Source organism: Rhea pennata, chromosome 22 (assembly GCF_028389875.1).
Source record: "Rhea pennata isolate bPtePen1 chromosome 22, bPtePen1.pri, whole genome shotgun sequence".
NCBI classification, from domain to species: domain Eukaryota; kingdom Metazoa; phylum Chordata; class Aves; order Rheiformes; family Rheidae; genus Rhea; species Rhea pennata.
This window is the reverse complement of record NC_084684.1, coordinates 5,734,059-5,805,403: the sequence shown is the minus strand read 5'-3', so window position 1 is coordinate 5,805,403 and position 71,345 is coordinate 5,734,059. Positions and strand designations below refer to the sequence as shown.

Here is a 71,345-nt window from a genome sequence, read left to right as displayed (position 1 = left end):
TGGACCAGAGTGTTACATGTGTAAACTAATTTGTTAATAAAGTGCATGTACATGAGGTGTACATAAGGGTAGAAGGAATTATTGCATTAAGGAAGGCAAAATTGGAGACATCTTCTCCTGATAAGAGGCTGAGGACTAGCCTGCTGTGTACCAGGGCCTGGCTCAACCGCCTGTTCAGCCAGAATCATCCCATGTGACTATGGAGAAGTCTCACTAGTCCAGATCCTCTGCTATTAGCTATACTGTACCTGTCAGAAATACAGATGATTGCATAGGACGGGACACTGGTGGGACTCCTGAGGCTTAGATTCAGTTTCTGAGTCATGACTAAGATAAATCTTTCTGTTGACCCTCTGTCCATGTTTTCCACCTATTTGGACAACCAGCCTTAGATAGGGATATTTTGTTGCTGTATTTTTGTACAGTGTCTAGTCTCAGATGACCCTGCATCGCCTTCTGCTGATAGTGATCTACTCAGACTGCTGATCTTTGTAATAATCTACCTTTTATGGAAAAGCAGCTGATGTCTGCTTGCTGGGTGAAGTGTAGCTTTAAAACTACTTAAAGCAAAACTAAGGCAAAGAAATGATCTTCTCCTGCCTCACCCTGCGTGTTCTTAGAGGAGACTGATCATCAGAGAAAAGCAGCTCCCTTTGGAATGATGGTGGCCAGATCGTGTGGAGCTAGTTGTGATACAAATAAAAAAAGTTCTCACAGCAAATGTACAGGTTCAAATAACAATGCCCAGTCAGATTCTTTATTCTTCTGTTCCCCACCAAAAACATACACTTTGGGCCTTGTGCTCACTAGTGATGTACAAAGTCAAGTCCTGCCTTGCTGGGCTGGAATCATCTTTCTTCTAGCTTTCAATATATTCTTGTGTGTGTGTGTGTGTGTGTGTGTGTGTGTGCACGCGCATTTTGTTTAGAAAAATTCTATGCATTGCCAATGGGTGGAAAGTTGGGAGAAAACATTCAATGCATGCAATAATAATGCATACAATCCTTTAATGAGAAAGAGGGCAATCATTCTAGGGGATAATCAGCAGGGAGATTCAAAGCTGCAAATGACCCTTCCAGGTGATCAGAATCATGTCAACTTCTGTGTGTATAAAGTCATTGGTTATTAACAAGCTTACTGGGGGAAAGAAGGGAGGGGGAAGTGAGGAGGGGTTGGGCCTAAGTTCTTTAAGTTCACATATTGACTCTACTGTGAAATCTTTACTTTTCTTGGAGGGGATCAGACAAGATACTTGCCTTCTACACACTTGTTTACCTGCTGGTAAAATAATGAGAGAAAAATCTTCATTCATTCCATAGGGTGAGACTCTGAAGGCAAATTGGTAAAAATCTTCACTGCCCTCAGAGATCTGGAAAAAAGGAAAAGCCTCCTTCATGTGATGACCTTCCAGTCCATTTTCTTTCATAGCCCTTTCTTTCTTTGGAAGCCTGCTGCTCCCCTTGCTGCTGCAAGTCAGACAGAAACCTTAAAGGCACGGATGAGAGCACAGCTCTTGCTCAGACTGCAAATCTTCCAGAGGATTAGGGTTTTACTTCAAATAGAGGAATGTAAATGTGTCTGGCTCCATAGTGGCTGGAAATTTCTTGCTGGAGCCAATGTTGGGCCATACTTGGCGGTGACAAGACGTTTGTTTGCCACCCTGGTTGGACTATAGCTCTCAGGCTGGAAAATGTTAAAATGGGCTGTGCATGCTTTTAGCGTCATAAAGCAGAGCTGAGTGGAGGAAGGCTTAGGAAGTGGAACTGAATATAGGTGATTATCCCCTAGTGCTCAGAGTTGTATGTACTAAGGAGTAAAAGCTGGGGTAAGAAGCTGGGTTCGTTTAGTCTGACTGCAAGTCTGGGAGTTTAAGCTCATCAATCCATCTCCCCTCCATCTCCCCAAGTCTTTTAGCTGTTACTGGCTCTTGGCATTTTGTCCAATTGGTGTAGATTCATAAAGGTATTTGGGTGTCTAAATCCCACTGAAGCCAGTGGGGATTTAGCAGTTAAATGCCTTTGTGGCTTCAGGCACTCTACAAATGAAGAACTGTATCCTGCTAGTGAGCAGGAAAAAGAGAAATGTTGTTTACAGCAAAAATAGCAAGTTGGTCCGCATGTGACAGAGGTAAGCACTATCACTGCATAGAACTACAGCTCCTCTATGTGTTGCTAGTGGATTCCAGGAAAATGTTTGAGCACACATAAATGCAGTGTGCACGTGCCAAATTTGACAAGCCTGGATGCCTCTTCATTTGTGTAAGCTGGTTGGCTGCAGCACTGTGGTAGCACAATGCTCTTGTGGAGGGCAACACTATGAAGGGCCTTGGATGTATCCTAGGTCATCACCATGCAGAAGGCTACAATTGCCCCCCAAGATTTGGCTTTTTCTGCATATTCTCTAGTGTTTCTGTGGAGTGTGTTTTACTACCACCCTCCCTCATCTGGACAGTGGCATCAGAAGGTTGCACCTCTGTAAAAAGTAAGCTGCTGATTACTGAAGTTAGCACTTCTGTGGACCTACTGTCAACAGAAGGTTAACAGCCAATTCTTATGTGCAGAAACCTGAGAGCAGAGCTGTACAGCACACTGATTTCTTCTCATGATGTCAGCAATGACGAGAAAACTTCTTTTAATGAAGCCTACTTCTGAAAGCTAATGTCTATATCAAAGTTGTGGCAGCTATGAAATAAGCAGGGCTTTGATTCTAAGCAGCAGAATCAGAAAAGAGCATGAGACAAAAAAAAAGTACTGAAATTAATGCTTAGAGAAAGTAATAATGGGGTAAATGCAGCCAGCTTCCAAGTGTAGAATGTCTCTAATGCTTTAAAGACTAGTAAAAAATTGTTAGAAATTTTAACTACTTTCAGTAATAGGATTCAGCCTTCTCTACTGCTCTGCTTTGCTTGAGGGAGAGGGGTGTCATAACCCAACCCACGACCAGGGACTGGAAGATGAACATTCTGTATCTAGCTTTGAGTCCTTGGCTACCTTCAGTCATGTTGCTTTGTTTTCCTGCAACTTAAGGTCTCTCAAATGCAATGAGAAAAATAAAACTACCTTCTTCAGACTATGACTTAGTCATTAGTGCATATGAAATGCTTTGATCTCCAGGAATGAATGATTCATCATCATGGGTGACTGGAATCCTGAGAGAGCCAAAGGGTGTTTGGTTTTGATCAGCAGGGTTTCAGAGGTATTCCTTTCTGGCAAATGTTTCCTTGGAGCTAGACATACCTCTTAACTCTGTTGGAAATAAGATGTTGTGTCCCCACAACTTCCAAATTCAAGTCATCAACAATAATTTGCATCCATGAATGCTTTTGTACTGGAACATCCACTCTATGATGTGCAATGGCAGATAAAAGTTATCACTCCAGTTCTTGTCAAGGGAAGATTCACCCTCTGTGATGGATAAACTTACCAGAAACACCCATAAGCAGCTGATACTGTGCTGATGTTGGGTGGTGGTGGTGGTGGACTCTGTTAGACCAATGTGATACAGAGTTTTGTGGGTCGGATAGATACAGAATGCTATAGGAAATCCTGGGGTAATGATTCATTAAGAGCTTGAACCAGAGCTGGAAATATAGTTAAGTTAACTGTAGGAAGTCCTTTGTCTTTAATGGGACTTGTAGCAGGCCTTCTAAAGAGACAATGCCCATAGTAGTGTAGGAGCTGGTAGACTGCTGTCTGGCTTTTGTTCTTTACCTCCACCTCCTGGTTATAAGCTATGAGGGTCAGCAACCAGTCTACCTGACAAAAGCAGAGAGCCTGAAGCCCAGAGCTGGATATTTGCTGTTCCTGTTCCACTGGAGTTAAGATAGAAACTATGAAGCTATCTGAGGAGGCAGAGTAATGCTCCACAAAATGAGATCTAACTTGCGCCCTGATAAATGCTCATCTCAGCAAAGTTACAGTTTCAAGGGCTACAGATACAGAGAATAACAGATCACATTGCACACGACTTATACTTCTTCCTATCCAGAAGACAGGAAACTGATGCCTTTGGTCAGAGCGGGGAAAAACTATGAATGTAAAGGCTATGTGGTCATTGTTGGAGTCTGAAGGGACCTACTGTGGTGGAGGGTTTGGAAACCTAAGATTCACTAATAAAAGATGGAATGCTCTGAATTTTGTGATTATGAACCACAAGTGCCATTAAAGCCAAAAGAATGGGTACAGCCCAAGTGTCTAGTCTGTTTAAAATTTATGGGCAACAGCTGATCTGGATGATAACAAAATGCTTGCTGATATGATAGAGAGAACAGTGTCTCCTCCTGCTATCTCCTCAGTATCTGCACTGCAGAATAGACGGGGGAGGAGAAATACCTTGGCTGGCTTAGGTACAGGAAGCAGTTTTGTCTACATAGAGGAAGTCTGAATGAGAGATGTTTTGGCAGAGGTTGTGTGGAAGAGAAAATGTTTCTATAACATCCTCTGATTCTTCTTGGAGCTGAGGTGGCTACAAAGCAGTGGAGGCCTCAGTCACATTTCATCAGTCAACTTGGTCACCTTAACCCTAACCTCATTTCTTACATATCCCTGCCCAGCTGGTAGTGAGAAATGAGACAGAACTACAATCATGAGATGTTCAGTTAGGCACCGAGTCAGAAAGCTTTATTCCAAGCAGTATATGCTTTCCCTGTCTTGCAAGAGCTTTGAGATGAAGCTCTTGCTTGGCTTGTTCTTTTTCCAGCCGAACTCTTCCCCTAACTCATAACAAACACTAAAATATCTTTCACTCCTGACCCTTACTGTCCTTTCCAGAGAAATATGTTCAGTCAGGGGTTTTGACAGGCTCAGTGCTTTAGCCCTCAACAGCAGTTTGTATTTATGTAAGTGGAATGCTAATATTTACTTAAGATTATATTGTATTTTTCATGACTGAAGGGAAGATTATGTTGCATGCTTTTTGTATTTAAAAGATGGAGAGGAAGAAATGGTCCCATGACTTGCCTGAAGGACCAGGAGATTGTTCTGCTTTGCATTAAGAAGGCAAATAGGAGCAGAAGGGTGACTGGGACTAGAAACAAAACTGTTCAAAAGCAGTGGAAACGTATCTTAACATGATTTCTCAGGAACAGCACCATGAATGGGAGAGGAAGAGAAATCCTTACGTTAGCTTAAACCTACTGATTTGATACAGTTTAGATTAGCATTAATCGATATTTTTCCATAAAAAGAATGTTCTGGTTCTTTCTTACCTGAGTTTCTCAACCTACTGATCTCTGTGTGGGTGGAGACTGAGTCAGGGGGATTGAGCTATCGTTAGTCAATACTTGTTGTTCCTGATACTTTCCTTGCATGGTTTTAAGCAGTTGTCATAAACTTATCCCTTCTCTATGTAGGCAGGGAGTCTTAGCCATGCCCCACTGGAGTCTGCAGGACTCCTGCATCTGACTCTGGTTTTAGCAGTTTTGGAAAAGGTGCACAGGGATGACCCAGAAGGGAAGTAGTCTCATCACAGCACTGGAGGCACAAACCTGGGTGAGGAGAGTTAGCCACCTGCTTTTGTTTCTCATCTTCATCTTATACCCGCCTGGAAAACATCATTGCTCTTTCACCAATCTCAAATGCAGCTTGTTTGTGGGGCACTGAAGCATGCAGCAAGGGAATGACCTGCCAGTGTTGCACACAGTCGGAGAGAAACTGTATCTAGTCTGCTGCTCCGTCCATTAGACAACACTGCCTACTGAGATTACTTACTTTGTGCAAAATATTTCTAGTCAAATACAGTTCTAGTGGAAGCCCATTGGCATGGGAACCAAATGCAAGCCCATCCTTGATGACCGCAAAGCTTGGAAATAACTCCATTGACTTCAATCAGTGTTGATTCATACCAAATAAATATCTGATTGCATGCTGAAGAATATACAGAATTGTGTTAATATTCTATCAGTATATGAGCATTTGTATGACCATACATTTGTTACATATCAATAAACAATTTTAATATATTATGATAATACAGAAGAAAAAAGCTGCCGAAATATTAGAACAGTGAGAACTTGTAGCCCAGAGACAAACATCCTTAACAAAAACATTGCCATTAACTTCAACATTTTGAATAAATTAATTGCAAACATTCCTTCCCAAAATTGTAATCGACTTCAAAATCTACTCAGTATCTCTTTAAATTACATTTACACAACCTAAGTGAGGAAATTTCCACATACTGAATGGCCCAAAAATAATTTTGTTCTAAGAAAGGCAGAAAATCCCATGGTAAGCCTGAAATTCCATGAATAGCCATTTCCATTGTGCCTAAACAATAACGTGTGTTGTACAGGTAACATCTACAAGGATGTAGCCCTGTTCAGCCTGAGATGCATCTATGCCTCATCTGCAGAGGATAGGAGTCTACTATAAGATGGAATGGCTGGAACACTGTAATGAATTTGACTGGAGTTCACTGGTTTGTATCCTGTTAGCATCTGGGTCTTGGTTCTTCACTTCAGGCTTCTTTCCTGAGTGTAGAGGCTTATGGTGCTTACTGACGTCAAAGATGATAGCTGTTCCCTCAGCGCATTAGAACAATGATAGACCTCTTGCAGCTGAAGCAATGTGCTTCTTTCAGGCCTGTAATAAAGTACAGGCTCTGTTTGAACTGCTCCCATCATTGTGTCTGCAAAGCAGACTGCAAGCACTAAACCGCTGGCATAAAGAAATGTAGTTGCAAAAACAGAAAAGAGAGACTTGGTGTCCCTTTAGGAGAGAAGCCCTAATGTCATTCCATGTGAAGTGTTTTTCTTGCCCAGACAAATACACTAATAATGTTACCATCAGGTATTAGCAGTGCCTTCAAATGGTTGGGAACAGAGCAGGAGGTGGAAGATTCCAGGCTGGTATGCTACTCTGAAGACCACACACATGCTATATTTATGAATCAAAGAAACAGAAATGAAGTTGTCCTTTTTTTTATTTATTTATTTTTTTTTTTAAGAAAAAAAAATGAATAACAGAACTGTGTGGTCTGGCTGTATCTCCCTATGCTTTTATGCTTTGCCTAACTTACTGGAGAAACAAACACAACCTTCTTTCACTTTTGTCACTTTGCTCACATTTCTCTAATATTTCAGCTTTTGAGAGAAATACTTAGAGTAAACGTTCAAAAGGACCAAGGCCTTGTAACCAGTGATTGCAACAGTCTGGGTTCAAGTAGGACTGGTAATGGATAGTACCCAGTTTCAGTGCTTCACTCGTGGCCCTGGGTTTTGAAGAAGTTAGATTTACAAGCAGCAAACAAGCAAACAAACAAAAATATCCCAAACTTCATGTGGTTTATCCTGTCCTTGGCAATGGGATGAAATAGATGGTTCCTTGCAATTACTCCCTTCCTAACTTGCCTTCCCTTTTGAATTTGACTTGTTTGCATTTATAGCCAGGCAGCCAGCCTGAAATGATTCTTCTGAGAGTTATTTGCATTCCTCCAATGCAATTCACCACCATGGGGCATTATCTTGCAATATGGTGATGGGTGCTTGGTTGCTGTAGTTAACTAACTTCCTTCTGTTATTCTTTACAGGAGGTACCAGTCTTAAAAGGTCAGCAGGTAGAGTGTTAAGGTATTCATCAGCCTTGATCAGTCAGTGGTACTGATCGGTCCTAATCTGGGCAATGAAAGAGTGGCTCATCTCCCTTATCCCATTAGCCCTGACATGTCAGCAGTTAGAGTGAATCTGAAGTGGAGAAAAGAAAGATTCCAGACTTGGATGTTTTTGGTTCTGGTTCTCTGTGGGTCAGCTCCTAGGATATCTATGTTGGCTTTTGAGCCAAGAAACAAATGTCCATATCTGCTGCTTTTCATTTTTTTAAAAAATCTTGCATTAGTATCCTTAGATGAGGGCTGTAGGCTAGACCTGGTACCTACCCCTAGTAAGAGAGCCCCTTTCTTGAATATTTGCTGGTGTAAAGAAAGAAACAGAGATGAGCGACTTGTCCAGTATCACCCAGAAGGTGAGTAACAGCTGCAGGTTTTTTCTCTGCTGAACTATGCGTCAGTCTCTAAATCATCACTTGATTAGTCCTATCTAGACTATGTTAAGAAAACAGTGTCTGTCTGCCTGACGAGCCATTTGGCATGTTCATGTCTGATCAGTGGCAAGCCCCATAATACTGGATGTCTGCCAACAGAGCACTAGCAATCCACAGTTAACAACCATATTAATAGCCCTTTGAACAACTTTTGCTTTGTTGTTGAACACACTTACCTTCTTGTGTTGTTTCAGTGGACAGGGTACATCCAAATAAAGGGGATGATGTGTCCAACTTTAACCTAGGAGAAAAAAGCCAAGGTTAAGGTCATCTTAAAAAGGACTGGTATACCTCCTGCTAAGTTGTCTTTCCTCAGGACACGGGGAGTATTAAAGTAACCTCCCTTCCTCAAAACACGGTGTTGGGTACTGGGAGGATTCATGGACTTTGTTAGAGCTGCAGAGGGACAGTAATGAACTTTTTTTTTTTTTTTTTTTTTTTTTTTTAAATTGACCATGGTCAAATTTTGCAAGGGTAGTTTTATTTAACCCTGCTCAGCTATTATGCATTTGTGTAGAACCTGACTGGCTGTGGAAAAGTGAGTTAATTAACTTGGAAATGTGCACTGACAGCCAACTCTGCTCGTTAAATGAGCTGCTTAGGCCAGCACTAGTGCTTCTATAATGGAAAGCCAGTCCCTTTGAGATCCAGGTCTATCTACTTTTATCACTCTTCAGACTCTTAGGCTTAACTCCCTGGCATATAATTACAGCAGTCCGATACTTCCCCAAACAAATGATTTGAGCTTGAGAGAAGGGCTGTTCTTTTCTCATAGACCTTGATTAGATGATAAGTGGAAAGCAATAGGGGAGGGCTACAATGTTGGGGAGAACCTCTCCAAACTCTGCTGGCTGAGCTATGTATGTTTTCAAAAATAAACTAGAAAGTTTGCGAAAGCTAGAACACTTCCTATAACATATGCAGTATTTCTCCTCTCAGATCCAGGTGTAAAATCCCTCAAGAAGAACATTTCCAGAACTCAGGTCTCCAGTGTGAAGGTCTTAAGAAAAATTAGAACAGAAAGCTGTGTTTGAAAGTGTCTCTTTTCAGAGATACTAAAAGAGGTTCTAAAAATGTCTGAAGATAGATGACCAGCCAGAGAAAGACAACCTTGAAGATTTATTGACACTCCTAGAAAGTGTCCCAGTGAGACTCATCTCATTTCTTCTTGCTGGAGATGGTTATATGACAGGTCCTAACTATTTTGTGTTTGATAACTTCTGACATTCTATTATGCTGAGAACAACTGTTTTGAATTCATCAGGCAGAAGTCAGTATAAACAAAGTGAAATCAAATCTGTCATGTGCAAAAAACCGTCCGTTACTCCAAAAGATGTTTCTGCCTTCAGGCATATGCAAATTAGTAATGTGAATATACACAAAAATGTGTGAGCAAACTTAGATCAAAAGCATGTGTGTGTGCAACGGCAGGAGACAGGAACAGCTCTGTTTGATACCTTACTACTTAATGCTGGTTCCATTACCCTTTTCTGCACTACATCCTTACCTCTTCCTCTTCCATCATGGAAAAACATAGCTGTGCTATAGGATCCCTTCTTTGGGCTCTATGACTGCATCAGCCGTGCGACCAGTTACAAGCATTTCATATACTTTTTGAATTTCATAATTTGATGTGTGTGGGTATTTATCAGCTTTATGTATTTAACACTCATCTGTAGAGGTTTAATTTTAAGCTGTCTGTATTGATGGAAGGTTTAATATTAAAATAAAATGAAGAAAGGCTTGAAAGCTTAGAATATTTTCCATGGAGATAGGGACTCAAGCTCTTCTAAGCAGAGGGGATTTGGCTTAGATTTTTTTTCCAAACTGCTTCAAACTGGTCAGCCCTTTCCCTCTTCATGTTGTCCTTCCTCCCTTCTTTCTCCTCCCTCCCCCTCATTTAAAAGCATCCTTAGTATATCTCTCCACAGAACAGCTATGGGTAACTTAGTGAAGGGTAGTAGGACAGGTCTTTTAGTTCATAAGAACTTCATGGACAGTTTGTTCCTAACGTCCTTACGCACTTCATGATGTGCTTTGAGATCTTGAGATATAAGAACCACAGACAATTCTACAACACTTTTTTGAAGTAAGAATGAAATCACTACTGGACAAGATAACTCTTCCTACCATTTTCTTCTGTTAGTAATTTCCAGCTTTCATGAGCTCAGTCCAGTTTGAATTTAGGGCTAACACAGCTGGGGCTAGAGTCAAATCAGGTCACACCCAAAGCTCTGAGCCAGTAGAGGCTATTTAGGAGCTTGTGTACTGGCATGTGCTTATGCTTCTGCCCATGAGTTTGCATGCTGCCTGAGGGGTTCTGTGGTGGCCTGAGTTATGACTTCAGAAGAGACAGAGAATGAGTAGCTGAGAATGAATATTGTTATTTTTCCACAGCTCATTGAGTATCTAATAACTGACTTGCTGTGTTGCTTTTGGGGAGATGTTCTGTGGTTGCAGAGGAAAAGATGGCTAATGTGTTTATTTGTATGTTGCAGTTTGGGAAATTGCTTAAGTTATATTTCTTTCTGTGTCAGTCAGGGCCTTAGTCAGAGCTAGGAATGTGGAGCTTGCCAAAGGTGGTGAAAGGGGAGGCAGGCTGCTGAGTAAAAGGGCTTTCCTCTCTTTGCTTTCCTCCCTTCACCTCGCACAGTATTTCTTACCTTTCATAAACCTGAGATGTCATCCATATTTTCCAACAGGGTATGTGAAGGGAACGACCTTGCTGCATTGAAGGCAGCTTCCTATACAGGTATTTTCTGACTGAACTGTTTGACTACTTTTCTGGCATTAGTGTTGTCTAGATTGAGAGGGGAGTCCTATCACAGAACAGTCACTGACTATGTGGGTGGGGTGAACCAGTCTTTCTCTACAGATTCTCAAAATTTGTATTGAGATCCAGAATCTGGCACTTAACTTGAGATGATAGTGTTGAGCCTGTCTTTAGGCAAAGTAAAGGTCTAGAAGGCTCCTAACTTGCTTGCTTTGTCATCTTGCCACCAGTAAAAGTCTATGTATAGTAAACAGAGAACAACATTGGGTCTCTAGAAGTAGTCTAAGGTGACCTCTTTGCAAGCATGAGAGGATAGCATCCCAGCTGACTGCATCTAGATGGATGAGAAACTGTAATGAAAGGGAGAGCTGAAATGTCCTCTTTCTTAGCAATCCTGTGTGTTTACTGGATGTCAGCTGGCTAAGCAGATATGAATCAATTGGTTTCAAACAGTCTGCACCCTCCTGAGGCATGAATTTGGATCCCATAGCATCAACATCCACATAGTACTTGAACTCAGTCTCCTAGTGTGCAAGAAGTGTAGCCAAGGAATGAAAAAATACAGGAAATGCCATTAGATTTGCTGTTCTGTGATGAAGATAACACAGAGGTGTTTTCCACCTGTTTCTCAGGTATGTCCAGATATCCAGCTAGCATCCTTGCTCTTGGTAAAGCTGGCTGTGATTCCTAGTCAGGCTACACACAGGCTCTTGCTTGAGAATATCATGGATGCCATTTGCAGGTTCTCAGGAGTACCAATACTTAAACTGTTACCTACCATGAGAATATGGCATCCAGGACTCATCATGCTTTCAGAAATATGTTGGAAGTTTCTGAAAACTTTGGAAGTGGAAACCTTGCCTGGTTACTTTGGAGGAAGGTCAGCAGGTCTGCTGCCCACGTGGCTGTTCTGTGGCTGCTGAAGAGAAGAAGGTGTCTGTCTGCAGAAGGTGAGGTGGTGACAAGACAGCTACTATCTCTATCAGCTGAATTTTGTTTCCATACCACTTCCTGTGCTGGGTGGGAGCCCTGAGCAGCAGAGTACTTTGCCTTTCTGTCTGCTCAGGGCGACTAATTTTTACGCTCATTTATTTAATCCTTGCTGCCTTATAATGTCTTTAGGCCAACAGAAATGCAGGAGTAGGAGTTGCACAGAGGCTGGAGAGCAGGGAAATAGAGATCAAAATGTAAGTCCTTTCATTATCAGTGAAAAATCCAGGTTCATTTTATTCATCTAGAACTATTCCAAAGCTCTTAAAGTGAATGGACTAGGTTTAGAAAACATTATTTTCGTGTTTTCTAATCTACTGCAATTCAGTGTGTTGTTAGCTCCAAAGTGCAGCTGAGACTAAATTAGCTGAATGGAACTCGATTCCTGCCCTGCAGTAAAGAACTCCATTCCTAGTAGTGGTAAGTCTCTCTTTCATGGATCTTCTCATAAAAGATTCCAGAGACTATTCCAACCCATTAGACAGGTCTTCTGCCTCTACTTCAAACAGAAGTGTAAAAAGCTTTCCCCATAAGTTTTCAGCACGGACCCTTATTGCCTTTACTCAACAGACATGAGCTTCTGGATATACAATAACTTGCATGCAGGCCAACAGATGAATGGAAACAGGTTTGAATAAGCTCAAATCAGAATAGAGGGATGAATGGATTAAAGGATGGATATAGAGATCTAAATAAGATTGAGTAGAGGAATTGGAGAATTTGCTTCCCCATCCTATGCCCAGATCATACTTACACCAGTGTATATAGTGCAGTGACTGTACTAGTAGGCCATGCTTATGGCAATTGCAAAGCAAGATTTCTCCAGAAGTAAGCCAGATGTTCTCAAATTGCTGTAACTGTTGTTGTTGCCTTCTATTCTCTTACAAATGCCATTTTTAAACAGGAACAGCAACTTTCACTAAAGGCAGCAACAGGACAGGATTTTATTGGAGGTGAATTTCATGTCCTCTAGACCTAAGTAGAGGACAGTGCTGAAATGGATGAGCTGTGCCCATCCATGGATGTGCTGCTGAGGGTCCTTAGATTTGTCAGGCAAGCTGACACTGTGGGAGAGACTGCACAGAGAGCAAGAAAAGGTTCTATGTGCTGGGTGGTTGTTTATTCATATATCCAGTATGAGTTTGGGTAAACTTCATGGGCTTGTGTGCCTGAAATACCCATGCCCAGACACACTGATTCTCATGAGGTCCTTGTGGGGATCTGAGATGCAAGAAGAGTCATCCTGGTATGTTGAGCAAAGGTAGAGGCAACAGCTCATGGCAAGAGATAAGGAAAACCAGTGACTTATTCTAGGATGCTGGGGACTTTTAAGGGTGTTGTGATCATCCCATATGGTCTTGCAATGAAGGAGCTTTACACCAGTTGTTTTGCTGAGTAGAAGAGGTCAAGACCATACAATTGTTCTGAAGGAAATCCCAAATCAATCTTGAGGTACAATAGCTTCTTTGAGTCTCCCCATAGCCTTCAGTTTTGCTCTCCGCTTACCTCTCCTACCTTTAGTCATCTCCAGTCCTAGTAGACTTATGCTACCCTGTTATATTACTCTTTGCAGTCTACAGGTTCCTTATAACTGAATCTCAGCGAGAGAGATCATATGCATTTGTTTTCTGGTCTGTGGGGCAGGATGCAGTTGGGGGGAAGGCTGAGGTGTCAGGTTAAAAAATGGAGAGCAGCTGTGGCCTGTGGAAACATTTCTCACATTAGCCTATGTTGGGAAATGTTTTAATCAAAGAATTTACTGACTAAGCCTTAGAAGGGTGTAGTTGTATGTAGGGCTATTGGAGTCACAGAGGTTGTGCTACTTCTTGCCTCTCAAGGCAGGAAGATACAAGCTGACTCCAGAGATGTGGCCTGTAAGACCTAGGTAGGGGCAAAAATAATGTGTTTATGCTGCAAGAATGTGACTGGAATTCATGCTGGCTATATCTGAGCCACCTATAAAACTGCATAGGTGAGGTGTTAATGCCTGTGTAATGGTGAGATTCTGCAGTTAACTTCTTGAGCACATTTTGAGTTTTCTGCCTGCCTTTTGAATGGTAGAAAATGAAACCTGTACTGTCTTTTCTTCATCCCTTCCAACCTGTGGTTACAGTCAGTATATCCATTTGCCATTTTTACATCTCAGGATCCATGGCATGTAAAAGCAGGGATATTTCTCCTCTGCATAAATGTTAGCCAAGTCAAAGTCTTGCTCAATGAAATTTAAGAGTTGTAAGTGTGCAAAGTAGTTAATGGTGCCTGACTCTGATCATCATAGAATGGTAAGGTTGGAAGGGACCTCTGGAGATCGTCTAGTCCAACCCTCAGCATAGCCCATATGGGGATTGAACCCACAACCTTGGCATTAGCAGCACCACAAATTCTCCCCCCATTCCTAAGTGGCTGGCCACCAATTTACTGAGGGGGGAGTTGAGCTATTGGGTGGGTCAAAAGAAACGATCAAGGTGGCTGTCAGCAGTTACTGTCTTTTGACTCTTAGCCATTCTGCATCTTGTGTTTGAGCAGACACATCAGCTAACGTTTTGGTGACACAAGGCAATGTATGAAATTGGCATTTTACTGTCAAGTTCTCCAATATCTCCAATATCCAATATTTTCATACATAACGAAGCTAATTGACTCAGTAGACTTGTAATTTCACACATAACAGCTCACATATTACTAATTAAATAACAGTAATTCAGGAGCTTCAGTTCTCACAAAATGAGATTGTGTCCATTCATTTTTAAAACAGCATTTCTGTTTTGTATTGACCTGACCATTAAGTGAGAATAGCCTACTTGTTTTATGCCATTTTAGCAAAGAGCTGGGAATATCCAGTGATGAGTTTGTAAGTGAAGCATTTCCAAGAAAAAAAAAAGACAAGGAGCTTAGCCCTAACACTTAAACCAAAAACCCATGCAGCATATCTAAAACTGTTAATGATAAACTAAAGTTTGGGCATAAGGCTTAGAAAATCTTTCTACCTTCAAAGCAGAGTTGAGGTATAACTACAGTGCTAAAACTGTCTTGACTTTTATTCTAAAGTACTAGATTTTCCTTAAAGCTCCAAATTTTGGAATCACGTGATGATGTAGAACATTCCACATTCATTAAAAACATATGTATATTATGTGTAATTGGTTGAAAATGTGAATCACACAGCTTCCAACCCCAGAAGTTATATAAAAAAGCCAGAATGAGTCCTAAAAGTCTCATGATTCAAGATAATTTTGTGAGTAGAGTAAGAACTATATAATCAGTTTCTGCACCACTGCCAGAATGCAATCACTCCATGGGTAAATGGCTGCAAACATAGGGTGTACAACTAACTGTATTACAGTTGGAAGAAGACCGTGATTTTGGCTAAAAGCAACAGTGCTACAAGTGACCTGCAGTATTCTCAATGAACTCATGGTTAGTCTATGCTGCACAGTGAAATGTAGCACTGAAATACTCAAACTAGCACAAAATAACATTAGTCCTGAAAGCAGGATATTCTGAGGGTAATCATGATGATAGAGAGAAGTAGGAATTTGCCACTATCTTCATCTGGGACATAGCAATGGAACATGTGTGTGCTATTCTTGCTTTTCATTGCAAAGTAAAAACATGATTTGCAAAGTAAAAAGTTGACTTTGTACTGCCATTAATCCAGAAAATAACTGTAGATGCGCTTACGAACTAGATCCAAAAAGGAATTTAGGATGCTCCTAGTTTTCTAACCTTGATGCAAGTTAGATATCTCCATCTTTTTTTGTGGAGCAAATCTGCCTAGATCCTGGAGCGTACTCACCATCAGTCACAGCAGCAAAGAAGAGGAATGATATCTCATTACACAAAAATGCAACCCATCATATCCTAAACCTGCAGGAAAAATAGCTATGTGATAACATAGCTATCCTGATTCATGAATCCAAGTGAACAAACTGCTACAGTAGACACTGTATTATGCTCTGTATGATCTCTGAGGCCACCTCCCAATGTAACATGCTTTTGATCAGCTGTGAAGTGGCATCTTGTTTCTGTCTTATCTTTCAATGCATAGGCCAAGTCTCCTTTCTGAGAGGACAATGGAAACTGGATGAGAGAACAGTGAGCTGGAAGTTTGTCTGAAGAATGAAGGTTTCCAGCGAATGAAGAAATGTGATGGTGTTTACCTTCAAGAGATGATTGGAGGCCAGCTGGACACAAACAGTTCAGTGTCAAAAGATGATGGAGAACTGAGCCCCATTTATGGACTCTTTGAAAAGAATGAATAGGAAAGTAAATGTCAGAGTGGGAAAGAATTTGCCTTTGAAATGGATGGCCTCCAAAGGCATCTGCTTGGACTGAACCATGATAATGATTTATTGTCTGCTTTAGGCTGACTTCTATTCCTTTTGACTGCCAAATACAGAGTAGAGGCCTGCCTTGCCCCAGGGAACAAACAAACAGTATGAAATACAGACTCACAGGGGAGATGAGAACCAAGGAACAAGCATAGGAAAAGAGTTGATTTTTTCAGGTATGGATTTTTTTTTTTTTTTTTTTTTTTTTTTTCCCTGAGAGAAATCTTCCTCACTTCTAATCCAAGTGGCTTGAAAACTAATTCCTGGTGGACTTCAGCAAATGATGAGTAAATAGCTCTCAAATCCAAACGGGAGTGATAATGCAAAAGGCTGCATCTCTCCACCATCTTGAACCATGCTTAAAGCTAAAACAATACCGTTCTCTTGAGCTATTATCTTGGTGAAGTTGGACACTGAAGATAATTTATTAACTTAATTATTGTGACTAATATATAAGTTCTAGTAATTTCTCCCATATGTGTGTCTGTGTTAGCAGTAAAAATCAACTGCTGTGCACCCATAGACCATGTCAGGACTCATGACAAGTACTTCGAAACTTTTCTTGGAAGGGAAATGTGACAGAATATCAAGACATTGGGACTTCAGTGTTCTTAGAACAGTGTTTTTGACTTCTTATATCAGTCAGTGCTTGTTATCACGGACTTCTTCATAAGGAGACAGAAATTTGTAGAAATGCCTGAGTAAAGAAGCAAGCCATGTAGTAAACTGTCATCCTGAGCTCTGTAAATAGAGAAAGGAGTCATATTTCTACTGTATGTATCTTAGCAGCATACTCAAATAAGAGTAGTAGCCAATCAGTAGCTCATGCTTAAAAGCATGTAGTAGGACGGGAAAAGGTACAGCAAAGATCAAGAGCGATCAATCTATATTGTGCAAAGAAAGGTTAAATAGACTATAATTTTTCTGCTTAGAAAATTGATCAATGAAGGAGACGACAAAACTCTACAAAATCACATGAAGCAGAGAAGAAGAGAGAAAACAATTTCTTGTAGTATGTGGCAAAAGAGTATGAAGGCCCCAGGACTAGACTTCCCCTGCATTGCCATGTGTTGACAAGAAGACTTTGGAAACGTAGCCAACACCTTCAGAGAACAGAGTGGGAGAAGCACGTATGCCTGTTTTTGCCCAAAGTGAATCAAGATGATATTCATTCCAGGAAATTTGTTTTCATTGACTGGAGAATTTAATTAGCCATGGACTCTAATTATCTTTAAGAAAAAAAGGTCTTGGGATACATGTGAGTAAGAGTCAGTCATTTTCTATTTTTTCTAAAGTAAACAGTGGGGGTTTAGCAATTTTTAGATCATCTGAGTTACAAACGAAATAAAGATGTATGAAGTTGATTCAAACTTTTTAAAAAAGGCAATAAAGTATTTCTCATGAGCACAATGCCTGCATTTCCTAGCAGGTACATGCTTGCTAGCTAAGCTGCGACTTCACTATGTTTGAAAGAAAGTGTAATGGGATCATGCTCTACTGATTTCCTCAGGACAACCATTCAGAAATGCTGGTCAATTCTTTTTATTTTCTATCTCTCTTTATTTGAAAGCTAGTATTTGTTGGATAGCAAATGGGCCAACCTACAAAACAAAATAGTAGGTACTAGAGATTTTAGGAGGCTGGAAAGAGTGCAACTTGGTGCATTGCATTGCGCTGTAGCAAGTGCTATTTGCTACACACTTATTTCAGCTCTTTATGACGACAGTATAATGAAGTTACTTTAAATAGAAAATAAAGACTAGGTTCCTCATTTATTTCCCTGGCTTCACTATAGGCTTGCTGGGTTGATAGTGTTGTCTACTATAAAACTCCAAAAATTAAGACTTGAGACCTCAGAAGCATGATATTTCATTAACAATATATCACAATGCTCATGCTAACACCATGAGGCTCAGTAATCCTGCCTGGGGCAAGTCACTTTACTTTTAAATGCCTCAGTGTTTCCTTCTGTGTCTGAGGCAGAATAAATCCTTGCTTGCCTTACAAAGATGTGCCTGTAAGGCTTAATGAGGCCCCATTGATTAATGTTATTGAAGCACTTTGCGATCTTTGACAGGATAAGAAGCTTCCCAAATGCCAAATAGTACTCTGTCTGGATGAGTTAAGTCTAATTCAACCCCTGTGAGAACACACAGACGGTATTTCCCTTGGTAATATTGTTGAGTTTTGGCTATAAGGAGAGCTCTTTGGTTCTTGGCTACAACACTGTGTAAGACAAACATCCTGAGGCTGGTGACCATCTGGAAGACTGATTAGTGGTAACATCTGCCTTTAGTCTCTGGACACCAGATGGCAGAAAACAACTTGCACGTGGAAGATTTTATTTCAAATGGGTAAGTATAGTGTCCAGGAAAGATCCTGGAGTTGCTGCTTACCCAGGCAATCTTTTTTCTGCTAGTAGTTAAAGCAGTATTTCTAAATATACTGCTCTGTAGTATACACTACAGGTTCCTGCAATGACTATAATATAATCCAGGGCGAATAAACTTAGCATGTAAGAGATGGAAACTAACCTAATGGAAACATTGCATAGCATAGTGGGTAGTTTAATGCCTTAAGATATACTCTGCTATGTCTGGATGATCACCTTGGCATCTTTGCTGTAGTATAGAATATTACAAAGAGAAGGTACATGGGACAATGAATTTCACTGCCAGTAGTGAATCATGTTTATGAAATGTTCACACGAGCCATCGCACGTATTTTAAAAACCAAAGTAGTATCAATAACAACTCATGTAATGATTAGTAGGTTTTTTTCCATTAACTTTCAGAGATAAGACAATCTCTTTGCAAATTCTAGGTTTAACTTGTATTTCATGTGTTCACTAAGCTGCCTTTGAAAGGAAGAATTTTCTCCAGTGCTGATGGGAGCCCTACAAAAGGAAGGACTGTAAAATTAGTGCCTGCACCACCGGCAGAATGCAATCACTGGCGGACGATTGTAAACATTAGATGCATAACTGACAGAATCACTGTTGGAAGAGGCTGAGGATTTTAAGTAAGAGCAACAGAGAAAAACTTTTGTTGTTGCAACAGGCACCATGGACTTTGAGCTGCTAGGTCCCTCTCGCTTTCAAAACCTCAGCAGGAGGTGGAGGCATCAATTAAGCTTTGAGAAAAGGGTTGAGAGACAGTCTAAACTGTGGTCCTGTCTTTTGCTGACTCCCTTGCAAGGGAAAGGTGTTTTTCATCTGAAGAGCAAAGTGCCTGATGCTATCATCACTGCTGCTAGTAGCTTTCAGCATGCATGCTGGAACAGGATACATATTGCTTATCACAAGAGGAATGTTTAGCCATCTTCAATTCTTTTGGAGCTTCTGTTCTTCAAAATTTACTCCTCAGATTCATATGGTTTGGCTTTGTCATGCATGCCAGCTGCACCCAGACCCGTCTGGAGCTGGTACTGTTCTGGGCAGCCAGTCCAGCTCTGTGTTCTATTTACAGAGAGCTAATAGATATGGCTTCATGTCTGTTATGCTGCCCCTAGTTGTTTGAGTGATGCTTGTCTTCAACCAGGAATGTTTCTCCTTCTTGTGTGTAAAGCCTGAAAATGGACGCAGCTGCAACTGAGCCCTACGGAAAGAGTATTCCAGTGATAGCTGCATCTCAGAAGAGGAGTTGGGGCTAAACACAGTAAATGGCTCCAGTGCCCTGCAAATCTTCCTAGGCTTGTGCGATTCAATATGGCAGAAATCCCACCAGCTCAGACCACTACTTGAAATTCTCCTTCCATATAAAGCTAGTAAAATTTCAGTGCTGCTAAACTTTGACCTTAAAGCAGATGGGAACACAAATCACAAACCCTAAAACCAACCTGAGAATCTGTCTGGCTCTCAGTCAAGAGCAGTGTATTTTGGGGGACAGTTTCTGCTTAGTTCAGTAACCTACAGTTGGTTCTCACCAAACCTGATATAACTTCAAACAATACCACTGGCTTGGCAAGTCTGATTCCAGGTATACATGGGGAAGAATGAAATCAGAATCTGCTTTAGCTCCTCTTTGGCATTTAATGACAGCCCTTCCTTTTCAAAAAGCCTTTCTGCCTGTACCTTGTGAGGGTCCATCAAGGGCTGTCTTTGCAAACAGCATTTATGTACTGTGACCAGACTTAAACCTCAATATTTTTTATTCGCTTGCGCTTGCTTATGAGCTAGAACTGACTTCAGCAGGCAATGGAGAGGAAATATGTGCCCAATTAAAAACATACTAGTGCCCTCTTATGTGAAAAGTGTGCATTACTGGCTGTACAATGGAACCTTATGGAAGATTTTTGCGGGTCCTCTTTTTGGAGGTCCTGGCTGCTCAGGGTACTTGTGAAGTGCTCAGATTCCTGTTCCTGATTTCCTCTTTCTCTCTTTTTAAATTAGAAGAGTATGTTTCTCTGCTCACTGCAGGGATAAATTCCCCCAAAAAAGGAGGAGCTCTGTGAGTACTTTATGGTTTAACTTTAGGAATCTTTCCTGCCCATCAATGTTTAAGGCTATTGCCTTTGCACTAGCAGTGCATCTGTCATCCATGGATTGTCTAAAGAACAGCCTACTTCATGAAGATCTGAGGCCAGAATGGGTTTGAGTACAAAAAGACCCTTGGGTTCTACTGGGAGAACATGCTGGGACATTACTGTGGATGTGACCTCAGTGCCTGAGCACTACTTTATGCTATCTCTGATACCCATTGTAGCAATTTCCAGTGCTCCATGCCAGCATCTGCGGATATATCTACACTGTCCATAATTTGCTGTGCAGCTGCAGTTGAACAGAGCTCAATACAGACTGTCTGAGCTGGTTTTATCTCAAATCACTGCTGAACTCAACCAGGGCTTGAAGTGCAGAGTGGTTTTTATAGTTTGAGAGGTATGTGGAGTAAAACAGCATGAAAATTTGTTTCTTTCAGTATCCAGTCTGATGGAAAAAAACAGAAAGAAAATTTGCTTTGGGTTGAACCAAACCAGCGTTGCTGTTTACAGAAAACCAATCTTTCTCCATTCAAAATGGTTTTAGGGTGAATTAAACATGGTGACCTGTGTTCAGGTTCTTCCCATCCCCATTTCTAATTCAGATTCAGTGTAGACAGATTTCTAAATGAAACTGTTTTGAACTGAAACACCAAAATGTATTATTTTGCAAATAAATTAACAATTTATAATTTAAAGAACTAGATTTGATTTCTGAAGCAATTGGATAAATTCAGAACAGACAATTTCTGTAGCTCAAAATCTGCATCAATCAACAAAGACAACATTTGAGGGCAAAGGTCTGCAATCCAGTGTGCATTGACAGAGCAATGGAACCTTAGAGTCAGAATTACTCATCAGGCAATAAAGAAACACAAGTAGAGGAACCATTCAAAGTATGTCAGGGTTTAGAGACAATGGATGAAGCTGTGTTGTGGGTTCTTGGAACACTGTTGCAACACTCCGTGGAGGCTCAGCCTGGGTATCAAGGCAGTTGTTAAACTGAGAAATTTTACTGTGCCAACAGAAGTTGTAAGACTAAGTAGGGTACCAATCTGCTCAGGAAAGAGGTGGAAGCTTGTAGCTTCCCCTTCCAGCGTCCTGAATCCATCCAGCAGTGGTAAGCAGGCCAATTACAGAGCTTGTCACTAACCTGTTTGGCACTCACAACTTCATCCACATTCTTGCTCCATCCTCACCTTGAAACTGATAACCTGACCCTCTACTTCACTTCCTGCATCATTCTCTTCCCTTCTTTGAGACCCATGGGCTTCTGCATTTTTTTTTTTTGTCTGGGCTGATATTATCTTGTGCTCTCTTTGATTATTATCCTTGCAACAGCAACCATGCAGAGAAAGTGGTTGCTTTTTGGTTGCTTTTCTTTCTCTTTCTCTTTCTCTTTCTTTTTCTTTTCTTTTCTTTTCTTTTTTCCTTTTTTTTTTTGGAGGAGGGAGGGGACAAGCAGGGGGTGGGGAGGCTCTTAAGGAAGATCTTGCACAAAGCAGTATTATTCTATTCTTCCTCTGTCTCTATGCAGAGCAAGGTGCTACAGAGCTGGGGACTCAACTACAGATGAGAGCAGGAAATGAATGTAAAAGCCAGAGCATTACCGCAGCACCCACTAGCACTACTATACCAGTGGACACTGCCTGTTGTTGTCTTGCCCATAAACCTCATTGGAGGAGGGTTAGATTACATCTGGAAGGTTCTGCAACCTGGCCTCTGCCTCGGCCTCTTTGCTGTTGGTTTGGCTGGGATGACATTCTAGGATGCAAGAGGAATAAAGTGTAGTAGTTTTGATGGGTGCAAGACAACATCCCTTTGCATTCACTCTTTCTGTTGTTTTACAGCTCTTGTACAAGTAAATACATGGGAAAACTCAATTAGCCTAATTTATTATGGTGGAGTTCCTCAAACAGGCTGGAAAGTGGATCGATCACATCTGCTTCTTGGCAGAGGAAAATGCTAATCAAATATTGAGCTATTCCCCCAAGACCCCAAATCCCTTTGTTAACAACAATAGGAGGTTATTTCAACAAAGACCCCAACAAAGAGAGTTGTCTCATCAAAGACAACCCTCTGCGCCAAGCATACACACATACTCCTCAGATCAGTTTTGTCCTGTATATATAGTGACGAAATTTCTCTTCTTTTGCCCCTGATTACCAAATTTCACTAGTCTCCAGTGGGTTTTCTTTCAAGTAAAAGAGCACTGTGCATCATCTGTAGTAACTGGAGTGAGCATGGCATAAATTTGATTAAAAGAGGAACAATCTGAGGGGCTGTGAAGCCTCTTACACCAGTAGATAGTGAGCTCAGATCCTGGCTGTGCCAGCACAGGAGTATTGGTCAGCCATTGGGAAAGCAGTGAACAGCTTCAATCCAGCTTGCAAAGAGCTAGTATCCCCATTTGAAAAAGCCCCTTCATGACTGGAGAATTTTTCCTTACTTGCTGGTAGCCTTGGGAAAGCTACCCTGTTTTGAATGGGCTCTGAGGAGTGTATTATCTCAGCATTCCTGCAAGGATCCTCTTTCAGCCCTGTGTGGAGAAAAGGGTTATGTAGAAAGAGCTCTGTTGCAGGATGCTACATCTCAGCCCTTTGGTGGGAAGAGAGACAGAGAAGAGAAAGCAGATGATACCTGCTCCTTTGGCAGGTAGTGCCCTGAGCCACCCAGGACACAAGCTTCTTGTTCCCCTAAGAACAAGAATGATGGGTCTGTTCACCAACAGAGGTGGGCAAGTACTAAGTTATGCTACTGTGACTGGCACGGGGTGGGGGGGCAGAGAGTGGGTCATTGTGCATGGTGGGCTCAGTCTTGTAGTGAGTAGAATGAGATGCTGAGCACCATCACGTCCACTGAAGTCTTTAGGCCTGGACAGTGCTTAGGCTTTTGCAGGATTAGGCACAGTAGATAATATCTAGGCTGACCTAAGATACAACTCCCTGCTCTGTGATGAATATCCCAGACCTCTGTGGGTTGGGCTCAGACAGAGCATTGCTGTAACATTGTCTTTGTTGTTTTAATTTTCTAATAACATATTTCACTGAGCAATGCAGCCAGACTGGAGCCATAACCCAGAACAGCAGCTGGCATGAAAAACTCTACTGTATTTCTGACACTAGGGTCTTTTATAGCCTGGGTATAATGGTTTCAGCACCAGTGCAATTGCAACTAAGTATTAAGTATCACAATCAGTACACGCAATTCACAATTACTGACAACATTGTTTTCTTTCCAACCTTCCCAAAGGGCAAGAAAATGTCCTTTGAAAATCTGAAAGCTTCAGAAAGATGAAGTGTTCATCAGCAGGCCCCTGAAGTGTTTAACATACGGGTCTCCAGAACTGTTTTGGGGCTGGATAATGAATGATAACTCGTTAGCTTTGCTAAGCAACTAAGATGAAATGGACTCAACAACCCTGATCCACCAAGAGTAGCTGTGTAACATCACCTGTGTAGCAGCAGGCATTGAAACAAATGGCATCTGTTGGACTCTTGATTGTAAACACAGCAGAGCCAAGAAGTGGGACAACAGTAGGCCTGAACTGCAATCCATTTGCACAGCAGAAGTCTGTGTCCTTTTAGCATCTGCACAAGCCTCCAAACAGAGGCATTTTCCTTCAGGCCTGTTAGTACTTAGAGCCTTGGTACCTTAATGCTGTATTTTGCTTTTCCACCCATTTTGTGGAAATGAGAAGAAAGAAAGGTCTGAAGGATAGCCTTTGCAGTTATAAAACATTCAAGGAAAAAAAAAAAAAAAACATGATAATATTAAAAGCGGTGCCTCTGGTCTGGTCTAGACTGTAAAGGTAGGTTTTTCGTATGCCCTTGAGGTTCTATTTGTCACTGCTGCCTAATCTAGCTACCCTAAAGCTCTATTTGCCCAAATTTGTTTCATTATTTTGTGGTAGATTTACCCAGAAAAGAAGAAGAAAAATTTTCATCATTTCTTTTGCTCTGGCCTGGCTGTCTAACTTCATTCACAAATATGGCCACAAACTTGCAAATGCAGGTGGGTGTGCTCAATATTAAACACCTGGTGCCAGTGAAATGCAGAACTGACTTTTGCAGGATTGACTCCCACCAATCAGTGATTAATAAGTGATCCTTTTATCCTAATTTCTATCTTTACTTGACTTTTTGTTCTTTCCTCCTTCAATTTCTTACTCTGTAAAGCCAGAGAGAGAAAAAACATATCTGAAAAAAAGAACTGAATTTCAAAAGTTAAACAGTTACAGAAAAAAAATCATAACTGCCTTTTAAATAAACATGAGTGTTACTGATCTAGTTGTTTGTGACTCTCTGTTCCAGCCCATTTCACTGACAAAAGCCAAGTGAAATCTGTGTCTGATGCCTGAAAAGAGATGGAAAACCATAGGCCTCACATGAAAGGGGAAGCAGTGAAATAAACAAACTCTGATTATGTGGAAGAGGTTGCATGTTTGCTTAGAAAGAAATCAATGAATCAGAGGTTGTTTTCAGTCAGGAGAGGAAAGAACACATTCTGAATAATTCAAGGAATGAGGAGACTGAGACAGTTCAAGAGCTCAAAGCTATTCCTATGCAGCCTAAGGAGAGGTGCCACAACAGACTGGGAACTTAGGTAGGACCACAGAGACATGGCTCAGTTCTTGGATTTGCTCCTGATCAGCTGTGTCAGCAAGTCACTTACAGTCTGTCCTCTTTCATAGCTGGGAGCCTGAGCTGATTAGCTTGAGTTCAGCATCAGGCTAACATGATTATAGTGTGTTCCTGAGGCAGCTGTGTCTAGCTTACTGAGTAGGCAGAGCAAGCCTAGACGCTGTATAGCTGTCATCTTGGTCTCTCTGTACCTCAGCTTCCCTCTATAATTATTCCATAGCACTGACCTTTCTAACAGAGGTACTATGAGGATAGACTATGAGGATAGAAGTTCTCTGGTGATGGGGGTCACATTAATACCTGAGCTATATTGAATTACCTCCCTTCAGCTCCTATCATTCACAGGAGAACTGGGCTAGCAATTTTTTCTTCTAAATTTAATTATTATTTTTTTTAATTATTTTTATCATTGTCCTGTTTGATAATGTTTCTGAACCTAGACCTCCTCCTTCACTTTGAATAATCCTAATCCCAACTAATGCCAATTTAGCCTTTTACAACTCCCTGGTCAAGGAATCTGCAGCTACCTCCAATCTGCTCCTGACTGAGCCTGTTTTCTTGCTAAGGATTTTTCAGAATGGTTGTTGTATTAGATTCACTTTCTGTACTATGCAGAAATCCCTGGTCAATATGATCCCTAGCCTGAACAAAGAAGGGAAATGCAGTGGGAGGAAAAGAAAGTAGGGCCTTTGATCTCTTACTTCATCTGCAAAGCATTGAGAGACAAATGCTTTTGAATAAATAAGCTGTCAGAGGTAGGGAGCGAACAGATCCACATGGGTTGGGTGGGGTGCTCTGTGCATTGGCCAATATGGAGCTGATGCAATGCAAGTGATGGGATGTCTTCCAAGCATTCCTCTGCCTGGTGATGTCATCTCTCATTTGTCATGGCCAAGGCTGATCTCTTTGCATGCTAAGGGTAAGTGGAGTCTTACTTGCTGTTGATTGTAGGATAACCAAGGTTAGAAGATACCACAGGAGGTCTCTAGTTCAACCTCCTGCTCAAAGCGGGGTCAGCTATGGGGTCAGACTACGTTATTTGGGGTTTTATCCAGCTGGATTTTGAAAACTTCCGAGGATGGAGACTGCACAACCTCTCTGGACAAAACATTCCAACATTTGACTGCCCTTTGGCAAAAAAAAATAAAAATAAATAAAAAAATAAATCCAGTGTGAACCTCTTGTTTCAACTTATGCTTGTTATCTCCTGTCTTCTCACCACAAACCACTGTGAAGAGCCTGGCACTGTCTTCTTTATAACCTCCACACAGCCCTCCCCTAAATTTTTCTTCTTCAGGTTAAACAAGCCCACTGTCCTCAGCCTTTCCTTGTAGGGCATGTGCTCCAGCCTCCTGACTGTCTGCTTCTCAAGAGCTTGGAAAGATGCAGGTAGCTGAGGCCACCCCACACTTCTCTGATGGTCTTCCAGCAGGCAGTACGTTCCGGGGTTCTCAGGGGAGCATTGACAGGGCTATAGACTGGCTAAAGCAATTACACTGGGCCATCAAAGCTCTAAATGGGAAGCAGAGAAAGGAATTCTGAAACTAGGACATCTATTTGCATGACCCTCAGGTGGCTGGGTGTTGTGCAGCACCCAGGAATCATGTAGCTCATAATATCATAGAAGAGAAGCTTCTGAGATCTCATTGACTTTGGTCATCATCCTTCCTTTTTTCCCACCCAAGCACCTCCTTCCAAGCAATCAAACAAAATTCTACTCAGTACCAGTTCTGCCATCTCTACTAAGGTTGTGAAATCTTTACACCCATTTGCCTCACTAGTTCTTACCGCAGTGATTTCTGAAGTTAGCTATTGTAGCTCATTTACGGCCACTGCCTGGTGGATCAGATTCTCATTGGGGAGAAACTGAGTTTGTTCAGGTCTTGCCCACTTCTACAGACTGAGATGTCACCCCAGAGCAGCTCCCTGGGCTAAGCATACTTCTGCTTCTTTTTTTTATTGTGCCCTGCTGTTTTCCAAAAGTAAATGGAGCAGTACTTGCAGAGAGGTGTTACTGGTGAATCCTAATGAAGATAAAGTCCTTTGTTTCACAGCTGGAATGAAAATAGCGGTAATTTTTACCTCTTTGGGCTCCTTCTTGTCATCTCAGTCCTTTCTCAAACAGTCATCTGTTTCTTCTTTAGTGACCCCAGCACTTAGGATAACTAGGACAGGACATCCTTGCCTGGTGGCTAGCTCAACTGAGTTGCAGTATTTATGTATTTCTTGCCATCTCTCCCTCTCTGGGACCCTGCAGCTTCCTGATCACTGCATTTCATTTGTATCAGATTTTAGAATTTATTTTGGTGCCTCCAGTCTTGTCGTCTGAGACTAGCTGAAAATAGTAACTCAGTCTGATTTTATCTGTAGCTATTATAGTCTTCAATTATATCCTTTTGAGACTGTTAGTCCTAAGAAATTAGATCTTGGTTATTGTTTTCTTACCCCTTTTCCCTGTCCTCATAAACCTTCTGCCTATGGCTTTTGCTTTGATGAAACTTCTCAGGAGCCAGATTGGACTTTTATAAAAGTATGAGATAAGCAGGGACTTCCATTAGTCCAGCCAAGCCAGGATCCCAAAGGCCTTTGACAGCTTTACTCCACAATGTCCTGAGAAGAGGTATTGCTATTCTCCATTTACTGGTGGAGAAACTGAGGCACAGAGTAGACAGAGAGTACTTCTGTTTTGAGAGCTATTTCCACTGGCTGTTGCTGGAATAATGCAGACACAGTACCATCAAGAATTCAGTTTTTTGGCAGATCGTGATTTGGCAGGCCTACCCATGGCTACAGAAAATTTTGCTGGCAGGATCTGGGAGTCCTGATTACAATGAATAGGCAGTTCTTTCTCTTTAACAAAAAAGCAACCAGCCATGCAGGTTACATTAGCCAACGTCCAGCACCAGTATGTTACTGCACAGATGACTTTGCACTTCCAGAAGGCAGAGAGTTCCAGGGGTAGCCATATCTTTCATCATCTGATCAAGGAGCTGGCTTACCTCACCAACTGAATTCGAAGATGTGGAGCACAAGGAGTTCTCTTCATTCATGGTACACTGCCAGCAGATCTTCTCTCTTTTGCCAGTTGCAGTGCCTTTTGCTAGGGCACCCTTTGACATTCAGTCACCTCTCCTTGAAGGACTCTCTCCTCTCTGCTTCCCTACAGCCTTCCACTGCCTTGTTGAACCATCCATTGCTCCCTGCTACAGTGCAAGAGGAGCAGCTGAGAGACCCACTGCCCTGAAAAGCTTTGCAAAATGCTATTCTAGGAAGAGAAAAATGGTCAGAAAGAAAAAGATGAAAACCCATCAGTTGTTTTACCAGCTAGATGTCCTTGTGAAACCATGGAGTAGGAACAGTAAATAAAGCTAGAATGGTTGTAACTTGTCTAACTTGTGCATAGCACCTCATAGCTGGGAAATTCTCTATATGGCAGAAGATTCCCCTACAGTTCTTCGCAGCTATACTCAGCAAGGTTTGTTTTTAGGAAGGACACAGTGTGGTATTCACAGAGAAGCTACTTGTTAGGGGCTATCAAAGACTAGCTGCAAATGAAGGCAGAGATAGTTGAGAAAATTGCTCATTCAAGTGCTCTGCCATGTGAACATCTAAAGAGCTACAAAAGATACAGGAATTATTCTAGGCCTGGGTTAGCTCCCGGTCTCCTTAATTTTAGCAGAGCAAATGATTCAGGCCTGGAGTTCAGCACATCATATTTACAAGGGTAGTTTTCCAGAACATGGAACATTTATTTTATTGAGGTCAAGGCATGGAAAGAAAGACAAATTTACAAGACAAGATCAGAAAGATTAGACCTAAAACTTCAATTCTTAGCACCCCAATTGCTGGTATGTTTGCAATCAAGATCTACTATCTCTGGCTTGAGTCCTTCTCTAAAGTAAATGCATAAAGTAAATATTTTTTAACTTTTGTGGCTAGGATCTGCTTTGGATAAATGTTTTTGCAATGTCTTGTGCTATGATGCTTCAAAGCAAACTGGAGCCATTTGGCACTATCCCAAATCAATTGATCACTAGCAACAATGACAGCTTTTTCCTTTATTTAAGAAAGATAGTGTTACTAATTTATTTTCAAAATTTTCCAGTCCACTCTGCTGTTTAAGTATGGTGCACTTTGCGCTAGAGGTACTTTGTGGGGGGACTTCTCTACTCATCCAACACTTCAGATTTCAATACTGTATGTCAGCCTGCTGCCTGGAAAATAAACAGATGCTGTAACAGGACTCACAGTCCCTGGCTCTTGGCTGTCAAGCAAACTAGGGAATTATGTGGACCACCAGAAGGTGGGGCTTGTGGCTTTCAAGGACTAGATATTCATTAACCTCCCTGCCAACTTTGTAAAGCATGCTTCTGAGCTAACCAGAGGCGATTGCCCTGGCGTCTCCAGAAATCAAGGCCAGCATGATTATCAAACAGTGGGCAGCAGGGGGTGGATGTGAGGGCTTGTGGCTTTTTGAGTTTTCATTAGAACATGAATCAATCTTGATTTTTCCACATTTTTTCCATGTTTTCATTGAAACCAATAATAAAAATAAAAAAGAGAGAGAAAAATAAGAAAGAAGGCAGATATATGGCTGAAGTTTGGATTTTATGCAGCATCTGTGACCTGAGGATAAAAGTACATGGCTGTGAAAGATCAACAGCAGTGCTCATGCGAAGCCAGAACACTCCATAACCACCAAGACATAACAGGTATTCCTGTATTATGTCCTGCATAGACAGAAATCCCTGGCTGGTATTAGCAAGGCAATATACATAGACACAAATCAGTTATCCAAGGATTCTGGCAAATGGAAACTGCATTTCTTCCTAACAGGCATATTTTTTTTTAATCTTTTATCTTTCCGTAAACTCAAGTCAGTGTAGTTCCCAACGGGCAACTAAACCTCAAATAGAGCAAAATGTGACAAATCACACACACAATGATCACTTTTAGTTAACATGCATTCTCCACATTTGGAAGCTGTGTGGGCTTCCACAAAGGTATGTTTTTAAGATCTGGGAGAGCATTATCAACCATTAACTGAACAGTATCTTCAGGAGTTAATAATGTTGGCTCTATTCTGAACAATTCCTTCAGAATTCCATTTCTAAATTGGCAATTTTTTCCCTCTTCTCTCTGATCATCCATTTGAATATTTCTTAAATGGCAGATATTTACTAGAGTCTAGATTTTAGTCATAAACAAATGTCCTTCCACACGACTTGGGTTCCAGCTTTGTTTCTTTTGTTTTCCAGGGAATACATGCTGTTAGGTGCTCTAAAAGGCACATAGTGACATCTAGTGATTGAATCATATAGGGCAACTAAACAGGGAAACTAAGAATTCTAAATTCTGTCATTCCGGAGGTTTGATAGCAATAGCAAATTTTCAATTTGTATTGAAGCATTTATGAAGAAATAGAAAATTGTAGCAAAAATAAAAAGAATGAGTTCTTTATATGTTATGAAATATCTTAATTTTGTTGAAATTTTGTTTAAAAATGATCAGAATAGAGATTTTAATTATGTCAGGGAAAAAAAGATGGACCATATCACAGGCTGGGATGTCACTTTAAGATGACTGCACCTGATCCTCCTCAGTAGCTGATTTGTTGCTTCCCAGCTGAATCCGTGAGATCAGTAATAATGTGATGACCAAGTAGTCTAAAAGCAGGAAGAGGAGTAGTATGGGGGTGTTTTGTTGTGAAGTGTTTGAGCAGTGATAAGGTAGTATCATTCTGTGTAAGTAAAATTGGGTAGATGGTATTTACTTGCAACCCTGCTGGAAAAAAAGGTAAGGTAGAGGAATGGAAAAGCTTCTTTTGGCCCTCAGGCAGATAGTCTTTGAACACTGCTCTTTTACCAACATGTGGGCTCTTGTAAAAAAAAAAATGAATTTAGGTAGGGAAAAGACTGTGTGATAGTTTTGCTGGCCTGAAAAAAAGCTAAGTTTATAGAAAAAGAATAGGATTCTTTTGTCTTGAGTGCAGGAAGTGAAAGTTAGGTCTGTTAGCTTCAATGGAAAATATGTGGAGCTACTCTTTCCTAGGAAATGCTGGGGACTAGCAAGATATTTGTGAGCCTACTCTGGTGCCTTGGGGGTGAGAAATAGAATTTTAGGGTTCTACAGGACACAGGCCAACCTTGAGGAGTTGAAGGCAAGGCATGCTACTTTAGCTCAGTCTGTGTTGAGCGAGTGCTAGGAACCCCCAATGTAATTGGATGGGTTTGACTGACATTATGATAAAATCACGTAAAGATTCTGTCTGTTTCAATGGCTTTTTTTTTTTTTTTTTCTTGGCTACAGACTAACTTTGTTATTTAGGATTACTTGCTTAGTCAGAATACTGATGTGCACGAGATGCTCCCATATCTCTTGCTGTAAAGAGGTTGCTGTGTGTTTAACTAAACCTTTTTTTTTTTTTAAAAAAAAAAAAAAAGGTAAACCTTAAACATGTGTGTTTTAAGATAATTACAGGTAAAGAAATAAAACTTTAATCTTGGTCTAAATTATTAAACCAAATAGAGTGCTGAACCTATGTAGGCAGAGGATGATGAAGAGGTCATGTTCTGTTTTGCATATGGTAGGGAATGAACTCTGTATTATGGCTCAGCTTTTCTAATCCTGATGATATCAGAGCTAAAAAGCCTAAACCATGCAGTCTAGAAGTAATTGGGAAATAGGCCAAGGGCAATGACAGAAAAGACTCAAGGCCTTTTAATTTTGGTGAACTTTGAAAGCAAGTAATAGTTGAGTTCATTCTTCCTAGGCTGGGTTTGGATTTAGAGGAGAGGTAATGCCCTGTTAGTCAACTCTGGAGTCCTGAGCTATGAAAAATAGCTTTCACATTTCACTGAAGATTTGTTTTGAATTTTTACTGTTATGTGGTAACTACAGACCTTCTTCAGCTGGGTAAATAGTCAAAACTTGATGAAAAGCCATGTGAAAGGCTAAACAGCTTAGAGAAAAGTGCCATCAATTATTATCATAATTATTGACAATCTACTAAGAGTGCCTAGAATGGTGGCTTAGAAGTCACAGATGAAAACTAAACTGACTACAACAACAAGTAAAGGTTAGATAGTTTTGTTCTGCTGTCGGGGGGTGGGAGAGGGTAAAGTGTAGTAGTTCTGCTACTTTTGAAGAGAAGAACTTACTGTTAGTTAGACACTATTATTGGCTTTCTGCTTATTAAGAGGAGGGTAATAGCCTGCTACATAAACCATGAGACTAAGAGCACTGGAGATCAGTTTCTAATCTGTTACAGCCTTCTTGCATGATCTTGGACAAGTCACTTCACCTCTGAGCTGGTTTGTTTCTCCTGTCAAATTGAAACACTTGTGTGCTCTCAGACTGTGATTGTCTCTAAGTTTTTCTGTAATTCATGAATTCTATTTTCAGGCTACTTCCTTGACTACTGGCAAAAATCCTAATGTATATCTTGTTTGGTTGATGACCTGGCCAACCTGTTTTAAATTAGTTCCTTTGACTTGCATTGTTTGTGTTGTTTTTCCCCTCCTTGCTCCTGCTCCTTTCAAAAGCAATTTGATCATTTGTATTAGTACTAAAACATCAAACATCATATAGCAAAATAACTTCTCAGCTTAGGCTCAAGGCTTTACAGTTGTGCCTTTATTTACTTTAGACTGTTTGACCTTGGAGTAAGTTTTGAACCAGCTTTCCTTGGAATGGGATGACACAGTTAGAAAAAAAGACTTCCAGCAGTGAAGACTTGTCCCAGAGACAATTTAAAGACATGGGTTGGCCACATCCTGAATAAAGGAAATAATCCGTAATTCATGATGCCCTCCAGCAAACTTGGCAAACCCCTCAAATCAGTCCAGTTCCTTTACTCCTAATTTCCTCAAACTTGTAGCAATTAGAGACTGATTATCAAAGATTCTCTTACCCTGACTCCTGGCAACAAGTGGGATGAATAAATAATTCAGCAAAAGAGAATAAACATGTTTGTCCTGACTTTAGCTGGGGTCAAAAGCTCTTTTCCTTATTGTTGTATGGATGTGGCTATCTATCTCCTTACTTCTTGAGGAGCAGCTGAAGAAATACTGCTGACTTGAAATCCAGATTTTGTTCCTGGGGCACAAGATGCCTGAGGTGCAGTGGCAAAGCAAGGCTAAAGGGTATTGTGCTGCTGTTTCTCCCAGGGCACTACTGGCACTGCAGAACTGGTCACAATTTTACCCCGATTAGAAACTTCTTCCTCACTACTGTGCTCCATTTTTCCCTCTTCCATGAATATCTAAGAAACCTCTGTGATAGAGGAGCAATGGCAACAGGCTCAAACTGAAACACAGGAAGTTTCACCTAAATATAAGGAAGAACTTTTTTACTGTGAGAGTGACAGAGCACTGGAACAGGTTGCCCAGAGAGGCTGTGGAGTCTCCTTCTCTGGAGATACTCAAAAGCTGCCTGGATGCAACCCTATCTAACATGCTCTAGGTGACCATGCTGAGCGGGGAGGTTGGACTACATGATCTCCAGAGGTCCTTTTCAATCTCAACCATTCTGTGTAATGTATATGTGTGCATGTGTGTTCATTTGTTTTAAAGTTTTGCTTAACAGTAGGCTTGGGCACTTTGTCACTTGCGCTTAGCTGCCTGTGATTATTGCAAAGACTCTGGAAGTGTACAATATTGCCGAGAGTGCAATTCAATAGGAAGGACTATCTTCAGCACCAAGTTAATGCTGTTTCAAGTGTTGAAATAATTTAATCAAATGTATTGAAAATATTTTTAATTTCTTGTCAGAATGTCACTAATTTTCTTATTTTAACATTACAATCTTATAGCAGATGATATTTACTCATCATAGAGCATTTGTCTAACTGCTTAGAATACTTCTCAGCTATGATGAGAACCAAGATGCTTCTTAGGCTCAAGAAATCCTTTCCCTGACTGCATGCCCCTACACAGCTACCAATGTAAAAATCAGGGTGAATAGGTACATGCATCTCTATGCATAGTGGACTGCAATATACATGTACCACAGCAGCATTCTTTTTAAGCTGCTATTTGAGGAAAATACAGTTTCTTTATGTATTAGTATACAATATACAATATTTTCTCTTGAGAGTTTAGAGGCAGAGAAAGCATTCTGGCATGCTAGTAAGTCATCATTACTGATGTTAACTGAAAAATTTTCTACCCAATTGCGTAAGACTGAGCCAATCCTCTGTCTCTCAGACAGCACTGTCATAAAACTAAAATGACCACATTTGTATATTTTTTTGCTTCTTCTGTGTTTAAAAAAAAATACAGTAAAAATCTTTTAATAAAACTCACAGCACACAGATCCTTTGGCCAATAAAGCCATACAGGAAAGGAGATAAATACCTATACAACACTATTGTACATACCAAAGGTTTTCTTCACAAATAACTTACAGTTTCTAGCAGGTTATTCTCTGTATAAACATTGAGCAAAAAAAACTGTGTGCCCTACCCCACCCCAATATCTTACACAGTTGCAAAAAATTACATAATTTAATTCAATTGTTCAAAACACATACTTGGCACAGTACCCTATGCTAACTCTGTTTTTAAAGGTGTATTTATCATATAGTATCTTTTGAGCTTTGTAAGTAATGCACAGATCCATTTCCATGTGTTGCTAGACATTAGCTAAACAGTTTGTATTAGAAGGTAGTAACTGGTGTGTTACATCAGCATAAAGTAATGCATGTTCTAAGGTAAAGCATGTTTAACATAGGTACATGTAACAACAAATTTGAGTTTTACAGGCTGTGTTCTAAATAAAATATATAGTGTTATGTATGTTGACAGTTTGTCAAGCATATAGAAATACCAAGACAATACTTAAGCTCTGATGCTGGAGCAGAATGGAAACTAATAGGAATGCAAATCTTAATCACCTTCTCGTGCTGCTAGGCTTTTAATCCAATTTGCAAACTAACACTGAATACAGACTTCTCCCCTCACCCTCCAAACATTAACACTAATGTGAAATACCTCATTTTGAGTATTTGAATTTGTATTACAACTACAGAAAACATAACTTTTGTCATAAATAAAACTGGTAAAAGCTATATTTGAGTAGAATTCATAGGAACAAAACCACATGTTTAGAAAATGAAGTCTTCAATTTCAGGGATAATATTTTAAGTTTTTTTTTTTTTAATATCTGAAGAGAGTATAAGGGTCACTTGGGAAGTTTTTTATTGTGGAACTGTTAACCTAAAAGTATTGAAAGTAATGATTTAGCAACCTATTTTTACACAGTAAAAGAGAATGAGTCATGCTGTGCATCTCTTAAATTCACAGAAAGACACCTAACCTTAACTCAATTTATGCCATTGCCAGCTTTAAAAATTTCAGTAACAGATCTTAAATGTGATCACATAGGTGCCATCTTGTGAACAATTAATTTCTCTAATATAGCTCTGGTAGACTGCTAAAATGCCCAATTTAGAATCTATAAATATTCAGTGAATAATAGCAAACCCAGTAGCGTTACACCTTGACTCTATGGCAGTCCTGTATTGATACAGATGTAAGCTTATACACTTTACAGTTGCCTAAATTCTAGTCTGTAATCTGTAATATACAGAAAAGCTGAGGTGACGGCTTCCCATAGTAGTAGTAGTAATATTAAAAATGCAAAGTACTTGTGAAGAGAAAACTTGGAGATCAACAGAAGTGTTATTTAAAATAATAATAATAAAAAAAAGCCCATCCTATCACTAACTTATTGTTACTAAGAATGGTTACAAGAAAGTGCTAAACTGGTTCCTGGGTAATCTTGCTTTCATTAAGGCCCACTGCAAAGCTTTCTTCTCTAATGAACCCACCATAAACCCCCCCCCCCCCCCGAAAAAAAAGCTTATTAGTTCTTAGTGCTAATATTAGAGCATCAGATAATCTCCAAATATATATAAATAAAATCATTATATATTAGATTTTTGAGATGATATCATCTCTGAAGAAAATATGGAACCTGGTCCTGAGAAGGTATGAAAAATAACCTTTAATTACTACTTCAAAAATATTCAATTCACATGTTGTTCAAGATCTGTGCTTGTAGATTTTGGTTAAGGAAAAAAAATGGGTTTAAAATTAGTTTTACACTGATCCATAAAGCTTGAAAGTCCTAGTGATTCATCTCATGCAATACACAGATGTTGCTTTTTTTTAACATAACATTAATAGGTCTTTTGCATGCAATTTCTTCCTAATTAAAAGAAAACAAACATACTCCCCCAATCTCTACTAGTTAATACGTGAAGTTTATAGTGGTTCTGGGTTTTTCAGATGCTTCTTGGGATAGCTGCTTTTAAAAGCAAATTGAATGATTCAGGGAAGTGCAAAGCCTAACAATTTCATATTCTAATTTGGGGGAATTTAATGGGCTAACTGGGACTGAAATCAAAGTGAGGCAGTCAGTGACAAGAATCTGTCAAGCCTTCCATGTTAATTTGTTTTGCAACTAGCATGAAACATGGGTAACCTCAGACTTAAAAGGGTATAATTAAGCTATATTAGACTGAGATCCAGTTGTTGAATAGATATATGTTGTCATCATCCATTCACAGAATGGTTGAAGTTGGAAGAGACCTCTGGAGATCATACAGTCCAGCCTTGCTACTCAAGGAGGGTCACCTACAGCAGGTTGCCCAAGCCTTTTGACAGACAGCTTTTGAGTATCTCCAAGGATGGAGACTCCACAGCCTCTCTGGGCAACCTGTTTTAGTGCTCAATCACCTTCACAGTTAAAGTTTTTTCTTAGATTCAGAGGGAACTTACTGTTTCCTGCCTGAAAGGGAACTTCTTGCTCTGTCACTGGGCACCTGTGAAAAGTATCTGACTGCCTTCTTTACACTCTCTACACACATTGAGTAAAATCCCCCCGAGCCTTCTCTTCTCCAGGCTAAGCAATTCTAGCCCTCTCAGCCTTTCCTCATGTGACAGATGCTCCAGTCTCTTAATCATCTTTGTGGCCCAGTGCTGGACTTGCTCCAGTATGCCAATGGCTTTCTTGTAGTGGAGAGCCCTGAACTGGACACAGTACTCCAGATGTGGCCTCACCAGTGCAAAGTAGAGGGGAAGGTTCATCTCCTTCAACCTCCTGGCAATACTCTTTCCAATGCAATCTGTGGCACCACTGGCCTTCTTCATTTCTGGGCATCACCTTGCAAGTGTGCAGTCCATGCATCTATGCAGGCAAAAGGCTGTTTTGCTGTCAAGAGATCTACTATGTGAAGTACTTTTCAGGATGAGCACTGTATTCTTGACACTTGGGTAAGAAATTGTCTAGGGGAATTTCTTAACTATTAGCTATTTGTATGGATCATGTTTTTCCCAGGCCATATCTCAGATGGAGATTCAGCTTTTCTCCTCTGTTAATATTACTAATGATGAAGGAAACAGTTGAGGAGGAGAGAATTAACCGAAGTCAATAATGTAAACTACTTCCATAAGCAGCGTTACTGATATAAATAGATGAGGAGTACATTCTTACCAGCTTGAGACATGCAACAAGATTTTGGATCTGCAGCTCAGATTCCAAAACTTTAAATAACTAATTGTACACCACTAAATTCAAGCGTTGCTTGATATGCAGTTCTCACGGACCTTAAAGCACTTCCTTAAACAAATTTAAAATATGACGTTTAGCAACCTGATTTTTACTATATATCATACATTTTCAATACTTATAAATAAATACTCACAATTATAAGCACTTAATCGCATATATACATAAAAGACTAGTTTACCCAGTAGAGCAAGTAGATATTTTTACAATGCTAAAACCAATTTTAAATTTATTGTATTCTTGTTAAATATTAACTTCATGTTTTAGAATAATATACCTTGCTGAACTGCACATCTGCCTATCTGTCAATACATAAACATGCATTAGAATGGACACATGCTAAAATAATTTATTTTTCAATATCTTCATTTGCTAACTTTGTTTTTAGAAGGAAGTTGAAGATTTTATTCAAACTTTCAAAGTAGAGAATTATCATCTGCTCCAGAACAGCAGACTGAATCCTCAATAAGTTGAACAAAAAAAGAGATACAAGAACAAAAAACTATATTTGATTCCTTCGGTATAAATTGTTAACTTGCAGATCTAAGAAGCAACACCAGAATGATATCAGCACCAATTATCTTTTTCTTTGTAATTTTTCTTTTCTTGCAAGTAAGATAGATATATACTGGCCCAGGGAGAAAAGAAAAACAAAGAAGTTATATGAAAGTGCACTGTGCAACAAACAGTAAAATGGATCACTAAAAACATGCCTTTCAGGCATAAAAGTAAGAACTCTGCTTATACTGAAATATCTGTAGGTAACAAACATTATCAGAAGTAAGCAGCTCTGTACTAGTGATGGAAAAAAAGTACTTCTGTGTATTACAGCATCTGCAGTGCTGTTTGGAAGTGTTTGGATTACATGATCACCTAAGAGCTTGGAGAGAAATAACATCGAAACTGTGTAAGCTGTTCTACAGCCAAGAACCTCCTGTCTGCATTTACTGGTCAATACTGCTACTGACAAGCTCTGTCAGTGCTAGAATTATTTACAATGTAAACTAGACTAGGGGAAACAATCCCATTTCACTGAGATATCACTTCAGCAATTAATTTAGACACTTTGTAAAGCTACGTATCAAGTTATTAATAAAGTTATCTCTAGTTCCACTACCGGATGCTACTGGGGACAATGAAGGAATTCACAGAATCTAACTTTGGACATCTGAAGGTGACAATAGGGAGATTAGTGTCCTTAGATCCACATGCAACTACTAAAAAGAGACAGAAGGGCATCTTCAAACAATGATTTGGGAGGAAAAAAAATAGTAGTTACCTTCTTCCATATGATAATCAGGAAGATTTCTTTCTCTTGACTACACAAGAAGTTTGTTTTCTTAGCTGAGGTACAGAAGTTGGAATGGTCACATTTGAAATGCTGAGTACCCTCCACTGGTCAAATCTTGCTAACTTATATTTACAGAAGTAATCCAAACCAATATAAATCTACAAGTCTACAACACTTGACCATATATTAGTCAGTAGGATTATTTACTATTTTTAAAAAAGTAAAATGTTTCTTCGTGCGCAGTGTGTTTGTAGGATAAGCTAATGCCTAATAACTGAAGGCTAGCTTTATAGCATAACTTTTTTGATCCCAAATGAAGATAATATACACTATTTCTGCAAAATACCACAACCCACCCACTTTTCTAAATACAAACTTACTCTGTAGCTGCCAGATAATTTATATACATGATGTCTTTAAAACAACAATAAAAGAAAATAGAGACAAGTTACCCTGACAGTCTAACAATTCCACTCTTGTAGGTCAGAATACTCTCCAAAGAGCAGACTCTCTCCATCCCATAACTTGAATATCCTGTACAAAGCTGTTCTCTTTACTTGGATGCTTAATCTGCAACCAGCCACCTGCTCCCACTGGCAGTAGCAGCTCATTTGCTGTCCCACTGCGATCTTCAAACCTTACCAAACTTGATACTTGTTCCTTGAAAAGAAACAAACACTAGATGTTGGCCTCCCAATCTCCTAGATGGTGCAAATGTCTGCCATGATCTTTAGCAAATAAATCTTAGAATCTATTAAAGATCTTCCAGCAGCTTCGCATCCAAGTTATCTCCCCCTAGTTTTTTATTCTATCTGTATTTTGCAACCTATTCTTTGCCTTCAGTCCTGTAGTGTAAGCCTTTCCATGTTTTTCGCCTATTACTTCTGTTTTTTACATCTGTACATCATGTCATATCAGTAGCTCTTAGCAGTTTCAGGGTTACATTTATCGTGACATCGTGAATCGTGCACATCTTTGAGTAATTTTTAAGCCCAAATTACTGGAGTTTTCCCCACATGACAGTAACCAAGCTCAGAAAGTCCTTTAACCATTTGCCTTTTCCTTTCTCGACCTTTCATGGGATGCCATCCTTCCTCTGGCAACACTGTGAAGGAGGCACTCCCCAGTCATACATGTAGGAAAGCCTGAGCTTAACCTCCTCCTTACAGAGCTTCCCTTCTTTGGCAAGGGTCTGGTGCTTTTCTAGCATGTCCTCAATGCTTTGCTTATGAGATACTATGTACTTATTGTTGCAACCTCGTGACTTATACTCAGTGTCAAAACGAGGGTCGTGCACTCTCTTCACATCAATGGGAGCTAGCCAGACACCCAGGGAGACATCTTCACTCTGCCACATGTTCAAATAGTCTCGGCTAAGACGCAAGTAGTGCACTAGATCTGCAGAAAGAACATAACCCCCACCCAGAGCATATGGTAGATAGTAGTCACAGAGGACCCAGTCACTCTCTTTCCATTTGCCACCAGATTTCACTCGACCACGGCCAGAAAAGAAGCCCCAGTAGAGGCGATGTGGCTCCTTGGCCCTCAACTCTTCCACAAGCACATCCAAGCGTACAAAGGTATCATCATCAGCCTTCAGGGCAAACTGGAAATCCAGGTGCAAATCCAGCCATATGTATGTAGCCAGGACTTTGGCAGTCAGGTTCTCATAGGAATCCCGCAGTTCTGGCAGGAGAAGGAGGTCTCGGTGACGGCTCTGCTCTAGCTCCAAGCTACGAAGCTCCTCTGCGCCAACCCCACCCGTGCCAATCACAAAACGACTCCAAATGTCACCGTGAGGAGAATGCCCAGCTGCAGAGAGCCACGTGCTGCGGATGATGCTGCGGCGCTCGGTGTATTTGGGGCCGCTCATGATGAGCACAGCCAGGAAGGCTGTCTCCTCAGGGGGTGGTGGTGGGGCTGCTGGAGGATGCAGCCCCCTGGCACCCCGCAGCGACGGCGGTGGAAGCTGGTTGTGAGGGAGCCCCCGCGGGGCTGGCAGAGGCCGGAGGCCCTCAGAGGTGCATTTGGCCAGGTAAAGCAGGACCACTGCAAAGAGCGACAGGCCGCCCAGGCCCAGGGCCGTTTTATGGCGGCACAGCAGACGCAGCAGCTTCATGACAGCGGGGCCTCAACGGGGCGACTAGGCCAAGGCCAAGGCCAGGGCCCCCACGACCCCCCGCCCCTGCCAGGCCTCGCGGCCCCGCCCCCCGAAAATTTACGCGGGAAGCGCGGGAGCCCCGCCCCCGGCAGCGAGACCAGGTACGGCAACCAAGAAGGGACAGCGTTCCTCTGGAAACTCTCACCGCGCTTCGCGTTCTCTCAGAGGCGGTTTCATGTCTCCCTCCTGCTTTTTTTTTTTTGGCCTCCCGCTCGGGGAAGCGCCGGCTTAGGCCGGGAGGAGGAGCGGCTCCATCCCCACCTACCCGCTGGGCCTCCGGCGCGGACTCGGCGTGTGCAGCGCCTTCCGCTCCCCTCTCCGCCTGCCTCTGCGGGGGAGGAGCTAGGGAGGAATGGCTGCGCCCTGCGCCACCTGACCGGCTGCGACGGCGTCTTTTAGCAGCCATCTTGCAGCAGGGCATATGAGGGTGAAACGGCTGCCATTTTGGTTCTGGGCATGCCTTCTTGTGCGGGCTGCCATTTTCGTGTCAGGGCAAGCGAAGCCTCAGTAAGTGCCGTTTCAGCCTCGGGTAGCGTGTGCGCGTGCGCCTGTCGCTGTAGGTGGTGTTTTCAGTCGCGAGGCGTGATGAAGGCTCTGTGCGGGGGCGTATTGTCTGATTGTCACAGTAAAGTACGTAGTCTTGCAAAAGTCTCTGTTCCTATGCTGCCTAGATTGGTATTGTTCCGGTTTCACGGAGATTATTAGTAGTGTGTTATGGCACTATCTCAAAAAGTATATACAAAGGTAACGTTTAAAGGGCTCCCAACAAGACAGATGAACGATAGATACAAAGCTAGGGGAGTACCTATAGCCAGGGAAAGGGGCACGGCCGAGGGCTAGAGGAGACCGACCTGCTTGAGTTGGGAGGGGAGGGCTGCCTCTTCGGGGTAAGGAGGAGTACGCGAGCCAATACTTTGCCTTTGTTAGCAGCTGGGCTTCTGCTACTCATCGTCATCGGACCGTGGCAACCGCACAGCGCTGCTGGGGGGGGGGGCGGGGTGGGGTGGGAGGCGGAATCTTCGCCCGGCAAATGGCGGAAATGGCCGCTGCCCTATTCTAAGATGGCGGCTGCCCGCTCCTCACACGTAGGCACGGCGCTGTGAACAGGCTCCTACGCAGCGCTTGCCGGCCCCGTCTCCTCCCCCCCGCCGGTTCCTCCGGGGCGGGTGGTGGCTGCGGTCGTCGGCGCCCCGCTGACGTCTTGACGTCTTGCCGCCGTGTCGTGGCCGCGGGGAGCGAGGCCAGGCCGCAGCGGCGGGCCGGGCATGAGGAGTCGCGGCGGCCCGCACAGGTACAGGGTCAGCAGGGCAGGACAGGGCGCAGCGGGGCCGCGAGTGGTCTCGTGGCGCCCGGGGGAGTCTCGGCCCGCTCCCTTCACCTATCCCTGTGGTGAGGTTTCGCTGCCACCGCTTGGTCTGTGACTCCTGTTTCGGGCTGGGTGAGCCCTCCCTGGATTTGTATGCCTCCCCGGCTCACTGAAGCTTGTGTTTCTAAGCGCGATGTTTTTTTGCTGTGTGCGTTCTCCCCTCCCCCTTTCTGAGGTCTGTGAACTCGTATGTGGTAAACAGGTCATGCAAGGGCTGTCCCCAGGGTTGTTTTTCCTGTGGGCCATTTCCTGTGCGTTTCCAGCTTTGTGAGATGATATTTGTAATCATGTTTCCCTCAGTCATCTGTTTCCAAAAAGATGTTTATGTCTGTCAGCTCTTCCTTTGAAGTGACTTTGTGAGAGGTCTGGTAAATTCTGTTGTACTGCTGTGGCTGTTTCTCTAGTGTGCTGTGAAATGCAGTGCCCCTCTTAGGGACATTGCCCCAGCTGAGCTCTGGGACACGTACAGTCACACACACTTGGGTGCTCTGTATTTGCTTCTCTATGAATCATTGAGTTTTATGACTTGCTAGACCAGCTCATGCCATAACAACTGAAGATGGTTTTCAGAGCAGAACTAGGCCCTTTAAAGGATGTTATCTTCCAAAGACATAGTGGAGGGAGATTACAATTGTGTAGACTAGTAACTGATGCACATTAATTTCTTGTAATGTGTACATGGAGGTTCTCCTGAATTTTAGGAGATGTTTTATTAGTGACATTCTAGAGTTTATCTGTATGTTTTTTGTTTTTCTTTTAGGTCACTGAATCCATTCACAATAATTTAATTGACCAGTATTTTGAACAAGAGGGAAGAAAATGATGTCAAGACAGGCTTTTCTCTGCAGTTTAGGATCTCTGTATTTGTCCCTTCTATTTGTATTTCTTCTAATGGATGCTTATGCAAGGCCTGCAAACAATTCTGCCCTAAAGGAAAAACTAGTTGACACTAAAGATGAGAATGAGATCTTGCCCCCAGATCACTTGAATGGGGTCAAAATGGAGATGGATGGACATCTTAACAAAGAATTTCATCAAGAAGTTTTTCTAGGAAAAGAAATGGAAGAATTTGAGGAAGACTCTGAACCCAGAAAAAATAGGAAGAAGCTCATGGTCATCTTCTCAAAGTAAGCTATGTGTACATCCCCTTGCCCCTCTCAGGAGTGAGTATATGTGTGTTTGAGGGTCACAATCAGTGTTCAGGTTTGGTGCTATGATCTTCTGGTAAAATTTATAGCAGAAGCTATTGTTTCTGTATGAAAACGATTAGCTTCTTAGGGATGAAAAGTAAAAGATGTATTTCTTTTTCATAGTTCAAAGGATATCATATTCACATTTTAGATTCATGAATTAGTAAGAAAGGAATTCAACAGTGGTAGAATGCTTATGCAATAAACTGAAAGTGGGATTTTCTTCCAGTTCCAGTAAGTCCTACTGCTTTGCTGTAAGTTTAGTTCCAAATGATGATCTAAGTTTCTTATTTATTGTTTGGGTTTATACTGTTTTGGATTTTGGAATTTTGGGTTTTGTTGCTGCAGTGACTTCTGCAAATACAGTAGAGGGAGAACACTCAAAAGATCCCATAGTGAAGCCAGAAGAAGAAAAAAGATGGATGCACAGTGAATAAGACTGTGGTTAATGAGCTCATAGCTGCATTTTTCTGTTCATAAAACTTCCTAGTAGATATTAAGTGTCCAAATTTGAGTGTCTGGAGATACATGAGTTTAAAAACAATTATACCTAACAGACTATAACAGGAATTCAGAAGTTAAAATGACAACTCTTTTTCTTCATGAGTTAAGAACTGTTGCTAACCAAGCGTTTAACTCCTGGGAAATTAGAAAAATAAGCATCCTGAGAATAAAAGTTCAAATTTTCTTTTACAGATGTTTTTTGAAAACTCCATAGAGCTGTTTACTTAATGTAAAGTAGTATCTTTACTTTTAGCTATTAAAACACTTTTTCCATTTATAAAACACTTCTTGTACTAGAAAGGGTTTGTATCTGCTAATAATCTCACCTTATGCGTGTGTTTGGAGGTCAGTAAATAGAATAGAATTAGAAATGCATATTAATGTGTTCTTTCAGACACTAAATGGCGGTTAGCTTTATTTGTATTTTTGCAATTGAAGATTAATTTTGTTAGAACAACCTAGATTATATTGGTGCTCTTAATGCTGATTGTAACTTGGGGGTGTGCATGTAACTGAGATGAAGGATGTTGAAAATAATGGAGCATACTTCTGATGACTGATTTTACTAAATAAATGACACTAAGTACTAGAACTCAGATTTTAGTGAGCCTTGCTTTTAGAGGGATAGTTATCTTGTAAATTAAATAACATCTCTTCTGCACTTGAATTCAGCAGTTCTGTTCAGTAGCGTAATGCGTGTGGCTTTCTGTTAGGATGTTTTTGTGGTAATGGTGTTACCTTTGTGAATTTGAAAGCTGATTCCCTGCTTCTAGCACTTGCATTTTGTTGATCTTTTCAGCTACTTAAAAGCAGCCCCCTACTTGTGGTTGAAAAGTAAAAAATCTTGTGTGTTATGCTGAGTGCCTCTCCTTGATGATCATTCATCAGGTCACAGACTTAAATAGAACTTATGTTAGTTATTACTACACACAGAGATTGATACATATCTGTATTCCCTCCTGCAAAATTGAGTGAATCCTTTTGTAAAGCAGAACTCATTTCTACAAAGTATGACTGGGTAGAGGTTGAGTTTCAGCAATTCTTGTAAGGATAGCTCTTAATGTAGCAGCTGTGGCTCTGTGTTCAGACTGCATGTAGGGAGTGGTTTTGACAAGATCTATATCTTTCCATGCCCCCTTTCTTAATTTCAAGTCTACCTCGCAAAATCTTAAGTTTTCATTTCTTGTAACATCTTCCCACTATGGACAGCAAGATTGATTATGACAGCCAATGTAGGACAATAGCATGTAGAATAAAGAGTGTGGACAGGTGACACGTTAAGTTCTTCTGTTTTGGTATCTTCAGTTTCAATTATAGATTTGTATTGTTCAGTTAAAAACCTATTTATGTTGATGTTTGTAAGCCATTCAGTTTTAAGTAATGCATATATCCTGATTTGTATTTTCAATAGATTTATATATTAAAAGCAAACATATGTAAAAACATAAGTTTTACATATCCCCCTCAGTGTGTAAAGTATAGCTTTGTTTTGTTTTGTTTTTTTTGAACATGACTTCCTGGATCTGCTTTTCATTGTGATGAAACAAAAGCCTACTCTGTAGCTATTTGTACTTGATGCTCAAAGAAATTGTTATCTTTGGTCCTTTAGGTAAGAAAACTGGCATCTTGCTCCTCCCTCCCCCCTCCCCCTCCATTATGTAGAGCAGCATTGAAGTGTTGTCATTTAGGGACCTGAAGACATGAATTTGATCATCTGAGTGATGAAAGGGTAACTGCTAATACTTTCAGGTGTGAACCTTATGAGTGGTGGCCACAGTAATCTGATTTTTATGGCTTTGAGAAACTGGACTGGAATGTTAAAAAGTGTTACTCCAGGCTTGACTTTTCTTCAGTGTGGCCCTTGTTACAGGCTTCTGTTAGAAAAAAATAACAATTATCCTGCCAAGTAGTGTACTTGGTAAAACTGCCTTGGAGTAAGAAACAAACCTTTATTTTGTGATTAATGTAGTTGAATGAAGTACAGTTTGAATAGTGAAGTGCTAACCTCGAATGCAGACACTATTTTGTAGGAGTTATGATTCTGATACTACTGAAATATAGTATAAATACTGATGGTGTATATTTATTACATTGCATCAATTACTGTGTGGCCTGTGGTTTAATTTGGTTTGGAATGAGAGTTATGAGAGCGTTAAGGTACGTTTCTCTCTGTAATCTGTATTGTTGAAATCTAATTAATGATGGTAGTCTCCACTTTTCTATCAAGTCATGAAGTAGTACTTTAAAGACAAATTTCTGAAGATTGAGATGTCACTGTAGGAGAAAACTGTTGGTAGTTCTTCTTGTGGAAGAAGTAAAATTGATACTTGTTTTGGAGCTGGTATACCATGAAGTCCTGAGGAAATTTTTACAGACATGTAAGACTTTTACAGACATGTAACTGTAGAAAGTTTGAGCAAAACTATGATCTGATACATTTTTCTTGCTTGGATTAAGCTTCTTTTATTGAACTTCTTTCCAGTTCTTCTTCGATGCATGTTTGTATGTGGGAGCATGTGTGCCTTTTTTAAAGGAGTATATTAAAATGTACTATTCTTCAGTAAGATTTCTGAGTGTTCGGGGCTCGGAACACTTTCCCTACAACCATGTTATAAGATCAGTCTTCTGTGAGTTACCAGTACAGCTGTGCATAATTATTTAAAAGCTCGTTATTACGGGAAATATGTTCGGTAGTCCATCCTGAATAAAATAATTACCTAAGGAAACATGGACAGTTGTGGGTGGTTCCCCCTTCTCCCCCTTTGCATGTAGTCTTGATGCAGGGCCAGGTATTGTTTTTCACACAGTTGTAAATATTTAATTCTCAAAAGCAGTAGTGCTGTTTATGGGCACTGGAGTGATTTCAACTCACATCATATAGTGAGTGCCTGCTGATTCATGAGAGTGAGTCATTGGAGACTTTTTATGAACTGTGGTAGCAAAACAAAGGTCTACTTTTGTGAACTAGAGGAACAATACCCTGATTCAAATTTCAGATAAATGTGATGCTTGCTACCTTTTTACCTGTTTAGTATGTGATTTAAATGTAAAATACAGGTTGGAAATAACTTTGATTTAAAGAAACTTAAATGTTAAGGGGAAAATACTTTGCTATCCCTTCTTATTTTTTAACAGTCCCTATTCCATGTCAAAAACCCATATTTGTTCACAGGCTAATGCAAGGTGCACAAGTGGAACAGTGCCACAACAACTGTACTGTTGTCTTGCTGTTCATTACAGAAAAGCTAATGATACTGAGTCTGTGTGCAAAGATACAGTACAGTATTTAAAAATCCTAGTATAACTCTCTCTAATGCAACTAAGCATTTTAGGAGGTTAGATGCTTGGGTCATTTTTTAACTTAAGCTTTTAACATTTAGTTGACATTTAAAGTTAAATTGTGTACTTTGAGTTTCGGTGATAACATTCAGTAGTGTTGAGATAGTGATCTTAGCAGATAAGATAGTGATGCAAACAGATTAAAAAAAAAAAAAAAGCCACAGTCAGGCTGATATTTTTTCTTTTCTTAAAAAATGTTGTACTTCGAATAGTATCTCACCTTTTAAATTTCATTGATATCTTCTAAGTTTTAAGCATACCTCTACCTTTTTGGATATATACCTAACGATGTACTCAGAAAAACTTTAAAATGCCATGTTGATTTTTGTATTTATTCAACTGTAGTTTTTATATTAACTTCTTTTTAATGAAATGAGCTTTAAAATAGACTGCCATCTCAGCAGTTTTTCCTTGCTAAAGCAATCTTGATAGTATATTAAGGCAAAAAGTGGCTGGACATTTACTAACAATTTTGTCAATGAGGCAAAAAAATTATAAATATGTGTGTGTATGTATGTGTGTATATACACACATATATATCACATGTATACACACAAGTGTTTCTGCAGCTCAATAGGAATGAGTACAAGAATATATTTTGACAAATCAACGTGAGCCTGATATCTCTGAGAAGTAATGGAGACTAAATGTATGTACAGAACTGGTCTTAATTCTTAAAACTGCATTTTAATCAGCTGTAATGTGTTTAACAGATCAAGGGGTATGTAAGTGGGGAAAAAAAATATTATCCTATAGTCAAAGCATTATATAGTCTTGAAAGCCATTGTACTAAAGGTATTAATGTCATTGTTTTTAATGGTCACGACAGTTGTGATGTGTCCTAGGCAGACCCAGGGAAGCAACCCATCAGTAAACCTCGGAGTCCTTGGAAAATAAGGGTAAACAGGACCTGGCAAAATATATTGAAGTTAATGGTTTGAGAGAATATTAAATTTTTTTTTCAAAATAGTGAAGTCTACATCTTACAGTTGACAGTTTTGAACCATTAAGAAATGAGCGTAAGGCTAATATGCCATGAGCTGCATATTTGTGGTTTCTTCTACTTTAAAAACATACTCAAAAGCATAACATTGAAATGGGTTAACTTATAATAAAGTGAAATATGGTTATTTTTTTTTAAGAAGTACTTACCTAGGTGCCTGATTTGAAAAGGTGGATTTGAAACAGAAGGAAACGTACTACCTGGTAGTTCGTGAATGCTTTCTTGTTGTAACTCAGAGTCTATTTATATTTACTTAAATATAATTATGAAATAATTTACTAGCTTGCTACTTTTCCCTTTAGTTGAAAGAATGTATAACTTCTCAGAGACAGTTATAATGTGCTTTTTTTCTGTAACAACCTATGTTTGTTATTTTTTGGTAAAGTAATTCATTTAGATTCTATGAATATTCCCAAAATCAAAATCTTGTTTGCTGTCCTTCCACAGGGTGGATATAAATAATGATAAAAAGATAAGTGCTAAAGAGATGCAGCGCTGGATCATGGAAAAGACGGATGAACACTTCCAGGAGGCTGTGGAAGAGAATAAAATGCACTTCAGAGCTGTGGACCCTGATGGTGATGGTAAGATGAATAATTCATCAGTCTCCTGATGACATCAAATCAGTTGCTAGTGGCCAAATTGACTGGCTGCCCTTTAGATGTGCTGTGATAAATCCTAGTTTCTTTAGACTACTTGTAACCCTTTGCATCTCAACAGTTGTGATCATACTTAAGATGACAAAGCAAAGAAGTAATGTGCTCTCAGCATTGTAGACCTCTGTGTTGACTGCTGCATTATTTCACTCAGACACAGGAAATCTTAAGATCTCCAGGAACAAGAGGATGAGGACCATGACTTCAATAGATTATTTTCATTTCTTTAAGGAAATATGAAGTGAATCAGGTGATAGTATCTTTCTATTCAGAAAAGTTAGTGTGGTGGCTACAATGCTGAACTCGTTAAGAAATGAGGCCAAAAGTTAAGCATTTTAATCTACTATGTGATGTCTGAGATATAGCACTCTCTTACAGGCCGTGTGTCCTGGGATGAATATAAAGTTAAATTTTTGGCAAGTAAGGGCTTTAATGAAAAAGAGATTATAGAGAAGATCAGAAACAATGAAGAGCTAAAAATTGATGAGGAAAGTGAGTACACTTTATTTTCCTTTAAATCTAAATGTCAAAACTGTTCTTATTGTGAGATGAATGTCTTAGCTGCTCTTCAGCCTCTAACAAGTCCTAAGAGATTACTAGACTCTAGAATACTAGATTTCCCTGGAACTCGGATCTGTGCTCCTAAACACTCTTGATACAAGTGTTTACCACCAAAAATCATAGCTGCTTATTTCTTTCTACCTATTTCAGTAGTTTTCAGTTATTTATGTTTAATAGTCTGCTGACTGTATCAGACTTGTTATTGGTGGCCCATTGTCAGCTGGGGTACCAGGTCCCCTCTTGCTCCAAATGAAAGGGAGGTGGCTATACACTATTCCTCCTCTAAAGCTGAGTAGGCACATATAAGCAAATAAACTGTGTTGTGTTAAAGTAGGTGTATACTTAAGCATTGCAAAGCATGCTACAAATTAATAGCAAAAGCTTGCCCAACAATTCTTTCATATATCACAAAAGTTCTTGAGAGAGAGACTTCTTAGGTTAACAGGACTGACCATTTCTTCCTTATCACTTCTGAAACTTTCATTGAATCTGACTTGTTCTAAACATGGTAACTCTTCAAGGAGTAACTTTTTTTCCCCTCTCTGAAAGAATTTAAATTTACTGTTAAGTAAAACATCAAGCTTTAGCCTTTCCTTGCAGGAATTAGTCATTTAAAAGTGAGTTAGGTTATATTTTCCATTTATCAAAAAAGCAACTAAAATGCAAATTGGCCTTTGAATTTCATGGTAGGGAAAATACCTGTACAGTATGTTCTATGGCAGTGTGGTTAGCTACAGTTTACAGGAATGCTTGTCAGATAAAAGATTTGCTGAATAAGGGAAGTGTGTACACAATCATTTTTCTACCTAGGTAACAAGCATCGCTTGGGAAAATCGAATTGGTTATCTACCACTTCCTGAGGATGATAGGCAAAACTTAATTTCAAGCTTTCCTGCATCACAAAAGTATTTTTTTAGTTGGCTTTTTTTTTCATAAAATAACTCAACAGTAGATCCTCAGACATATGGTCTGAGTCTTAGACAAAAGTTGCTGTTGACCTCTAACATACTATTGTTTGGATGCCAGGCTAAAACTGGGGACACAACTTAGTTAAGTTCTCAGCTACATTTTCAACTGATGGTGAAAGCTGAGTTCTGTTTTAGCCTGAAGAAAGACAGGAGAAAGGAGGTTGCTTTGTGACTTCTGAACATTTGGGGTTGGCAACGTAGAAAAAGCACAAGCAAGTCACTTGATTGTTCTGTATTTACTAGTGTCTTTGAAGTAATAAGTACTCTAAAGAATTTGCATTAGAATGCTCACTAACGTGTGAAGAATAAGGAAGTTCAAAAAAAAAAAAAAAAATCCCTGAAGACTTAACTTTTAATTGTAACTATCAGTTCAAAACTGTAAATATTGCCATGTGTTGCTTTTCTCTTGTAGCTTCTCAACTCATGCAGGAGCTGCTCGAGACAGATTACTTAAACTTTTCTTTTTAATCCAAAGGAGTTCTTGATCTTAATCTCACAACACCTGACTGGTGATTCAGAATATTTTTAGCACTTGTGAAATGCTTCAGTCTTGTATTTGTTAGTGTGTTTTGGGGATAGCAGGGTGTGCCACAGACTGTATTTTTCCAGTGTGTCATTTAGAAAATGCCCACACTAGGGGGAAAAAAAATACAGGTATCTCTTTCCTGTTTGGTTATGTTCATGACCAGTAGGTGTATGTAGTATTCATGCTATGTGTTGCAGGTTCTCTCTCTCTCTCTCTCTGGGGCATACTCTTAGTGGAAACTTGTTCAAACAATGATTTCTTTTTTTCTCAATTGAGTTTAGGAAAAATTCACTTAAAGTGCTTGTCAACATGATATAAGATGAAATGAAAGAAGTGGAAATGTAAAGTGATTTCTGGTTCTGGTATGTCAGTTTGTACATGTGGTTCAACTTGCATTTGCTCCTTGCAGCAAAAATGTTTTCCTTCATTAAATTATAGTGATAACTAAAACATTAGCAGGTTCTAGGTCTGAAGTCACCTTACTTTCTAATACAGAATAGCTAAGGAAGAGGAATAAGTACTTGAATCATTACTAAATAAATTTCTTGGTGCTTAATCCTGCATCTCTGCTTACTGTTTTCAAACTTGCTTTTCTAAAGGCCACTTTGAAATTTCTTGGTTTCAAAAAATGAAAAGTTCTTCCAGAAATACTGACTGTTTCTGAGTCCAAGAATATGAGTTGTTTCTGTGTTGGAGATTCTTTTGAATTCTCAGCCTCTGACATAGTAAGGGAAAGAGGGAGGAGCAAGATAAGTCTTCTCATTGGTTTCCTAATTACAAACTTCATGATTCTAGTTGTTCTGCCTGTTCAATTACAAGCCTTGTAAGAAAGTTATGCATGAGACGTATTCCTGATTATTATATCAAACTTAACTAAAAATTAAACCTAGTTTTTACAATTGTAAAATTTAATTCACATATGTAGTTTTGTGATGGAGGGTAAAGGTGCCGACTGGAATTGTAGTATGGTGAAAAAAACAGCCTTTGTACTTTACGAGAGTGTAGCGTGCGTAATTCTGTCGGCACTTTATGGTAGATCACTATCATTTTGTCAACTATTTTCAAATACTTTGAGCTTGAACGTACCTTAAAGCAGTTTAGACCAGCAATACAACTGGTTTTGGTTTAGATAATGTGTTAAGAAATGCCAGTGTGAAGTAGTAAAGCTGGGCACTGTAATGCTGGAGTAAAAAAACATGCCCTTTTCATCATGCTTGGAACTGTGATGTTGAAGAACAATATTTTCTGATGTGTGGTAGACTTACAAAGTGCCTTTGAGTAGAATTAAACTGTTGTAATGTACAAAGCAATGAAACAGTGGTGCTCACAGATTAGAAGCATCTTCCTTGGTCTGTCCGTAGTGATGTTATTTGTTCTTAGAAGAAAGCATGCAAAGTGTTATGGGGCTTGTTATTCTATTATTACTTTTGTTTGTGTAGAAAGGAAATTTGACATCTTCACTGAAAACACTAACTAGATTTTTGATCTTAAAATTGCAAGAGATGGGGATATTGGATTTGAAACCTATTTTAACAAGTTAAAGGTGCAGACATGGTTTTAAGTAGAAAATGCTTATATTAATTCAGAAGAAAGGTACTACTAGAAGGCAGAAAGGTGAAGAATTTCTGTTGGTAGTGGCCTCTAAAATATCAAAAAAAGGGAAGGAGGACTTGGAATTTACAAGTATTACACAAAGTTGAATTAGCCATACCTACTCCCTGAAGCAGATAATCTTTTTTTCTTCCTTCTACAATAGTTTCCACTTCCTGCACTGCAGTTTTGATGCAGGTACAGCTAAATCTTTATTTTCATTTCTTCAGTTCAGAGCTTCGGTTAGAGGATCTTTTCTAGCGTTTCATCTCTTAGCTAGTCCAAACTAATTGCACTGTGTTTCCCTTTGTCCCCCACACTCCATCCTCTACTGAACAGTAAAATAACTTTAACCAAGGATAACATGTGAACCAAACAGTTGAGTAACAGGCAAGGTATATTTTTGAGAACTGTAACTAGATTAAAAATAATGGTTTAATCTTGCTTACTTTTTTAGCACAGGAAGTTTTAGATAATCTGAAGGATCGGTGGTACCAAGCTGACAATCCACCGCCTGATCTGTTGTTGAATGAAGAAGAATTCTTGTCCTTTCTTCACCCAGAGCATAGTAGGGGAATGCTTAAATTTATGGTGAAAGAGATCATCCGAGATCTGGGTATGCCATTTTAAAACACGTTTTCTTGGGAGTTATTTACTTAATTTTGTTGAGTAGCAGCAAAACTTGAACAAAATGTAAGGAAAATACAGTGTAAACACAGATGCTGACATTACTTGGGGTTTTCTGTGGATCTCTAAAGGCTAAATCTAATATCCTGTTAAAGAACAGCACAGCATCGTATGTTAGAAAGATATTCCTTTATTCCTTTATTCAGAGTCCTTTATTCAAGGAAGATCAGCTGACACTGTATCACAGTCAAGTGCTGCTGCACTGCATGGTCATTGTAGCAGTAATCAAAAGGGGTTGATGTATATTAGAATAGTCTAGAATATATTGATATGAATGTTCAGTGAGGAGGTATTTAATTGCTTTGTACTCTTCCAGTATAGCAGTAATGTAAGAGATGTGACATACAGACCTGATAGTGGAAATAAATGGTTGAGACTTCTAAGAATATATTTTTGTTTAATTCATAAGTATTGGTGCAAGTCTTTTTCTGTTGACTCAATAGTTAAGCATATTTGAAATCACTAGAACATCTACATTTAAAAAAGAATTTCTACTTTGCTAGTAATTGGGTTAATAAATATGAAGAGTGTCCAGTGATATCTTAACTGCATGATGTACAAACAAAACTCCAGTACACAGGGTTTTTATGAGGGTTAATATTACTAGAATGTTAACTTAGGGGGAGGCTGGGTACAACTGTAATAGACTTTCTAGTGCAGTGAATTGTTCAAATTGAAAAGATACCCCTAGCCTGCCAGCTGGTATATCTTTCAGACCAGTTAGATTTATTTTTTTATTTAGTATATCGATGAGTGCATGTTTTTTAGCCTTCTAAAACACTCTGTGAACTATAATGCAGAGAGTCTTCTGTTACCCACATAGATATAAATGGTAGCTATTCTGTGCTGGAGTCAAGATTGTGGACTGCTGAAACTAGGCAGGCTGTATTAATGACGTTGTTGACATGAAGAAATTTCTCATTTTTAATTAACTCTAAGCAAAAGCTTTTCAACTCAGTTACAATGTACTTCTGTTGTAGATCAAGATGGAGATAAGAAACTAACTCTTTCAGAGTTCATTTCATTACCTGTTGGTACTGTAGAGAACCAGCAAGCTCAAGATATTGATGATGATTGGGTAAAAGACAGAAAGAAGGAATTTGAGGAAGTCATTGATGCTAATCATGATGGTATTGTTACAATGGAAGAGCTGGAGGTAAGTCTTCCCTATATAATTATTTCAAGTATTTTTTAAAACCCATAGATGACTTACAAATACAAGATTGAAACTACTCTAGAAAATTTCAAGTCCAGAAATATTTGAATTGACAGTATGACTTCTTTAAAGACTTCTGGATTATAGTGTTCTTCTGCAGTGGTTGTAGGTAGGATGGTGTAATGCTTTTTCTTAAAAAGAGAGGGGGAATTTTCCTAGTTTAACTGTTATTCTTAGTTATGTTCTTAGGGGTTTTTCGTCATAGACGTTGCTATGGATATCTGGGGCATAAAAGAAAGTTTCGACTTCATTAGGCCTTCTAATTAAAGGGGCAACATACTTTCAGTTACAAAAGAAGTAAGTGGCGATCTATATATTCATTTTAAAAAACAAACAAAAAAATAAACCCTGGTGCTCCACTAGCCTAGAAACAACAGGTAATAAGAGACATGTCTTTCAGACTATTTTTTTCTATTTTTAAATACAAATTATACTTTCAAGTGTGGATATTAGTTTGTGGCCTTTTTTGGACTTCTATTTGCAGAAGTGAGACTTTCTAACACTTGTCTACAGAAGCATCTACCAACCAACACATTATTTGTAGCCCTATAATTGTGGCAATTTGGCAAGTGGAAGAGGCTTGTGGCTCACTTCTAGCTTTCTTTTTAGAATATAAGAATATATTTTAGCTTTCTTTTTAGAATATAAGAATATGCTTTGATTACCAGAATTCAGCTTGCAATATAGGCAGTGTGATAGGCAGTGAGAAAAGATGAATGTCACTTTAAATTTTTAACCTTACTAGTATGCATCTATGTGGGTTTGAGAGATGGATTTATGATCTATAAGTTATGCTCAGACATAGACAAAATTAGTAGCATTTTTGCTGAGAATTTTATCCATTTTTTTAATCTGAGATTTTTAAATAAATTATTCATATAAATATATATTTGTGTATATATTCAGGTGTTATAATGCTATTCTGTAAAAGATCACAATTAGACCATGTTTCATCTGAAGATGAAAAGTGAAAGTAAATATCTCTGGAGTTCTCTGTATCATGATCCAAAATGCACTGTTTGAAAACTTTAAAGTTATTTCAAGTTAAGTGAGGAAAATGTTTCATTTTGAAGACTTTTTGCCTCCATAAATCTCTTTGCCGGGTAGCTTTAACATATTAGCATATTCCAAATTAAATGTGCTCTAAAAAGATTACCTCCATAAACAAGAAAAATCAACTCATACAGAGCGGTAGGTGTGCAACTTCAAATATTTGGAGCTGATATTTCTTCACAAGAACCACTGGTTTTACTACTGGGTTCAGTTTGCAACAAAAATATTAAAAGTGCATTTATTTTAAACGCTAACATGAGCTGAGAAAAGTCTAGATTTGTGTTAAAACAGTTGAGGAAGCAGCGAATGGAAAAATAGCCAGGAGAAAGATGTAATCCTGCTAAAGATGTGCTATTGCCCTTTTCTGTGACTTATGTTCATTTTGAGGTGGCTTATATTGGTCTCAATTCCTGAAGCTTACATAGAGCTGGAGTTTAGAATTCTGGTTTGGGGAAATATGTATTTAGTGAGTGAAATGACTGTCTTATTTGTTTTAGGAATATATGGATCCTATGAATGAGTACAATGCCCTAAATGAAGCAAAGCAAATGATAGCAGTAGCAGATGAAAATCAAAACCATCACTTAGAGCTGGAAGAGATCCTGAAATACAGTGAATACTTCACTGGCAGCAAACTTATGGACTATGCACGTAATGTCCATGAAGAGTTCTGACAATGCTCACTTTTTTCAGAGCTCGGAAGCACCTTCTTACTTTCCCAAAAGAACCCACCAAAAAAACAAAGAAGTTACCTTGCTGCTATCTGTGTTGTATGCATACAGTGTGTTGACCTAGACTAAAAAAGCTCCGTCCACATAACTGCAGCTCTGTTGCCTTCATTTTGAAGAGAAGCGGGGCTGGGGAGGAGTCTAAAAATAATGCAGTTTCTGCACTACATCAACTCATCCCATTTTGTACAGTTAATCCAGCTGAATTTTCAGCTGCTTTTGGCTAATCACATTTGGTGGAGGTATCTTTAATATATTAATTCTTTTTTTGTTACCTTCATAGCTGCTGGTCCATGGAAATTGCAAATAACATTGAAAGATTTTGGCTTTCTTAAAGGGATTGTGGTTTAAATCCGTAAGTTCTGATGCCATGAAAAAATCCATCTATAGACTGACTGAAAAACTTCTATTTTGCTCAGCAAAGTATTTCTTTGTATTTTGTGTACAGTTTATATCAGCATCAATATTTCTTAGTTAAAAATCAGTAAACTGTAGTTGGATGCTGTTTTCTGGGCTGTTCTTGGTTGTTTTTTTCCTCACTATTTTACCAGTCTCTGTAGTCAGCACGCATTCTTAATGTTGTATGTACTGAATATCAATGAATTTCTCAGCTGATACCATTGCTTTTGTCTCTAGAGTTCAGTTCTTCATGGACTTTACTCCAGGAGTGTGAAACCTGTTGTGCTAGCCTGTTAAAGGCATTGGCTCTAGTGTTACCCTGTTGTAGTCAATTTCTGTTAACTTATTAGAAATACTTTGGGACTTGAAGAAAAAGACACAATAGCCACATTCCTGAGATGGCTCATTCATTTACAGTAATTTGGCTCATTCTCCAGTGTTTTCTCAATATATCTCAATCTAGCCCTATATTGTTGAAGACTTAATACAAATCTCCCTCTGTCACTGAACTGTCTTTGGAAACTGGGAGAAAGAACTTGCTTTAAGTGTTACAGAGAACTCTTTTACATCTGAATTAAAAAGAAAACTAGTTTATGATGTGACTGGTTTTTCATTTGCATCTGTACTGTGATTGTGGAAGACTAAGACTGCTTAGGTCTTAAATTTAAATTATTTATGAAATGAATCACTAAGGGGAAGATTTCTTTGTGGATGTACAGATGCATTGAGTAAATGGATTAATCTTCTAGGATTATGATTTCTACTTAACCGTAATTCATTAAAACTAGTAGAGTTGCTTGTTTCTCTGCAATTTAGTGATGCTGACAAACTCGTGAATGCTAAGAGTGGAGGAAATATTGGCTTTGCTTTTGCAGTGCCTCTGCCAGAGCAATGTACAGTCAGCACTTGAAGTTTTCTAATCAGTCAGTTTTTGAGTAATCTCTGAGAAGCATCCCAAGGGTCAAATCTACTACTGTCTAAAATAAGAACCTGAATTAAAAAACGTTTTCTATCTTTACTGTAAGAAGAAGAAAAAAATCTGAAAGGTTGCCTGAAAATCCAAGGTACTATATTTGATTTAATTTATTCTCTTAATACAAATATTGCTGTTTGTTTCTGTTTCAGATGTCCCCCCCGCTTTTTTTTGTTGAATGGCTTGTATCAAAGTTATCTTATACATCCATCTTTTTGCATTAAATGTTTGTGTATGTGCTTTGGAAATGTTGCTCTTGAGCTTGTCAGTGAGTAGGAAGAATCCAAACTCTCCAGAGTTTGTCTCCAGACAAAATACAGTTTGAAAGAACTGCTAGAGAGGAGTAAATTCAGTTTACGATCTCATATTTCATGTAGAACCAAGAGTATCTGCATATTTCTATTAAAAAGAGCTTATGAAGACTGGCCTAGAAAGTCTTACATGTTAGTCAAACTCCCTCTGCACATACTTGATTGCAAGGCCGTGAGTTTTAGGTTAGCCAGAGTCAAGAAACCCTCTACACAAATCCCACAGCTAAAAACATGATGCTTAGTAGAAATCATAGGTATGGCTGTTCTAAGTTAATCAGCAAAAGGTCTGCAGTTTTCTCTTTTTTTTAGCTGAGTCTTCATAAATTCATAATCACCTCCACTTTCAACTAATACAAAAACATGGATGTAAACACAGTTTTGCAATGGAATGGCCTCCTGTCTACTTCAAGACAACTTGTAGCAACATCAGTCAATAACTGTATAAACTTTCTTGGATTGCATTCTTCTATTATACTCTAGTTGTTTGCAGAATTTAATCATCTAGATTTCAATAACGTGACTGCACAAATAGAATCTGGTAACATCTGATGCTCATAAAACAAGCACTAGTGTTTGTAGAAGGATTTTGAGCAGCTGAAAGGTGATGAAATTTAAAACTTCATCTGTCAGAGGCAAAGATTATGCATATTCAGTCTGGAGTTTAATCTCCTAAAGCTAATAATGTGAACATGGAATCCCTTGAAAAATACAAGATAATACAGCAGATAGCTAGCAACTGCAGAAATGTTAAAGTATGTGCTGTGCGGTATGTTGCAGTATTTGCCATGTACTGCTGAGAAGTTTCTTTAATGTCTGTGTGCAGTCCTGCACTCTGATGTTTTGAGTTTTTCCCTATCAGGAATCAGGATCACATGTGAACAGCTGTATGATAAAGTAGACGCATGGTGGGATTTGGAGGTACTTGAGACTGGTCCAATGTAAATTTTAGGGGAAGTTCAGACTATTCCATTTTGTCAAAAGTTTTTATTTATTTTAGTATTTTGTATCCATTCAGTCTTTCTCTCGTTCTTGTAGGCCCTTGCCTGCAAGGGAACCCTTAGTTGTGTGTAATCTCTAAGGAGTTTAGCAGGTTTTTGCTTGAGGAGTATTTTTTGTTGTTGTTTTAAGCCTTCTGTTTAGCACTACTTTTGAGATCAGTGCATTTTTTTATTTACTGTTCGTGAATAATCTACCTACTGTTAATAGGAGTGCTACTGTCACCTGGACATGTTTAGTCTTCCCAGAATTCAAAAGCTTATATAAAACATAGGATAAGTGTCTGTAGTCAAAAAAAGTTGTATGTATATTGTTGAATAAAAGTAGACCGGAGTCTGACCTCCTAGCATGGCTCATCTCGGCACCCTGAAACTTTCCTCCTCTCCTACTCCAATCAGAGTAGCTGTGTTCAAGTTGGGTTTTGCGAGCAGTCTATGGCACATAACATCTCCACAACAAAGCCAGGCAGCATATGGGACAGGTTAACTGACATTGGCCAAAATCCAGCCAAGGAGTATGCTAAATGATACAGGATGATTACTATGCACTCTCCCTGTTTTATTTACTGGCATAATGTGGCATATAGAGGAATGCAGTGATACCAAGCCCAGTAAAATTCAGGGATACTATATGTAAAAACTGAATTCTAAAGCTGGCATATGAAGTCTGTGTGGTGGCTGCTTTTATTTAATAAGTATTTCATCTGCATTAAAGTGTCCTTAACAGGAATATCAATGTTTCATCATCACTGCTCTGGTATTTTGGGAGTTTTCCGTTTAAATGTACGTAGCAGACTTCTAGCCTTTCCCAGTGAAGTTCACAAAAAATGTTTGCATTTTCAGTTCCTTTCTTAATGAACAAGCAGAGTCTCCTACTATTGTGAAAGAGAATGAAATAAAAAAAAAAAAAAAAAAGAAAAAAAGAAAAAGAAGAAGAAAATTTGATTAAGTACTGCTCATGGGAGAACTTAGTCATGAGATGTAAAGCCACCTGAATGATGTTGAATGCAACAATACAATGGGAAGAGATTTGGCTGTTTCCTGTGTGCAGATATTGAATTTGAAGGTTGTTGAAGTATGCTGGTATGGGCTGTTTGCTCTGTCTCCTGTAGTTCCTTTTGGATGAAATGGCTTTAACATGTGACTTTTGCATAGTGTCTGTTTCTCCATGCCCCCCCCCCCCCCCCAATAATTGAAAAAGTGGGAAAATACCTCCTGGTTTGCCTTACTTTTGTTTTTCCTGCTACTGTGAAACAATCTTGGAGAAAATTGAGAGATGAAAAGCAGCAGTCTAGAGAAAACACTCCGATAGTTTTGCTGTTCAGTCTTTCCAGGTACAGCAGGCTAACCATGAGTCCAAATATGCTGCTATTCTCATCTCCTTCACATTTAGACAGTCGATCTGCTCTGTCTGGGAAGTACGACTGTTTAAGTAATGGAAATAGTCAAAAATGTTGTGTGTGGGATGTTCTGTTTATTTGGGCCTTTGCATAAATGCTTCTAAAGTGTCTTGGTAGTGGAAGACCTAAAACCCAGGTTGTGGGTCGATAATACCAAGTTAGGAAATTTCTGAGAGTGAACCTGGAAAGTTAAACCCCTTTATTGTGATCGCCTTTTTCTCTACTCTATGTGCTTGCATTGGGTGAAGGCTGGACTGCAATGCTGGTGTGCTATTCAGTGCCCCCCACCTGTCTTACTGCTGACTTGCACAGCTGGATGGAGAAGGCATATGGGGGTTTGGATTGTGAAGCTAACGTGCTTCTGTAGAATAAAATAGGCATCAAAAGTAGCTGGTATGTGAGTATTACATCTTTTACTTTTGTAGGGCACTCCTTTGCTGTGTAGAAAGCTACTCTTTCTGTGGGGGCAAATGGGATGAAGTAACATGCAGTCTCTGTTTAGGAGTTGGGAGCTTTCCTTTCTTCACTAGCATTGCAGGGAGTCTTATATTAAATGTCAAAATGGACTGTGCAAATGCTTCCCATCTGTAGCTTTTACTAGCTATGAGGAAAAGATCAAGACTGAAGTGCTATTCCACGCTCTTCCTGAGATGAGAAATATCTTTTTAACAATGATGTTTTTATGCAGCAATGAAAGTCATGAATCTGCTGTCCCCATGAGACCAAGGGGAAAGAATCTGTACTTCGCCTTTAAGGAGTAAGCCTATGTGTGGGCTACCTTTCATTTTATGCAAGGCACCAGTTTGTAACAGTTCTCATGTGTTACAAAATAAGGATCATCTTTTCTAGTTCTCTCCCTGTTCTCAAGCCATGTGCTTTAGCACTAAGTGGCGAGGTATGTACCTAGCCGAAGGCTGACATGCGCTCTGTTTTATGACTAAGAATGGAAATCTTTTGATAACACAATTCAGTATGTTATCTTTCTGCCTGTGAATATTTTAGTTGTGAACTGCAAAAAAACATGCTTTCTGAGGCGGGAAGAAAAAAAAAGTAGGGGTGGAGCACATGCTGGAAATTTCATGACGACTGACATATGAACTCGTTCTGGTCACCAGCAGCCTAGAGTCAGTTCCTCCAAGATTTTGCCACTGTCAGATTTTTGCTGGGATAGTAGGGCTCCATTATGGTTGGACAGATGTTAGTTACTAGTTTTTACTCACACTTTTATACTGTTTTATTCTTGCTACTGACTGTCACTATTACCCACTGCTTGAGATTGAAATGTAAAGAACATGAATATCCTTTTGGTGAAAAATGCTGCAAAGACTGTGCTCCTGGTAAGTAATGTTCACTGAGTATTGATTGTGCTTGTTAGATATAATATCTATCAGTTAATAACCCACAGGTGGTTAAAAAGTTTGGTAGTTGAAAATACAATACAGATAAATGAAGCATAATAGAAAAGCATTTGAGCATTTCACATCCTTCTGGTTTGAAGAAATAATTTCTGTAATGTATGGAACTTAAGAACTCTCTTTGAGAGAGTTAATATTTGATTTCATTTGTGTGGCTTAGTTTTCTTAATGTGTTAGACTGGTACATTTTCACTGTGGGAGTATGAGTTAAAATGACTTATGTTATTATGTGTTTACTTAATTAAGAAAATGCAACTTGGAAATATTGCACAATAATAGAAAATGTCAGGTAATTAAGTCTGTTGCTAAAGATTATTTAAAAGCTTTCTTTTATAGCGAAGCTTGTGCTAACTAAGACTTAGGTATTTTACAGCAAAGATATAACACCATATAGTAAATGAAAATTGAAAAATTATAAGTGTTTGATGTACAATATTTTTTCCAATGGTCTGTTAGCAAATGCTGCTTCCCCCTCCCGCTAGAAAAGTTGTGAAGGACCTTAGCTTTTTGCTTGATCCTTGGACCTAGACTGGCAAAGTCTAACTTACTGAGAAATTTGTGTGTGTTGCAGAAACTGAACGAATCTGAGTATTTTAGGTCATATACTTGTGTGTTTTTTTTTTTCTTGTCTTCTCACAGCTGCTGTAACAAACAGTGAGTATCTCTGAAAGCAGTGCTGAGGGGCAAATGCAAAATATCAAACATCAAGTACTTCTGATAATTGGGATTTCATTATAGAAATGACTTGATGGTGCAGAGTAACCACAATTAACAGCTGATACTACTGTTCAAGGAGCAAGCAGTTGACAAAGTAATTTTAGTACAGTCAGTGCTTACAGAAAAGAAGGGTATATTTTTACTTCTAGTGAGAGATTAGATCATGTCTGTAAATGTAGTTTCAACTTAATCTTGTATGAGGTTTTTATATGCATCTTTCAAAATAGATTTTACTTTCTATTTTTATAATTAAGCCTACTACACAAAATGAATGTGTGAATTGATACAATAGAAGTTGAAACTAGTAGCATTTTTGAAAGTGCTGATTGGAATAGATCCTCATTCAATCAGAGATCTAAGACTTAACATGGTTTATTGCATGTTCCCAAAACTACTGAAGTCTGTGCGCTTCTGAACTCTGCGGAATTAGTCACTGTATGTGGATACAAATAATTCTTTATCTCTAGAAGTGTTTTGTTTCTCCTTGCTCTGAAGGAACTTTTTTTTTTTTTTTTTTTTTTTTTTTTTTTTTTTTGACGCTGGTATCAAATTTGCTGCTGTTGGAAAAGCAAATTAACTTGCATTTTAGTCACTAAAAATCTCTTGTCTTTTGACACTGACCTAAAATACAGAGAAAATGAGTAAGGAAAAAGTTGGTGCTTCTTGTTTGACTACAGAACAAGAAAATGAAAAAAGCAGACTCTGAGAATAAGGGCATATTTGAGTGCAACTGTGAAACTCTGGTCATTAAAACTGTCTGTAGTTCCTGCAGTGCTTGTCACATGGACAGAAGCTAGTGAGACAGAAGGAGCATGTTTGACTCCTTTACCAAGGTCTACCTTTGACTTGTCTCTATTTGAACAAATCACTTCACTTAAAGCTTGTCATCTCAGTCTGCAAAACTGATATTCTGTGAAGCAGTGCTGTATACCACATAGGTTGGGAAAATAGAATTTGCGGATGGAAGTGTTCAGAGCTTAGTTCTAAATGTAATGTGTGATATCCATTTAATGTTTGGAGTAGTAACAGATGCCTGCCTCGCATATTGCTCTGTCTCACTATTTTGGAAATTGAGATTGCAACATCTTTGATACTCATGTGTGCCCACATAGTTGCATATCAAAATACAACCCCATTTATTCATGCTTAATGAGATTTCCAGCAGAGATCTTAACAGGATCTGCTGGGATCTCCAGCAGAAAGATACTGCAAACATTTGTTCCTGAAGGCTTCACTGATAAATTGCCTGTGAATCTGTGTGGTACCTGTTGCTCTTAGTACCTGTGCCCACCCTGTTCCGGGGGGGGGGGGGGGTTACTTTGAGTTGAGTTGCATGATTTTTTTTCTTTTTTTTCATGGCAAAAGGCAAAATCTGTCATGAAGCTACTGTATTACACAGATATCAGAGGCATCAGACCTATTACCACAGTAAAACCTGCATTTTTTTTGTCCCTCTCTTTAGCTGCAAACCCTGATATCTAGGCCATTTTAAAAGGTGATCTAGGGAAGTAATACTTGGAATGCACTGGGGAAAATCATTTGGGATATTGCCTCAATTCTCAGCAAGTTATCAGGCTCCTGCTAGCCTGTTAACTGCTTAATTTATAGTGATTTTTGTAGGACAAAATTTTGAGGACTTCTAGCTCTGAAGCTGCTGAACATTCTTAGCCAGAGTTTTGAATGGAAGTGTGACTTAGGATACTCTTTCATTCTAATGTATGGGAATGAAGAGAACTTCTTAATGTTTCTCCTTCTACTTGATCTTTTTTTTAGGTGAAAGAATGAGAAACCGCTGCACAGAAAAAGCAGAAACAGACTGTGTCCCCTGTCAAGATGAATACTTTAGTACTGAGCACAACCACAGCTTCTGCAAGAGTTGTACAGTCTGCGACACTAGTAAGTCAGCTGTATAATGGTCATTTCCTTATGAATTTGAGAGCAAATCATTCTTCATATGCTGTCTCATCTTTGCTTTCTTCTCAAAGGCTGCTATCATCAGGTGCATGCCTCTTGTCTGGAAGGCTCAAATCCAAAGATTTTCTGGGTTATAATTTTGCATTTCTTATCTCCTTGTCACTACTATTGATAGAGCCTTCAAAGGGATTGTTAAGCTGCTTGAAAACTGGTGTCTGAAGATTACTAAACTTTGTGCTCTGCAGAGTATTGCTGCACACAGTGGATAGGCAGTAAGTAATTTGATGTGTGCTATGTTCTATTTTCCCTAGGGATGGGGAGCATAGAGGTGAAGAAATGTGAGAAGACCTCTGACAGAATTTGCATGTGTATTGCAGGTTACATGCCAGATGCCAAACATACGCTGGGAAGTGGTAAGTTAGTAATGGCTGACTCTCCAGCCTCTCACCTGCACTTCAGATAACATGGTTATTCTTTTCATAGTGCAGAAACTGTTTTCTTCTTTCACTTACATCTCCAAGCAAGCGTTAGCAGCAGGGCAGTTGTACAACGGCTGCTCTGTGATTTCTGAGCTGTCGGAGATGTTAATGCTCTCCTTGTTAATTTTCATGATTAGCCTGTAGAGAAAGCAGAAAACCTAGCCAGCTGCATACTAAAAAGGACCACTGAGCATATTGTCTTACTCCTGAACCATTGTAGATTATGGTTTCTAGAGGCTATGTGGATTTTGTTGGGTTGATTCTAGAAGCTAGTCTATTAGTATAAGCCATAAGTACAATTGCTGTTTAACTGTCATGTAACTATTTTACTAACTCAGGTACAATTCTGTCTTTTTTTTTTTCCAGTATGCTTACCATGTCGTGAAGGGTTTTATTCTACAGGGGGGAATGAAAGCTGTCAACCTTGGACCAAGTATGTATCACTGATCCAAACATACTCAGTGCAATGTTTTGTATTAACTTCTATAGCAATAAATGCCCAGGCCGTGCTTGAAGCTGGTGTATAGAATAAACCAGCAGTAGATGCAGTGAAATCATGTTCCTGATTAACTCTCAGGAGTCCTGAGCAGCCTGTACACTGAGTTGAGGCATCTCTCTGCCTTCTGCTGCTTTCCCATTTCGTGTGGTAACAACAGTATTCTGAGCCTTTCCTTGAGGTCTGGATGTGTTTTTGAAGCAAAAGGCTTCTTTGCCAAATGCAGTTGTACTCCAAGGCTGTTGTGTGCACAGATACTACGAAAAAATAAGTAACTGGATCACTTCAGCTTTTTTTCCTACTGATAACTTTGATATCAGAAAATTACCTGTTCTTCACATACTTACAGAATCCAGAAAAAGTCAAGTTTGAATTTGTAGTGATAAAGCAAGTGTCACAATATTCACTTGTGAATGCAGGTAACTTAAGTCCATATTTAACTATTAAAAAAACTACACTAATTTATTTTACAACTCTAGCTGTAGTGTTCTTGGAAAAAAGACTCTTCGTATGGGGACGAAAACGGAGGATGCTGTTTGCAGCAGCCAGCTGACCCAGCCAACTACCTCTCGGAGTGTAACATCTGCTTTGCACCTTTTCACCACCCACCGCAGGAAGAAGATGTCAACTGCAATGATCTCCTCATCCAAACCTAGTGTAGTCCCTCTTATCATTTGCCCAGATAAGAACAGCCCCACAGAGACTAATTGGGGTAAGGAGAGGAATGACCAAGTCTAGTCTACTGGTGGTTACTAGAGCTGGTTAGAAACTTTCACTTGAAACTAATCAGAAATGAAATTGCACTCAGAAGCAGCAGAGTTCCAGACTTCCTGGTGGTTTGCTTGGGAGCTGAAACTTGCAGGCTGTGTGGTTCAGGGGTGCTCCCTATTGAGCTGACTGCCTGCATGAGATCTAGAGTTCTAGGCTCCCTATTCTGAAGCCAGAAAGTCCTGGAAACTCCAGCTAGAACAATGAATCTTTATTGGTGTATCCTTTCTCTGTTTTTTCCTCCAGGTCCTTTATCACTTATTGTTATTTGTCTGATACTGCTCATGGTATCTGGAATGTCCATTCTCCTATTGATTATCCAAGCAGCCAAAAAAGAGACCGAGAGGAGACCTTGTACGAACAACAATCAGAGTGAGTTGCTTTTTAGGGAGAGACCATACAGAGAAGAGAACAATTAAGGTTCCTTAGTTGAGCTTTGGGTAATTGTTTCCATTAAAATCAAATTTGCTGCTTGGGTAGCATAGTGTCACCTGCAGTTAAGGCAAATACTCAGTTCTTTGATCCTGATGCACTAGACATGTCAGTGTCTCAGGTTTGTACTGTAGAGCACAGACTCCTCTATTACCATGCAGGAAGGCTGAATTTATAGTGTGTGCTAATAGAAATGGATGTGAAATTGTTTGTCTGTTCAGCTTTTGAGTGAATCATTAGAGGGCATTAATTCTGGTACATCATTGACTTTAGTCTGTTTTCTCTGTTTTTCTTTTTTCTTTTTTCTTGTCTCCTTCTCCCTTCTTTCTCCCTGGTCCCCTCCAAAACTAATGTAATAAATTTGAGCAGGAACCTCAATTCAGTATAGAGAGGATCCCAAACCACTAATCTTCTACATGAGCAAAAGTAGTTTACAATATACTCTTTAGAAGTGAACTGCCTTAGTCTCCTTCAAATGCAGGAGAGGTTTGACTGAGAAGAGCTGAGCTTTCTATTCAGAACTAGATGGGAGTCTGGCTCTTGAGTCAGCCTGCAGCTGGCTCGTGTTCCATTAAGGGAGTAGTGGTAAAACATATATATTTGTTTTCACTGTTCCTTACACATAGTGTTTCCTAGCATTGACTGGAAGGACAAGCACTGACTTAAGTCATTCATGTACCTAGGCATCCATGCAACTAAAAGTCTCTAGCTTCCCTTTTGCCCTTCCTCAACTACTCTGTATTCTTATTCTGTCTTTCAGGACAGAGCTTTCGACTTCCTATCCAGGAAGAACAAATCGACTCCGATTCCAGTCTCATCAAAAACTAACTCCACGTTACATTAGTGTTTCCTGCATTTCTGAGCCTGTCAATTGTAACAAGTAATGTGACAGAGTATTCTGTGGATATACATAAGGGTGTGTGTAACTGGTTATTTGTACTTCTGTTCCTCTGAGTTTCCTTGATCAACCCTTAGGCATCAGAACCCAGGGAGGTGTAGCTGTTCATGATGTAATCACATGATTCTTTCTCTCTCAGATGGGTCCTGTGCACATCATCCCTGTTGCCAGGCCCCAGGTAGGTACAGCACTCTGGGCATCTCTAACCAACTTTGTTATAGTGATAAGCAATTGTCTTTGGACTGAAGAAATTGCTTATAAAGCTATAAGAGCTAATCACTGGGGAGGTGGAAGAATGGGATGGGCAAGAGGGAAGAGCTGCTTTATAACAGAGTTTACTACTTGTCCTACAATTCTAGACTGCCAAGGAAGGTATGTCTCCCTTCTGTCGGTGCAACCATCTCTAGTATTTCAGTCTGATTTCCAAGTGAACTTTCCTCCTTTTAGGCAGAGAATTACACCCCACCACCACCACCAATGAACCTAGCTAGCTTCTTTGTGTTTTCAGATTTTCAGCTTTTTTCTTTGCCGTCAAGATGAGTTGCATATGTTGGCTATGCCTGCAAAGACAGAATTGCTAGCAGTTCTAATGCTGACACCACTAATTCTTAGTTGCCAGTTTGAAAGGTGATTATTGGGGCCACTTCTGTCTTTTCTGACTTTCTCTAAACTAAGGCATTGAGAAAATGTTATGTTAACACTGAACAGTGTCACTATAGCCTGGCCAACAAATGGAATTAATCATGATGACAGGGCAGCTCCAGATCTAAGTGTTTGTATGCGAAGTGTGTGGAAAAGAGAATCTATGTATTCACTACTAAAAAGCCAAGGGAATAATAATTTCAGATTAGAACATTATTAGTGGAGACTGTAGTTTAAAATGAGAAAAGACAAAGTACAATTTGTTCACACTGTATACCTTAGTAGTTGTTGTATGTAACTTTTTTCCACAAGGTCTGCACAAACAACATGCTCTGTGCTTCATCTTGGTGAACATCCTGCTGTGCTGAATGCTCTGGTGTGTCCATCCTCAGCAAAGGTGGACAAGTCAAACCTGATCTCCTCCACAGTAAAATAGTTTAGCTTAAACCACTTCTGTGGAACTTGATTGCTTGCTCAGAAGTAATTCTGTGGATGTAGGGGGAACCCACAAGCAAGTTTGGATCCAAACAGTGCTCCGGATTTGAACAAAACATTTATACATTTTACTTAGTTTTAGGATCATATACTTGGTGATTTAGAGTTTTTCTACTGGTGAATGGTAACTTTGGTGTGAAAAGGTCCTCCAAAAATAATTCAAAAAAAAAGTAATTCCCCAGGTGTTCTCTTTAGATAAAAGAATAGCTGGGCTCTTAACAGGGCTGACCCTCTAGAACTTTGAGGGTCGCATTTTAGCGAAGACCTGCAGAAATCATCTAACAAGAGGTAGATGCCCAAACTATGCTGTCATGATTCATCTGAATGTTCACCTTCTGCATACTGTCAGGGAAAACCTGCACTTAAAACTGAAGAAGTATTCTTGGTCTGGTCTGTGTGCATTTAAAATACACTTGGATGTGAGCCTACATACTCTATGAAAGCTGCATCTTTACTTCATAACATTTTCACAAGTCAATTAGTTTGTAGTTTTAGAGAGCATTCAAATTTAGATAGCAATTTCAAAACCTGAAGTGCATGAAAGGTACCTGAAACATTATTGCAAATGGCTTTTGATGTAACTTAAAATATCTCAGCATAGAAAGTTCAAGAAGAAAAATTATTCTGTAATTCATTTTTTTTTTTTTTACGTTAAATATAACTCCTTGGTAGATAACTCAGCAAAAGATTTATGTATTTTTATACAAAATACTAAAGCATATATGAAGATGTGCAACAGGAAACATGTACAAGAATATAACTGGTGTCCAGAAACATGTTTTTTAAACACTTTGTTATATGTTATACATATGGTGTGTTTAACAGTGTTTTTCTATATTGAAGTGCATATACGATGTATATAAGCATTTGTATTATATACAAAGTATAATAGTGACCTTTTCAAATAAATTCTGACATTGGTTTAGATGCCCATGTATGTATGATTGTATGATGTGTATGACTGGAGAGTGGAAACAATCAAGAAGAGGATTCCAGCGTGATTCACTAGGGTTGAGTGAGAACATAAGATGAACATTGACTTTTTTTGTTAGGTTACTGTACTGGGGTCTTTGAACCTCTTAAGAAATGATTCCCACAGTTACACATCCTCACAGTGAAGATCCTAAGGCTTTTTTTTTTTCTTAAGTCTCTTGGCCTTTTAGGCTACTTTCTTCATCCTGACCTGGAGTGGCATCTTGTCATACTGTCTTGCAAGCACAGTGAATAGTGCCTTACTGCTCACTAATTAAGCTCACTTACATTCACTATACACCAACACAACTGATGACTGCTGTAAGGGTAGCCTGAGACCTTGGTTGGACCTTGACCGTTCCCCGAGTCTATCAACCAGGAGAATTCACTATTGCTAAATGGGACGAAGTGTATATGTGAGAGCTTTCTCTATGCAGTCTTGGCTGAGGTCTGCCAAAGTCATTGCAGGGTTTAGATGTGGCCTCAGTAACTAGCTGTGAGAATGGTTCTGGGAGATCCCTGCTCTTACTGCATAAAAGTGCCATTCTCACAGAAAGCAGAATGGCCAAACAGTCAAACCTTTGGCTTAGTAGGCTTAAATTTAGTGTGCTACTTAGCATTCACCTTCCTGGGTAACTTCAGTAAATTGTGTAGTGCTTTGCTCTGTAAATCAGGCCTGGTAGCAGTTCTGACCTGAGATGATAAGGCTCAACCGTTTCAAAGACGCAGAGATCAAATGTAGAGGTCTTTGAGAGTGTACAATGGTGTAAGTGCAGTCATCTTGCGATGAATGAAGTGGCAGAATACAGTGGATGAATCTGAGAAATGGAATCCAGGGAACACCCAGAAAGTACCTAGAAACTGCTTATTAAGCTTGCAGGCTGCACTTTGAAGATGATAAAACTAGCACTGTGTTTTCCCAGAACTTCCTGAGCAAGGTGCAGATAACCTGTGAGCTATCTGAGGCTGTGGGTTCTATAAAGACAATACAGCTTATGGGAGCAGATAAGCTGTTGACTCAACAGGTGCTGTTGTGACAGCAGAGCTCCTTTGTGGTGTGGGCTTATTGGCTGATTCCACGAATCTTATGCTTGGTTTCTGCTCTCTGACCTCGCTGTACGGGAAGATGACTGGGTGCATTGTGTTCCTGTGCCTACCTACAGCCTCCTCTCTTGTAGTTTCTTGGGGACTAGGGCTCAAGTTCACCCTAGCTGAAGAAGGAACTGGTCTGGAAATGCACAGCAGAGCTAGTATAGCTGAGGAAAAGTTGCATTTGCTCATCTCCATTTGGGAATCTGAAGATAGTCCAGAATGTTGTGTGGCTGGAGGCCTGTGATACCTCTTGTGCACTGTGATTGCTAATTGTTCTGCTAATGCAT

At 39.6% G+C, this 71,345-nt stretch overlaps 3 protein-coding genes across 6 annotated transcripts; 2 read left to right on the top strand and 1 right to left on the bottom strand.

Moving 5' to 3' along the window:
• Positions 1–37,912: 37,912 nt before the first annotated feature.
• B3GALT6 (beta-1,3-galactosyltransferase 6) lies at positions 37,913–41,273 on the bottom strand. Its single transcript, XM_062593338.1, has one exon. The coding sequence runs from the start codon at positions 41,229–41,231 to the stop codon at positions 40,188–40,190; it is 1,044 nt and encodes a 347-aa protein (XP_062449322.1). The 5' UTR covers positions 41,232–41,273; the 3' UTR covers positions 37,913–40,187.
• A 422-nt stretch (positions 41,274–41,695) lies between these two features.
• Positions 41,696–59,678, top strand: SDF4 (stromal cell derived factor 4). 2 transcript variants are annotated; one of them, XM_062593540.1, is made up of 7 exons: positions 41,696–41,780; positions 43,400–43,766; positions 49,123–49,259; positions 49,710–49,823; positions 53,434–53,592; positions 54,644–54,819; positions 56,430–59,678. In XM_062593540.1, exons 2-7 carry the CDS (start codon positions 43,459–43,461, stop codon positions 56,604–56,606), a joined length of 1,071 nt encoding a protein of 356 aa, XP_062449524.1. In that variant the 5' UTR covers positions 41,696–41,780; positions 43,400–43,458; the 3' UTR covers positions 56,607–59,678. The 2 variants fall into 2 exon arrangements, with proteins under 2 accessions (XP_062449524.1, XP_062449522.1); XM_062593538.1 differs by lacking the exon at positions 41,696–41,780 and adding an exon at positions 42,311–42,564.
• Positions 59,679–61,608: 1,930 nt separating this feature from the next.
• On the top strand, positions 61,609–69,885 carry TNFRSF4 (TNF receptor superfamily member 4). Of its 3 annotated transcripts, none has more exons than XR_009960560.1 (8): positions 61,609–62,075; positions 64,644–64,766; positions 65,096–65,197; positions 65,630–65,696; positions 66,239–66,471; positions 66,774–66,899; positions 67,720–68,035; positions 68,812–69,885. XR_009960560.1 is itself a non-coding variant. In XM_062593427.1 (7 exons), the coding sequence occupies exons 1-7, from the start codon at positions 61,922–61,924 to the stop codon at positions 67,785–67,787; spliced, it is 873 nt and encodes a 290-aa protein (XP_062449411.1). In that variant the 5' UTR covers positions 61,609–61,921; the 3' UTR covers positions 67,788–69,885. The 3 variants fall into 3 exon arrangements, 1 of the variants encoding a protein (XP_062449411.1); XR_009960559.1 differs by having other exon boundaries at positions 67,720–68,229; XM_062593427.1 differs by having other exon boundaries at positions 67,720–69,885.
• The last annotated feature ends 1,460 nt before the right edge of the window (positions 69,886–71,345 follow it).

Coding starts and splice junctions, on each gene's coding strand:
- B3GALT6 (XM_062593338.1), bottom strand. CDS start 41,231: ATGAAGCTGCTGCGTCTGCTGTGCCGCCATAAAACGGCCCTGGGCCTG.
- SDF4 (XM_062593540.1), top strand. CDS start 43,459: ATGATGTCAAGACAGGCTTTTCTCTGCAGTTTAGGATCTCTGTATTTG. Junction 53,593..54,643: donor AGAGATCATCCGAGATCTGG/GTATGCCATTTT, acceptor CTTCTGTTGTAG/ATCAAGATGGAGATAAGAAA. Junction 54,820..56,429: donor TTACAATGGAAGAGCTGGAG/GTAAGTCTTCCC, acceptor TATTTGTTTTAG/GAATATATGGATCCTATGAA.
- TNFRSF4 (XM_062593427.1), top strand. CDS start 61,922: ATGGTTGGACAGATGTTAGTTACTAGTTTTTACTCACACTTTTATACT. Junction 62,076..64,643: donor CTGCAAAGACTGTGCTCCTG/GTAAGTAATGTT, acceptor TCTTTTTTTTAG/GTGAAAGAATGAGAAACCGC. Junction 66,900..67,719: donor TTGTACGAACAACAATCAGA/GTGAGTTGCTTT, acceptor TCTGTCTTTCAG/GACAGAGCTTTCGACTTCCT.